General features: G+C 40.2%; 1 protein-coding gene across 1 annotated transcript; it reads left to right on the top strand.

Moving 5' to 3' along the window:
* The first annotated feature begins 23,618 nt into the window (after window positions 1–23,618).
* Window positions 23,619–65,329, top strand: Casd1 (CAS1 domain containing 1). Its single transcript, XM_051151980.1, has 18 exons — window positions 23,619–24,275; window positions 30,832–30,928; window positions 31,484–31,604; window positions 35,681–35,725; window positions 37,128–37,190; window positions 40,542–40,586; window positions 41,009–41,132; window positions 42,265–42,479; window positions 45,540–45,962; window positions 46,991–47,080; window positions 51,345–51,464; window positions 52,440–52,596; window positions 53,804–53,883; window positions 56,290–56,391; window positions 57,756–57,896; window positions 58,746–58,823; window positions 63,153–63,245; window positions 64,055–65,329. Exons 1-18 carry the CDS (start codon window positions 23,726–23,728, stop codon window positions 64,319–64,321), a joined length of 2,811 nt encoding a protein of 936 aa, XP_051007937.1. The 5' UTR covers window positions 23,619–23,725; the 3' UTR covers window positions 64,322–65,329.
* The last annotated feature ends 6,760 nt before the right edge of the window (window positions 65,330–72,089 follow it).

Genomic DNA, 72,089 nt, shown 5'->3' with positions numbered 1-72,089 from the left:
TGCAAGTACATTATAAAGCTTCAAATGAAACCTCTGAAGCTGAAAAAAGTCATTAGATTGGTGTAATAATAAAATAGAAATAAAAGGGAAAATCGTAAACTTGCTTATAAAACAAAAGAAACAGTAGAATATAGCAGAGACACCCATAACATCAGAACTCGAGTCTGTGGAAGAAAGGACACAAATCTGAGGCTCTATAGCAAGACCATGAATGAAAGAAACAGAGAGAGAGAGAGAGAGAGAGAGAGAGAGAGAGAGAGAGAGAGAGAAGGAGGGAAGCACAGAGGGAGGGAGAGGAAGGGAGGGAGGGAAAAAGGAAGAGAGAGAGAGAGAGAGAGAGCATGTAAGAGAGAGAGAGAGAGAGAGAGAGAAGGAGGGAAGCACAGAGGGAGGGAGAGGAAGGGAGGGAGGGAAAAAGGAAGAGAGAGAGAGAGAGAGCTCAAATTGCCAATCTAAAATGCACCTCCTCAAAAATATTTAGAATAAACCAAACAAAGCCTTAGAAACTCTGAGATGACAGCCACAATATCACAGGAACTAGCATTTATAATTGGATTTCCAGGATGTGATGAAAGAATGTGGAAAGAAAAATACTTGATAAAACAGGCCCAGATCTCCAATATTTGATAAAAGAAAAAATATGCAGTCAATAGAGACTTGTTTAAATCCCATGCGTGATAAATATGAAAACGCTAATGGCTGACGCTTCATAGTCTATCTGCAGAAAGCCAAAGTAGAAGAGGAGAATCCTAAAAGCAGACAGAGAAGCAAGCGAGCTACCAAACATGAGGATAAGAAAAAATGACTCAAATGACTGAATTTCACATTTGAAACGGTGGCGAACAGAACACCATGAATTCAAATTGCTGAAAGAAAAAAACGCGTCAACAACACACAGTTCCATATGCAGTCAATATGTCCATATGTTTAAAAGGAGAGAGAGAGAAATGACAGGGTGAGTAAGCAGAGCTCCAAAAATGTGTTTTCTAACTGGTTCGTTGGATTCATGAATGACACTCTTCAGGCTGAAGAGAAATGATTCCAGATGGACACTGGGAGTTCTTAAGGAGTGAAGATGCTTAGAAATGTAGACATTTGGATAAATACAAAATTCTATTTCACCACTTAACCTTTTAATATATATATATATATAAGTGTCTGGGTAAAAAAAAAATATGAGATCCTCAACTGTTCACAATAATTTGTGCCTATAATACCCAGTATTCAGGGCCTAACAAGAGTTCAGGGCCAGTCTGGGCTTCACAGTGAGCACCAGGAATGTTTAGGCCATACAACAAGACTATCTCAAACAGGAGAATCAAACATAAAATATACAAAATCCCTTTGTAGACTTACAGTTTCTCTAGATGTGGCACATCTGATAGTTATTCCTATAAAAGAAATGTAGGGGAATAACAAGCCAATAGAGTAGCAAATTGGTGATATTGTGTGCAGCCTACAAGACTATTAACTCTAGAGATAGAGTCAAAGATGAAACTACCGCTTTGTTAGAAGTGGAATTTTTTAAAAAATTGTTTGCTTCATGTACCTTCTATCTTGAATTCTTCAACACATACACATACAGAGAGACAGAGAGAGAGAGAGAGAGAGAGAGAGAGAGAGAGAGAGAGAGAGAGAGAGAGAGAGAGAGAGAGAGAGAGAGAGAGAGAGAGAGAGAGAGAATGAGAATATTTGTGAAGAAAACTTGAATGCATTTCTTTTTTATTGACATGGCTTCCACCTGAGTTATCATTAGACACAACACAGTGTTTGATATGAAAGTCAAACATGCACCTGTTAGCAGCAGTATCTATCCTTACTGGTATCTTTGGGGGACAGCACTGCCATATGTCATATTTCCTGATCCATTAAAGGATAGCCAACTCATATTTAAAGGTGTGTTTGTTTCAGAGTACCCCGACTTATGGCTTGAGTTTCACTGATTTTCTATGTGATTTTTCTTTTTGCCTGTGACTTAAGCGAGATGATAATAAAACACAGTGCCCAGAGCTACTGAGAAGATTAAAGGAAAGTCACAGACATTGCTGATCACAGCACCATAAATAAGCAAGTGCTTGATTTATGTGGGTTGCACTCACTGAAGGAAGGATTGCATTTGACAATGCTCAACATGAGCTGTTTAAAACTCGGTACTCCAGACCTATCACATATACTAATTATGTGCTCATTACAATCACCGTTTTTCACCCCGATTGGACCGCTGGGTTATATAATTCCACTGTGTTATGAAAGCCATTCCTGCACCCATTGTTTTGTGGCAGCATATAAAAAGCAAGACTGATATTAACTATGAAGTAATAGTAAACATTTAAATTTCATTTGTCGTGAGCTTGACTCATTTTTATTACTTTACAAATTAATGTTATGCCCCACAACAAGCTGATCATATAAAATAGCTGGCGAGGAAAGTGAGGCAAAAAGAAGTTAAAGGATCCATCTGAAACATGAATCTAATAAGGAGCAATCCTAAAAGGGCAGAAAATCAAGACTCTGGCCCAGGGCTCATTCCTCAGCCATCTTGCTATACTCCTTCTCTGAAGTCTAATTTAGGTTCTAATTATCTATAATGCAACACATTTAAAGGTCATCCTAAATAAGAATTTCTAAATCCTGCAGGTACCAGTCAGTTTCTGGCCAAAGGGCCCATTAGCGCTATAGAAAAGCTCCACTGCTCCGTGTGCCCCTCTTTCACAGTGAACAGAAATAGAATAGCCCTCAAAGTCCCAATATGTACAATATCCACCAACATATACCAACCACCACATTGTTTTTCTCTGTCGTGCTGGCAGTGAAAGAAATAGCAGGGGGTGAGAAATTGGTGGAGGAGGCAAGCAGGATGGAAAATAACATGTGAAAAGCAATCGAATCCCAGGTGGGTAGTCTTTTCTCGCTCCCATGTGTTCAGGCTGTTTTTTCCTCTTTCTTTCTTTCTCTCTTGGGGAGGACGGGGTGGTGAGTTGTCTGGGCTTGACTGAAAGTCACATGGCATTGAGTCTCCCGGCCCTCGATCTAAGGAATTATATAAAAGTCACTTGAGAGTACTGGTTATTGATTTGGAGCATTTCTCACTCCTGGTTCACTCAGGTATTGAGTAGAAGTTGAAAGGCTTTACTATAATTTTCTGTATCTTAAATTCAACTACAAATGTACAATGGCTTCTTTTCAGGTTAAGGTAGTAAGTGTATCAGATCATCATTTCTTCTTTCAAGACCAAATGATCAGCATTTTCCAATTTAGATGTATCTATAAGTAGATCACAATCATATTCTGTCCAAACACTTCCTGTGTAGGAACTGGCTCTGCAGTATAGGACAATTTGATATATATTAATGAGAATCTGACCCTGTTGGTCAAGATGACAAACTTTTCATTGTGTCCCTTACTATATTCGGGTATAGTCAAATCTAGACTGTGTCAACATGGTTGAAAGTCATTTTAATTATATGTCTGTATTCCTTCGGGGGACAAAACATCTTCCTGATTTTATACTCTTGTTTTTTTGTTCTCATTTTATGTCCCAGGCCTTCAGGTAACCACAGTTCTCACATTTAAAAGACAAGTTTAGTGAGATTAGATTTGATTCTCCTTGGTAAAAAATGTTCAGTCACTGTAGAACTGAGTGTATACAGAGGATAAAGAAATCAGTGAGGTAAAGGTTAAAGAAGTCAATTATAAAACTATGGAAAAACTAAATTTTAGCTGTGTGAATCGCGAATGAGCTGATAAATGAGAATATAAAAGTAAGTGCTATCTCTAATTTCCCCAGCCTTGGAAATACCGGGAAATCAAGAAACACTATTAAAGACAGACAGCAACAAAACAGTATCTTAAGATCAAACAAATAGAAGTTTTTAAAAAAAGGGGGAGTATAACTAAATAGATGAAACTTTCCAATAACTCGGTAGCCCCAGCTCTCTCTCTCTCTCTTTCTGAGGGCAAAGGGCCATTACTGCCACAGAGGGAGTGGGACTGTTCTCCTCACTGAAGAACTGAGTCAATCTGCCTCTCGAATGGGTGATCACAGCAAGGGTAAATAGACTAAGTGAATCAGCGGAGCAATTGCCTGCAGGGCTGTCTGCAGACAAGGTGAGAAAGAACTCTTCCTGGCTTTTACCAGGGCAGTCCCATTAAGGAAAGGGAAACTTTCAATCAACTCAGAAGGAAGGCTTTCATCCCGGAAGTCTTCCTTGTCACCTGGTTATAATTAAACATTGCATGACAAGGGGAAGGGAGCTGGCACCAGAGGGCTACAGCCTAGTGCTCAGGGTGATGCGACTCTGCTCAAAGCTTCCCCCTTGATGCCTCCAGAACCTCTCCGCTTTGCCTATCTGCTTTCTCATTTGGCTGATGAGATAAAAGCCAGGAAGCTGCTATGATGTGGTCACAAGGTGGCTGTGTGCTGTGATGAGGTGGGAGTCAGTCCACATATCTTCAAAGCCCATGCTCTTCCTGGGTCATTTGGGCCAGCTCTCCCTGGGACACAGGCCCTCCCTTTGGCTCTTCTCAAATATACAACTCATGACAGACCCTTCCTTATCTGAACCAGGCGTTGTTCTAACCGGTAACATCCCTGCTTCCTCTCCCAGACTCCTCTTCAGTCAACTAGAAAGACACTGAGCTGCAGCAGAGTCAGGATGAAGGTGCGGCATTCTTTAGAGTGTTATCTTTTGAGATGGAGGAAGTGAACATCGTTTCTTGGTAATAGAAACGAAACTGGGCCATCTGGCTTCAGCCTGCAAAGTGTAATTGACCCAAGTGTCAATCATGGCCTAAAATGCCTACACTCTGGACTCGGCAGAGGCGATTAGTTGCTCCCCAAAAATTTAGACTCCATCTGAGGATGGGGAATAGGGAAATGGACAATGAGCAAGGCCTAAGTCTTTCCCTCTGCTTTCTTCATTAGCCTTTGTCACATGTCTCCCATTGGTGAACATGCAAGGGAAAGTTAGAAGTCATCATGGCATAAGGAATGTGAAACTGCACATTAGGTATGAGTTTCCTAACAATTCAGAGGTCAGCCACCTATAGGTCACCAAGCTCAATTTGACCTATACAATTGGTCTGCCACACATTTCAAAATTCACCAACTTTCTTCTCCGAGACAGTTTTTCTCTGTGTAGCCCTGGCTGTCCTGGACTCGCTTTGTAGACCAGGCTGGCCTCAAAACTCACAGAGATCCACCTGCTTCTGCCTCCCCAAGTGCTGGGATAACAGGCGTGCTCCATCATGTCCTGGTACTGATTTTGTTTTTAATGGGAAACAGTTTGCTGTCTCTAAGCATGCAAGAGTCTGGGAACCAGCAGGACTGTACGGATCATTTGTGGAAAAATTCACAGAGGGCATGGTGATGATGATGTCTCCTTACTCCAAGATCTTTCTCAGTACAAGAGTGGTTTCAGGTCTCCGTGTGTGGACATTTTGTCTTCTCCAGGTCTCCCAGTAGACAGAGCGCAGTTCCCTTCCTCATATATATGGTATTACTCAAGGTTGTTAATCTCTTTATCTCCTGAGGCTACCCGTGGCTTTTACTGCTGCCCATTTACGTAGTTATGAATCTGTATTTGTGGACCTGTACTTCTTTATTCTGTATTTTATAAATGATATCTAATTAGAACAAAAGCTAAAAGTAAAACTCGCTTATATTCTGCACCTGAAAAATGATGGTTTTCCTTAAGCCTGGCAGATGACAGAAGACAGCCTTTATGTGACTAGTCTTCCCATACCGTGACTAGTATAGCACAGAAACAAAGAGACAGGAGCAAAGGGTGCGCACCAGCATAACTCACTGTCTTAAGATGCATTAAGAGTTCAGTAATTTTTGTTTAACTCTTCTGAATTTATCTTCATCGGCTATTTTTCCGGAGACAATTTGACATATTATGTGTCTATAAAGGGAGACTGGGCTGGGCATAGATGACAGTTCTTTGGGTAGTTAGGCAATTGTATTTCTAATTAAAAGTGAGCAAATTAGCATTCAAATTTAGACATCTGAGTTGTGAGTTTGATTTACATGAATCTGCCACTGTAAAACACATCTATTCTTCTGTGCTGATAAAGCCTTCAGAGTTCCAAGTCAGAGCCAGATCATTTGCCAAAATGGATTCACCCAAGCAAAGACCCCTTGCAGGGTTTTGTGAGGTGTCAAGAGAGCCAGCTGCTGGTCTGGCCCTGATGACATCCCACTCACAGTCAGGGTCTGACTTGACATTTCCATTGCTTCTGAGGAACCGTGTTAACCATGGCACCCCATTAATTGCTGGCATCCTACTCAGTCGTATGCATGAGATGTTACCACACAGAGAACATATTGTTTGCATCTAATTGGGGTAAAAATCCATTTTTGTGGTTTCTTGTCCCACCTTCTGTCAATTGTCATATTTAGTGAGAAGAAACATTAAAGTTGAAGGAGTGAGTAATCCCCATAGTCCCTCTCCTTGCCACCCAGCTTATCAACCTCTCACACAGAAGATGGTGGATCGCTAAAGTTCCCAGGCCTTCTTGCTTTCTGCATCCACTCTCTATGTTGGGGTGTGTCAGCTTTGACAATGCAGGCTTTTCCCTCTGTGCATTTTTTTCTATGTCTTGAACATCTGAAAACAGATTTACAAGGTCATCAAGATGGGATACTGTAAATATACTTGATTCGGGTTGACTTGCACTGAGGATTACTTGTTTTTTTTCCTACTGTCTTTTTTTTTTTTTTTTTTTTTGTGGGGGGGGGGGCGGTGTCGAGAGCTGTATTGTGCAGGATAAACCCAAACAATGGTGATGTGATTTCATGGCAGTGAGGAGGAAGTCATTCTGTATTTATTGAGTTGTTACTGTGCACATTCAGCACACGGGAGTTCTCAAGTTTACAGTCATGAGAATGCTGCATTAAAGTGGATGTTTGTGTTTATGTGGAAGTGTGTTGAGACAGAAACAGAAGAAGGTCATTAGCTTCCATTAGATGGCCACCAGAAGGTATTTAGAGTATCCTTATTAATAACATCGGTGAGCCTCAGTTTTAATTAAGCAATGGGTGGATGACAAGGGATAGCTCACACAAATGTGTCAGCCACAGAAGTCCTTTGTTGCCACATTGGTCTTGAATAGCCCTTGAAACCCAAATATTGAAGAGATTGCTGTTGTTTATAGCCACATAGCTCTGTAGAAATAAAGTCAGTTTCTATGGCTGAAAACTGTAAGAAACATTCCTGTATCAGCCACTCTGTTCGAATCCATCAATCAAATCTCAGTGACCTGACCTGGTGGCCATTTGGGAGGCTGAGGCAGTAGGATAGAAAGTTTCACAGTCTGGGTTTAAATGGTGTAAATACAAGCTTCATGGTGGTGTGCACGCCTTTAATCCTAGCACTCAGGAGGCAAAAGCCAGCAGATCTCTGAGTGTGATCTTAATGTCTGAAATGATTACAAAGACTAAAAGAGTACCATTGTATCCTTATACAAACTCTTAGCTAAGCAGTGCTCTTTAGAATATAAATAGTTCTCCTTACTTCCTCATCAGTAGAAATGCCTTGTTGGATGGATGGGTTGAAGGGACTCTGGCCAGCTCTAACATGGCAAGCATGGCTTTGACAGGGCTCTCTCTTCTCTTCTAGTCCCTCTGCCTTGCTAAAATCTATTACATTGCATTTCTAATGCTAGATCCCAAGGGCTATTCCCTATTAGCTCTATTCTATTATATGGCCATTTGGTCCCAAAATAGTTTAAATACATCTTTTCTTAGAGCTTTCTTTCTTTCTTTCACACCTGCTCTCTCTCTCTCTCTCTTTCTCTCTCTTCTTTCCTTCTCTTTTTTCTTCTTTGATCATTATAGGGATTTTAATCTCATTCTATTGATCTTATCTCAATGCCTGTCTAGTCCCTTTCCTAATATTGCTCAGTAATTCCAGAGTGAGCTCCTTCTCTGGCTTCAGAGGTTTGATGGCCAGCACACGGCCATTGTTAGTGCTGCCATTCATTTCACTCTAGCCGGTTCTTATCAAACAATATGCCCTGTATATGAAAGCAGCTGGAGAGTAACTTAAGGTGCCCGTCTTGACCTCAGCCTAACCCTCTGGGTATTCCTGTTCTACTCAGGGAGCCTCAGCAAGCAAGACAAGAGATGGCTGGCACACGGCAGAGTGGTGACAGAACAGTGGCATCCTGGCCAGTATATTATTATCCCAGATTGTTATGCCTACTTTATGTCTCACCCACAGAATTTTAAGTTACCTGAGTAATGTTTGGTAACGAGCGAAAGGAGACATGAGAAACATAAACAGAGGAGGATGTCAATGTGAGCTACAGAACCAGGTAGCCAAAGGACTTTACGAGAGAGGGGTGGGATGGTGGAATGGGCACGGGAGTAAGAATGGCCTGCTCTGCTGCTTCTCCTCCCTCTAGGATATGCCTCCTTCTTAGTCACTGTGATCAAAAAAAAAAAAAAAAAAAAAAGTTAAGACTAGAGTATGAACCATGTTCTCAGATGATATTCAAAGAGAACACAGTATGCATCCAACAAGGAATGTTAAGAGTAGCTAGCTACAGAGTTCTCTAACGAAACAATAGAACTGCATCTGTCATGTTAGGATGTCATCCCATGGAGCTAATGGAACACAGGAAATAATTCCCAAGAACGTGCCAAAGAAAGTAATTTCTCACAAGAACCTGAGGAATATACTGCTATCATGATGCCGGCAATAGCTGATATACTATTCAGAAGCCTTCATTCATCGTGCACTTTATCGTGATTCCCATATCGAACAGCGTCTTTTTCTGTTTCCTCCACCAGACAACTACAGCACCTAATGTTCCAGGCCTAACTACAAAGGTGTCATGTTGGATTCAGAGCTACTATTTGCATAAGTGTAGCGGGTAGAGGTGTAGGGGTTGTGCCGAGAGCTCTGTAACTCACATTAGAGGAGAGGCAGGGAACATTGGTGCAGGGGAGCTGAGCACACGTCTCTGGCAGTCTGTGCATTCCTTACTGTGGCTATGGAACTGTGCTCAAATGAGAGGCGGTGCGGCAGCTGGCAGAGACTCCCATCCCTGGAGCTTAAAGCCAAGCCTAAGGAGAAAAGGTTTCCTTTTAAACCATAACTATCAAAAGGATAGAACTTTAGACAGCATGTTTTCAATATTTTCTATCCATTTTCCTCATGTTAGCACATCAGTTCTTTCTTTTGGTATGATTAATGTGTGCTGTTTATGACAACACATTAGGCCTATTGTTTTATTTTCCTGTGACAGCTTATATCACTTAAGCTCTCGGTGTCTATCACAACTCCCTGGGGATGCACACACTCATGGTAGCAAGGGGTTAAACTTCAGGTATTGAACACGGAAGTAAAAATCAGAATAGCATAAACACATTTTTATCACTGCTTAGGTGTGTTAGGACCTAAGAGATCATCAAGAAACCAATGTGAGCTCTCATGGTAATTTCTTACTCTCAAGACCACAATTGTTTAGCATTTATAATCTCTGTGATCCACTAAATGAAATCAGATTAATCAATCCAGAATCCTCTATAAGGATGCAAGGACCAAGGAAACGCATGAAGATATTTGAGACCACAGTCTTGAAGTCTTTCTGGTACTGGCCTCTGCTCACAACATCAGAAGAGTCATTGACCACTGCCCAACCGCACCTTGGTCACCACCTCCCATCTTCGCGGGGCTCCTTCCCAGCCTGAATCGAGAAAGCTTCTTGCAGCTTTGCCTACAATTTGGGATGACCAGCTCTTCCCATGGATGCTTCTAGCTGATGCCCTTCTTCTTCTCCGCACTGAGCCTCCCACCTACACCACTCTCATATTGCCTGCTACTCATCAGTCTACTTGCTCCACACATTTAATACCAGACAAAGCAATTCTACGTCCTCGAGATACTCTTACATACAGCGTGGTCTTCAGGGAGGAAGAGTCACACGGCTGTTTCTGTATTCTCCCAGTCGCTGCCTTCATCTTTGAGCAACATGATTTTCCTTCCCTGCCTCTTGACAGTGACTCCAGCAGCAATCGCTGTCAAGTGACTTGCACTTAGTAAAAACCCAGTTCTCCTTCCTTCGTGAACCCCGATAACATTCTCCTTCACGGATATTTCTTCCCTACTTTCTCCTTCATACCTCTTCCTGTTCCTTTTGATATTAGAGATATGGAAGATAGTGCAGCTATTACTGAACTGCTTGCCAGTAGTTGTCCCTGGTCACTGAGACTTCTTTGACTAAAAACACCCCTGGTCTTTGACATTCCTTTGTGGCAGCCATGTTCGTCTATGCTAGTTCTTCACAGGACTGTGTGAATCCCCAGAGGATGAGCTCCTTCTGGCTTACTAACTACAGCAGTACCTACTGATTAGGTAGAACACAGGTGGTCAAGCCAAGTCTATGGTGTCCGCCAATGTTGGGGAACCCTTACATCCTTGCTATACCAAGGGGAAGGAAGGAGTACTGCTTCCTTCTGGCCTGCCATTCCTTTCCCACATCTTCTTTCTCTGTTGCCATGGCAGATGCAGCTCCGCAAGTACAAGCAGAAGCAGAGAATGCACACTAGTAAACAGACTGCTCTACTTCCTAAAGGTCCCCCCTCCCCGATCTCTGGATGACTATCTTACAGTTCCCTTCATTTGGTTCTGGGCACTACCAAATGCTAGGGGACTCTGAGGAGACATTTCTTCACTCACACTGAGGAGAGGGGACTATGATACGAGTTACTCAGTTCATGCAGTGGCTTCTTTCTTTTTCTTTCTCCAATTTTCTTTGAAGTCGGATAAAGACAGGGGAGCTGGCCTCAAGTTGGAGACCACCAGCCAAGCAATCACAAGAAGATGGCTGCCCTTAGCTGTTGGCTGTTGTCCTTAGAATAACGAAGATGAATGGAGGCAGTAGGCTGAGAACTCCATTACTATTCAATGTACAAAAAAAGAATGGAGAAGGAAGGAAAGGGGACCCTTGGGACTGAGAGCGTGATCACACTAACTCTCCCACACAGATACGAAACAAAACTGGAGCTACAGCGGGAGCTGTAGCTGCTCCTGTCACCCCTTGCTCCTTCAACTCTCTATAATTCTCTTTTCTCCCACCTTCTTTTCCCTCTTGCTCCACAGTCATCTTCTCTCTCCCTTCTTCCTTTCTTCATTCCTTAAGGGACAAAAAGGCCCCAATCCGCAGGCCTTGATGGTCTCCCTCTCGGACCTTCCATCCCCCACCTTTCCCTACAACTCTCAGCCCTCTGCCCAGAGTTCAACTTCAAGTCCCAGTATCTGTCCCTGTCCATCCCCCACTGGGTGGAGTCTCTCAGAGGACATCTATGCTGGGATAATATCTACATATAAGTGAGTATATATCAAGCTTGTCTTTCTAGGTCTGGGTTACCTCACTTAGGATGATAATTTCTGGTTCTATCCATTTGCCTATAAATTTGAAGATTTCCTTTTTAATAGCTGAATAGTATTCCACTGTGTAAGTGAATCACAGTTTCTTTATCCACTCTTCGGTTGAGGGACCACATGAAGCAACTCACCAAGACTCTGACAATTTTGGCCATGAATGATCTTTAAAACCCACGTTATGAAAACTACACCCACAAAATTATCCATCTGTGTAGTTTCTAATCTAAAGTAGCACTCAAGTCTATTTCACATGTCCTGTCATAAAGCAGGTCCAGCTCGACATAGGGAGACATATGTTGCTCAGTAAATAATACCACAAATAACTGTCACCACAGCCCTCCAGGAGTCCAATTCCTGCCCTGCACTGTCCTTGCAATACTTTACACAACTATAAACTGTGGTTAACCAATTGCACAATAGCATCAAAGGATGACTAAACCCTGTGTAAAGGAGAGCCAACTGCCTCTTTTTACTTTCCACCTGCCCTTTATAGAGGCCAGTTTTAGTTTTATGTTCACATTTATTTAAACATTCCTGATTTGTAATCTTTAAAAAAAATTCTCCACTCAACATGTAACATTTCACCTTTTTCCTCTTGAGTTAATAATCTCTATTTTTTATATAATTATGAAATTATACATTTTTCTGTATTTTGATGAGGTGATGGAACTTGAGGCTTTACATATACTAAGCGTATGCTCCACAAATGAGCTATAAGCCCAGCAGCCATTTTACTTTCCCAGAGTTCCTCTTGAACATATTCAACAGTGACACATTGTCACATCCTTTTGGCTATTCCGTTCCTGGTTTAAAGTGATATTCAAACAGCCGAAATCACTTTTCCTCAGTACTCTCTGAGAACTTTTGTTTTCTCTAGCGCTTAGCTAAGACTCTTCAAATGTTCATGTTAGCTAGAACCACAGGTGGATTCAGTGGGAAACAGCTGGGAACATCAGAACTCCAGGTCAGTCTTAGCTTCAGTCAATACAGCTCCTCATGTGTGTTTGGCTCTGGTATGAACAATGAATCCCTCATTGATGAAGCAGTATTTGAGGATCTTCTTTTTTGTTATAATATTAGATAGTGTCTCCCAAGAAATAATATGGATCCGTTTTTGTTGGATGAGAGATGATGAGAAATCTAGTTGGTCAGCCTTTTTTCCAATTTATTTGTCCTTCTATTTGTGAGTACAACTCATCACAAGAAAGCCTTCTGCGTTCCCTAAGGAGTAGCACATCCCTCTGCCATCTGCCAAAGGGGTTTTTGCAGGGCTGCCTTGGTTGTTAGCTTAGATGAGTCTGTAGAGCAAGACATCAGGTTCTCAGTAGGTGTGCCTGTGGAAAATCTTTACTTTCTTTATATAAATCTGACAGTTTTCTACCTCTGAAGTATGAAAATAAACAAGCCCTTACGAAGCACTGCACTCTTGTGGGCCCATACAGAAAAGTGTGCCTGTAGGTGGGGTTCACGAGTTTCTTAGGAAGTGCATAAAGCAAGCAAATAAAACTAGATTTAAAGAACTCTTAGGGAGACTTCAAGTTCAGAAGCAGGCATATTAAAAAAAAAAAAAAAAAAAACACAAGTTCACACAGTAATGATGGCTCTCATTTATACTGTGCCTGTTCAATACGTCTGGGATTGAAAACAGCTGTATGACTCTTCTGCTTTTAAGATGTGGTTAAATTTATTTCCTGTTGCTGTATGACACTATCGCACACTTCTTAACATAGCAAATGTTTCTTAACTCACAGATCCTGGTGGCAAAACAACACTAAATGTGTTAGATGCACTACAAAGAGGACTCTATCTTGTAGGATCCACTAAATGGGAAGGAAGGAGATACATAAGGCCTGGGCACTGGCGCTGGATAAGCAGGTAAGGCCGTGTTGAAAAGACAGGACACTGAGCTAGAGGAGGCTAGCCACCATCATTGAGGACTACGAGGCACAGAGAAAGCCAGCTACTCAGTTTTTCCAAGTTCCTTAAGAATTTTATACAATGTGTTTGATCATAGTTAACCTTGCTCCCCAACTCTTCCCAGATTCAGACCCCCTAGTTTCTCACCCAACTTCAGTGTCCTCCCCACTGTCTTTTGTTTTTCAACCTTTTTCTCATCAAGACTAAGTTGTTATACCAAAATATTCTTGTGTGTGTAGCCTTCCACTGAGTGGGATGGCCTTATAGGGATCTAAACTTTCAGAGAAAACTTCCCTTTCCTCTCCCAGAGGTTAAGGATAGCCAATAGCTAACCCACTTGGGGTGGAAGCTCATAGCCTGCTCCCATCTCTGTGCTGTGGTTCAATCTGGATTAAGCTTACACAGGTCTTACCCAAGCTGTCACCATTGACCATTGCTGGCTGTTGACGTGATATTCTCTCTCTCTCTCTCTCTCTCTCTCTCTCTCTCTCTCTCTGACAGTGTTAAAGTTGAACCAGGTTCTATTTAGTTGCACGAGTTTTGATAATTTAAAAATTAAAAGCTACCTTAAGCAGTTTGTTTTTCTTATACAAGACCCTTTGGCCAAGTGTACAGACTGTACATAGAAATTACTATTTAAGAATTTCCTGGTGGAAATTGTGAAGTTACTCACTGACCATAGTTTTATATTCCTAGATGAAACTTACAATAAAAAATTAAATCAAAATGAGATAATATTGAATAACAAAGGAAACTTATATAAAGAATGTAAATTTTAGCCCCAACTATTAAGCTACAGGAACTCAAATGATACGGTACTGATACCTGATTGTCTAAAGTGAAGTTTGCCAACTTAACAAAGATCTATATTTAACTCTAAGAGTTCATACTATTCTTTTGTCATTTATTATTCTTTAGGAGAAAAGACATATAAAATTACTAATGGACTGTAAAAGCAACTTTTATTCTCCTGATGTAGTTGCCATCTTGGAGGCTTACTGCTAAAGAAGCTCACCCTTTGTAGCTCTTTCTGAACTCTGGCTGGCTCAACTCAGCTGTTCTGGCTTAAACTCCTCTCCAAGCTGATTGATTCAAATTGGTTTCTCTCAGTTTCTGGCCGAATTGCTCTGGTTGGCCTCAACTAACTCTAGAAATCTATTCTAATCTTCTCGCTCCTTCTTGTTCTCCGGCTTCAGTGGCCTCTGCACAAACTCATGAATGAACTCAACTCCATTGCACTGCACTCACTCAACTGAACTGCATCGAACTCAACTTCCTCTCCCTGAGCTCTCCTAAGTGGCCTCTCTTTCCTGTGCTATTCTCCTGAGAGTTGAGTCTATCCTATTCTGTCAAATCTTTCTCTTATTCATCACTTTGTCTGTCCCTCAATTAAATGTCATTGTGTGAGATTAAAGGTGTTTACCAAATGCATGTCTGCATTCCACCCAGATCACATAGACTTAGAAGGTCTTTGGAGGTACTTGGAGCAGCTATATTACTGGATTAAAATTTGTCTATAATGGGCAAAGGGGGGAAATCACAGCATGGGACAATATCATGTTTACACACCTGTTCCACATTATTTAAGGATGTTTATAACCGTTTTAGAACAGAGGGAAGTGGGTAGTTCTGAGGAAGTTTAGTGATGCACAGAGGAATACATAGTCCAGAAAATGACCTTTGAACAATTAAATGATTCAGTGAAGAACCTGAACACTGGGAATTTTTTCAGCAAAAAAGAATCTGAGATTTGGTCATCAGCAAAATTCAAAATATATCCAATTATTTCTTATTGGTAATTAGCCATATTAATCATTGTATTTACTTTGCAAACATTTGAAAAATAGATGTCGTGACTCTAAGGGATTATGTCCTTTTTCTTGAGTTTTACTGAGTTTTCAGACTGTATTTAAAAAAACATTTCTTGAACTCAAGGTTTTCTCTCAGAAAAAGAAACTGATTTGGCTTAAAGCAATCATCTGCATGGGTAACCAAAAGCTAGACTAAAGCCACGGTAGCAAAGCACAAGTAGGGATTGGAAAGATGACAAAGCAGGCAAAAGCACAGACTGTTCTTGCAGAGGGCCTGGGTTTGGGTCCCAGTGTCCATGCCTAATGGCTCAAACCAACTTAATTCCAGTTTCATGGGGCGCAACATACTTTTCTGGCCTCCATGGGCATGGGAAATCATGTGCATAAAATAGACAGACAAACACACACACACACACACACACACACACACACACACACACACACACACACACTATGTATGAAGATACCCAGGAATGATGGTACTCAAAGTAACCCTGCACTCAGGATGCTGCAACAGGCTGATTCCAAGTTTGAGGCCTGGATACATAAGAAGACCCTGTCTCAAGCATAGGGGGTTTATACTGAAATAATAGTTCTGGGTTTTCTAACACATATTTTTTAAAAGATCGTGTAATACAAGGCCTTGTAGACATAGAAAGTTATAGATGTGCAGTAAAAGAGACAGTCTTCTGTCTTGTTCTGACTTTGTCAAGCTTTTGGCTATAAGGTAACAAAACCTTAACCTTCCTCATCTCTAAAAGACCCACAACCTCTTTCTTTTGTGCCTTTTTTTTTTGTTAAAGTATTATAGGTCATTCTGATAAACATATAAATATCTGTTTCTTAAGCGTCCTTGGTTATAGGTGATCAGAGGTACTCTGTTTATTTTGCTTTTCCACAATAATATTCTCAATGAAGAAAAATAAATTTCACAGCTTTTAAGATTTTTTTTAGAAAGAAGTGAGGCACAGAATTATTGTTTTAGACACTTTAAAAAAGTGATCTCAACGTGGTGGTGTATATTGACCAAGAGTGATCAAATTACAGGACATGTTTCATACATACTCTTCACCTGCATGTGTCCAAGTCTGCGCATTACAGATGACATTAAGAGGCCATCGAGAGCTCTTAGAGGGACCTCACTATCTACAGTACATCTTTACTCCCAGAGAGACACAATCAAACTCAAACTCATAATGTCAAAGAAAACATTATCGTGCTCAGTTTTGATGGCATATAGTCATAAAGAGACAGATAAGTACGGATGTTACACAGATATAGATACATAGGTGTCAATATAGATACTGGCAAGATAGATCAAGAGGCAAAGCCATTAACTGCCAAGCTGAGCCTCTGTATTCATCGCCTAGACTCATATGGTGTAAGAAGAGAACTGACTCCTACAAGTCATTCTGTGACTTTCACATGTGCACTGTAGCATGAATGCATGCATGCACACACACACACACTAAATAAAAAGGTAGCAAAAAAAACTTCTAAAATTATATATTGGGTGCCAAAAGATTTTACCTCGAATTATATTTGAGAATAAATGACATTTAAGCAGATTTGGAGAGCTTATCGTTATAGGACAACATTTACCAATGTCACATGAGAGTTTTACAGGTCACAGTGGGAAGCAACATCATCCGGTGGTCAGGTGAATGTCTTGACTGGTGTGGATACTTCAAGTGCAAGAGAATTTTCCAGAATTGGAAAGTAATGAAGGCAACAATTTGGTGGGTAGATTAGTGGGCTTGCTTTCCTGGTCTTTGGATAGACAGAAAAATAATGGAGACATTTAAATCACCAATCCAATCTTCTTTAATGAAATTACTTGGCAGACTTTAATTGTCTGGCCTCCGTAGAGGATCAATACTGACTGCTTAAGGAAGCAAGTCTCATTAGGTAGTACCTCTTGCTGAACCACGTAAACAACCATAGGAAACATACTGAGATTCTGTATGTGTGCCTGCCCATGCGCTTGTCTGTGTGGTATAGGTCAGTGCTAGAAGCCTTGTCTATGGAAGGCCCAGGATTCAAACTCCAGCGCGCGCGCGCACACACACACACACACACACACACACAATCACAAGAACTTATTTGTGACCAAATTTGTATGGTTACACAAAAGTACTTAAAATTAAGAAATAAGATTTTTTAAAAGTGAATTATCAAAAGGTGAGAAGTTTTAATGTTGTACTCTCTATTTTTTTTTTAAAGGTTCAAGCAAGGATTATTTAATGATCTAAGTGAGTGCATGTGTGTTTGACTTGGCTATTTTTGTTAATATCCGTCTATCTCTCAGTCACATGTTGTCTGCATAGACAGAGGGAAGAGTTAAGAACAGTTGAATATCAGTTGACTAATGGCAATGAATTCCGAAGGAAGAAAGAGGTTTCACTGGACATCATTAAACTGTCAAGAACTATACATTGCTAACCTAGACACACAAACAACCTTGAGTGACAGGTGCTATCGTCCTTATTTTACAAGTAAGAGAGCTAGAGTCCAAGAGGTAGAGTGATTTGCCAGATTGTTTAGCTCATACACCCGAGAGCCAGGTGTCAGGTACCAAATGTTCTTTGAAAAACCTATGCTCTTTTTACTACTTTCCTCTACCACCATAGTAAAGTTTTCCCCTAAGGACCACAGAGTTATAGCTGCCCCTCTGTAGGCTGAAAGTCATATCTAAATGTTGCAAGTTTGAAAGACAGAGCTTCATGATGAGAAATGTAACCATGAGTTTGGGGTGCAGTGTAAAAAAAAAAGCTCCATGAGTCATCTTGTGCAACCCACTAAGTGTTTCACTGACAATTACTCTTTAGCAATGCACTGGTGGCAATTAGAAGTATAGGAGACAAAGCATCCCCGAGGAAAAAGTAGCTAAAGAAAAAATAAAACATTTCAAGTGCTTTACAGACGTTGCCTAATCCATTTACTGACGTCCCTGTGAGCTATGCAGAGCTACTTGGAAAGCAATCCCAATTTACAGACATTTGCAAGTACTCCACCGCACAGAGGAAGGCCAGATGCACCTAGCAGCATTAACTCACCTGCGGCCTATGTGGTTTGAACAGTTCAGCTACAACAACGCTAAGTGAATTCACAACCATCGCTCTATCTTTACCTGTTCAATGAAAGTGTGACTGCCATGTTGGCTACGAGGCTGTGAAGTCAAGAAAGTCATTTATAGTTTTCTTTTCCGCGTTCCAGTAACCACACTCTGATCTAATCAATGGTTATACTTCCTCTACCTTAAGACAGTGAGAGATAGTCACATTTACCTTCCCCAAGGGAAAAGGAGAGTGTTAGGCAGAAGAAGCAGGGACCTATAGGTGACTCTCAAGTGTAACAATCCAATGACAAATAGTAAATATGTGAATGTAGGCTGAAAACCCAGAACCTACAATTTTTTGTTTAAAGTCTTTAAATGCCAACTATTGTGAAATATACTTGCAATCCCAGCACTGGAGCGGTGGAGACATGCTCATGTCTGGCTTTGTTAGGCTGCCAGCTTAGCACTACTTTCTGAGTTCCAGACCAGTGAGAGACAGTCCCAAGAAAAAAGATGGACAGCTCCTGAGTTGTAACACTAGAGACCATCCTATGGCCTCCATGTACAAAGGCACACAGGACAAGGTATGTGCAATAATCAATTGAATCCCAAATTAGGTACAGTTTACATTTGAATGGATGAGCCATTTGCATTGTTACAAGTAATAACCAATTTACAATAATGTAAACTAACTCAAGGACAATAAAAGGCCCCATAGAACCAGATCATATGGCTAATGATTCATATGGATAATTTTCATTGAAAATACTATAGGTTTGAGGGTCTTTCACAAGTTTTGCCCTAAAATAACACATACATACATATACATATATGTATATATACATATATATACTAATTTGTTGTTTTCTAACACATAAGATTCCAAGTGAAGGAAGTGATGAAGGAGATGAACACAGTAACTGTGTGATCACAAGTGCACTGCAGTGTATCTTCCCTCTAAACAGAACTGATGATGTCTCCATGCCTGCAATATGGCAGGCAAGGGAGACAGCTGTTCTTATTGGCTTGGGCTTTCTGTAGAATGGGTACTTAAGCACAGACAGGAAGAAAGTGTTATGAGAGATCTGAAGAGGGAAGATTTATAGCCCCTTAGGATCTCTAGGCACAAGTGAATGGAAGCTTCATTCAAAAATGAACCTTCAAACAATGAAAAAAATGAAACAAGCAATATAAATAGATAGATGGGAAGAAAAAATAGTTCAAATCAGGGGAGTTGAATTAGCTGTTTTTTCTCATTGCTATGATCAAATTCTTGACATAAGCAAACTAAGGGGAGGAAGTGTTTCTTTTGGCTCAGGGTTCAGGGATGCAGTCCAGTGTGAGAGGGAAGGCAGTGGCAGCAGGCCTGGGAGGCTGTTTCATCTCTGAGGATCAGGAACTAATGACTGAGTCTGAAACGAAGACAACTTGTAATCCCCTGGCCCAATACCTAGCAGTGCTAGGCTGACAGGCTAAACTCCTGTCTAAAGGACTTTACAACCTCCTAAGGAAGCCATGCTGTTTTTGGACCAAGTGTTCAAGCACACAAGGCTGTGCAGGCCATCTCACATTTCAATTTAACAGGAACAGAAAGAGAAACAGCATAGACTGACCATGCAACTGGTTTCCAGTTTAGCATAACTAGATAAAATACAAGGAGAGGAAAGGGTGATTTGCATCTGATCATACTATCTTAAACATGTTAAAAGGTTGGAAATTCATTTTGTTCCCTGAAGTACTTCCCAGGTTTTAAAGTAGGGAAGTGACAAGGTTAGCTATGTCAGCAACTACAGAAAGAGGAGAGGAATGGTGAGCTGGGAACGAGAAGAGGAAGTGGGAAAAGAGAAAAGAGATTTTAAAAGTGAAAATATCAGACAGGGGCCATTAGAAACCTTCTTGCAACGGCTGGATTCTGAACTGGGGGAGAGCTCTGGGGAGGAAGAGGACACACTTTGGAGAAGGCAGAGGGAACAGAACATGGCCACTCTTAAGTAACTCCATCTTCCTAGGTGGTGTACAATTAAAGAGCTGAGCATATATCTTTCCACTGTACACAGGCTTATCTATAATTATGTGGTGTGCAACCAATGTGCTCTCATGACTACATAATTTGAGGCATCCATGCATGCCCAAAGAATGGAAAATAAGTTCATCCATGGCTTGGATGCTCAGTATCTAAATGTCTTAATCTTGATGAGCTCATATCAGTAAGGGAATCTCCTATCAAAACACTTCACACATTCCTTAACAATGAATAGATGCAAAGTCTTCTTGGAAGTAGTTTTGATAATTTCATTTTTGCTGATTTTTAAAGATATTTTAGTGATTATTATATGTACTCTATTATACACACGTGTGTATTGCATATATGTATGTGTAATATGTATTGCATATACACATATTTATTTTAAAAAGATGTAGCTGTACTGTATCTGTGTACACTTGTGTGTGTTCACAGAGGCCAGGAGAGGGTGATGGATTCCTTGGAGCTGGAGCAAAGGGTTGTGACCCACATGGCTACTGTAAAGCAGCTTGTAGTTTTACAGAAGACTAGCTCTTAACTGCTGAGGCATCTCTCCAGCCCTGTGGCTGACACTTAATAGAAGTTTATGAAAAACAGTATGCAAGGCGTCACTCTCCTGATCTCTCCAGTGTTTAAATATGCAACAACTGGCTGTGCCTAGAACCCTAGCTTTCAAGAGGCTGAGGCAAGTACTATCTAGTGAGACTGCGTCCACTCCCCACCCACCAAAGCAATAAGAAGTCGAAAAGAGAACAAGAATGACCGTGGTGTGTTCCTGTCAGGAAGTCTGATGGTTAAGAGAAAAGACTGTGGGGTGTAGTAAGGAGTATCTGAAGGTGTGGAACATCTGGCAAACTGTGAAGGGGGGCGTGGACACAGAAGTGACATCTTCGGGAAAGGGGAATGAGGACATTTTCTTTTAACTTGAATGGAAAGGACAAAAAAGAGAGAGAGAGAGAGAGAGAGAGAGAGAGAGAGTAATTTGGTAATTTGTGTTAAAATGATACACAGTTGAAAGAGACATCAACTGTTACTTCCACTTTTCCTCTCTTCTCCGCAGTCCTTAATGTCATTAGAAAGGAAGTGACCAGCTATGGGGCAATAAACACTCTAGATCCTTTAGGGTTAGGCAAATAAGCAGGACACTGTTAATTCCATGACTGTAGTATTCAGTAAGAGAAGGCACATATAACTAAAGCAAAGCTAAAGCTAGAGAGGGCGACACATGACATTTATGCCGAAGATGCTAAGAACAACATAAACATTTGCTTGGATAATGCAGTGAAATGATTAGGTGTATAAGTTAAAAGTACATAGTAGAAGGCCAGAGATGATTTTAAACCAGAAATGCCAACAAATGCTAACCAAGAGCCATGCCACTGGGGACAACCAGAGGATAGCTCTACAGGGAGGTTATAAACAGTCCTGGCACAGTCTGGTGTGTGTGTGTGTGTGTGTGTGTGTGTGTGTGTGTGTGTGTGTGTGTGTAAATGGTAACTTGTCCCTTAAGAGCGACGGGGACCCAACTGATGGTGAGGTGATGCTAAGGCCACAGGAGCCACCAGAAGCAAATGGTACCTGGCTAGTACTCTTAAGAAGGGACTGACAAACAGGTCTAGAGAAGGAGTGAGACTTGGACAGGTGCCAAGTAAGAAGTGTGGGAAGTTACGCAACAGTCTATAAGAACAAAAAGCGTCCTTCGGATTTAACAAGAGAGCCTTGCTCACAGCATTGGTGAAGAACTGTGGAGGTCGTCAGCACAGAATGGAAACCAAGCCAGTGAACACCAGCAGGGTAACCATTCCTTCTAAAAGAAGTGGAGAAGCAAACACTGGAACACAGAGGCCGTTGGTGGTTTTAGTTAAAGAGGGATACTTATCAGTGGTTCGGCAAACAGCTAGGAGAGAGGGGATAATTTACAGATGACAGGGGAAAGGGACATCTGATGTGGCACTACTTACCGGTGGGTTAAAAGTACCAGGAAAGGTAGAATGATAGGCTTTAAAAATAGAGGAAAGCTAAAAGGCGAAGGATTTATGCGATCTGAAGAGAAACCAGAGTATGAGAAAGGATAGCAGGCTACCAAGAAGAGACTTGATATCCTATGAGCATATAAAGGGGGAGGTAATCCCCCTCAGGCACAGTCATAGGGGAGGGGAGTACGGAGAAAATGGGAGGGAGGGAAGAATGGGAGGATACAAGGGATGGGATCACCACTGAGATGTAACAAGAATAAATTAATTAAAAAATAATAATAAAAAATAAAATAGAGGAAAGGAAAAAAGGGATTCCCAGCTGTTTCCATTATTTCCGAAAGCCTTCTGGAGTTCACAATTAAGGAGAACACCGGGTTTGTTTATTTTTGGCAGGCATTATACCAACCCTGGTTACGGAAGGTGGATCAGAAATTCTAACTTGCTGTTGGTGACATCATAGAATTCACTAGGATGTGACTGGCAGGCCGCATATTGTTAGCCCAGTTATCTGGTTGTTACTGTATCTGATTCAATTCTGCCAGCTTGTGATCACCCTCAGATCAGAAGAAAGAGGCAAAATTAAGCAACCATTTGCAGGGAACAGTGCCTAAGTGTTTGTACACTTATTTAAGTTTATTGCTTATTAGCATTATATCTATGACAGTGATGCATGTGATTTCATTTAAGCGACAAGAATCTTTCATATGTCGCTCGTGGCTGGAAGTATAATTTTTAAAAAATCCTTCCATGGAGAGGATGGGAAAGATTCAACAGGATCTGTGAGTCTCTTCTCTCTAGCATTCTAGAATGTTGAGAGGGACCTAAAGGCACATGCTTGGGAATGGCTGAAAGCTGTAGAGAATTATTTGACAAAACACCTCCAAACTCAACAATGACTCATTCTAACCAGACAATCTGATCTCCAAGGCATCTTGAGAGCAAATATATGATATACGTTAAGTCGGGATTAACAATGCCTTTCAAAGGACACGGAATGCCGGCCCTATTGATAATCACAAAACATTAACCACGTTTTAGGAGCCGGAGTTGTTATAGGCACCCAATGTGCCATTCCTGGTCAGCCTTTGTGTAATCAGAAAGGAGAATGGGGCTCTTATACTGACAACTTCAGTAACTTACGCCTCTGTGGGATTCTTACTACCTTGTATTGGATGTATCTAAAAACTGGGCAACTGGACAAACAAGACGTTACAAGTTTCATGAGAACCTAGCCAAGGCAGTTGAGGAAGAGTGAGTACAGATAGGCTTTATTCTTGGGTCGAGGATTCAGACTTGTAGCCAGCATCTTAGGTGCAGAACTGGCCAGATAGGTAGTGGGTGGCCTCCCTTTAAGCACCTAGGACCCACGACCAACCGTAGGCTGGCACGGGATTTAAAAAAAAAAAAAAAAGGGTGTGATAAGGAAGCAGGGAGTGTACTTTCTTCCGGATAAGTAGTTCTATTGTCCCAACCTGGACTAGGTAGCTGCCAGTCCACCTGGAGACAACCCCAGAGCTGGCATCTGGGCCTTGGCCCACTGCCCCATGTCTCTGCAGCTGCAGCCGCCCGCCGCCGCCGCCTGTGACCCGGTGACCCCAGGGGCCCATCTGGGCATGGTGACCCCGGAGCCCCGGGCATCCGGACCCCCCTCACAGGCGCAGCCGCTATTAAGGCAGGAGGCTACCGGGGAGCAGGAAGGGGAGGAGACAGGCGGCCAGGGCGCCTGGGGCACCGGGACGGCGGAGCAGCGGCGGCGGGGTTGGGGGGAGGCCGAAGAGGGCCCCGGGAAGGCCGGCGGCTGCGAGGCCACGGGCTCGGGCTCCCCGGAGGGCGGTGCGGGTGACGGACAAGGGAGCTGGCGGCTGCTCCTCGGCTGGCTACTGCGCCGGCCGCCCCAGTGCTGCCCCTGCGCGGCGCCCCTTCCCCGCTCCGCCGCGCACAGTTGTCATGGAGGAACCAAGATGGCGGCTCTGGCCTACAACCTGGGCAAGCGGGAGATCAACCACTACTTCAGCGTGAGGAGCGCCAAGGTGCTGGCGCTGGTGGCCGTTCTGCTGCTAGCCGCGTGCCACCTCGCGTCCCGCCGCTACCGAGGTGAGCCGGCCCTCCCCCCTGCCCGGGCCGGCCGGGGAAGGGGGGGGGGAGGCGGCGCCGCGGGCCCCGAGCGCGGGAGGCCGCCCCCCGCCGCAGCACGCCCACGCGCCCTCGGCCTCCCGCGGCCCCCGCGGCGTCCCACGTGCCCGGGACCGACCCCGGCGGGCCGGACCCTGCGGCCCTCGGCCCCCAGCTGCCCGCCCTCGGGTCCTCCTGCTGCAGCTGGGCTCTGGAGCCGCGCCCGGCCCGCCCTGGCGCGCAGGTGGTCGGGCGAGCGGGCCCCCGAGGGGCAGTCCCGCGGCACCACCTCCAGGACGCCAGGGTCGCACACCTTGCGCCCATGGGGAGGGGCGGGGGGCGGCGGTTCTGCCTTCTGCCCTTCAGCTTCAAGGCCCAAAGGCTGGACAGCTGCTTGGGCCGCCCAGTTTGTTTTGGCCAAAGGGGCCACTCTGGCTAAGGATGCTCCCCTCGGCCCACCCCCCAGTCCCTTGGAGGAGATGCCACCAGCCTTTCATCCACTTTTCAAGACTTTGGGTTGCACACTTTTTACAAATAAAGGCACTGAGGCCAGATTTGGGGTTTTGTTCGTTTGTTGAAGAAGTTAGGAGTTGACAGGAGTAGACATGGGCAGGCGAAGCAAGTAGCATTTTGAAAGCCGGGCTTCAATTTGGCTTTAGACACTAGTGGCAAGCTGGAAAAGAGAACTGTGACCTCGGCTCAGAGGGAATTATCCTTGTGTGGTCAAGAGATATTTGCATGTCTTTTTGGTTGATTTTTTTTTTTTTCTCCCTCCTTCTTTACGAAAAATGCCACCAGGACAGACACTGACAGGAAGATCTTTTATTTTTGACCCTTGTTACCATTAAAGTTATATCTGGACAGCTGTTGGTGACTGTGAGATAAGTAGTCAGGTGGGATGCTCACGTGCACATTAGCCCTGGGCCCACTTATACAATCACTTTGGCCACGTCTCCAGTCACCAGGGTACTAGAATTTATGCTGTCCTCCCATTTCAGGCGACCTCACAAAGTAGAGGCCATCTTGGCCAAACTCAATGCTTTGTTTCTGCCTACTCTTTGAGTTTTCCAGATCTCATATATTAACGTACCATAACTGTATGCTATCTTACAAATGTATTAAATCCAATTGAAGAGATACATTCCTTATATCCTTGTGGCTATTTTCTATGGGGTTATAGCAGATGGCCTGGCAGAGCCTTTGCTTATCTACAGCTGCTATCAAGAACGCCGACATTTTCATATATAAAATACAATTAACAGGGTTGATGCGCTGACTTTTGACTTGGAGGACATGGTTTGTTTGTTTTTTGTTTTTGTTTTTAATGCTCGTTTGGTATCAGATGACTGTGTTCTAACTCAATGATATGTTTGTGATACCAAGTTTGTAACTGTACTGCTGTTGTTCTAAATGTGAGCATCTGCCCTGCCTACCTTTTTTTTTTTTCATTGTGCTCGTTGTCATTTGATGAGCTTGCAATACTAACTTTTAAATTTAGATCGTATTTTGCATCTTGTCAAGATCTGTCATCAGCAGGGAAAATAGAATGTCAGATGGCCCCATCTGAGTCAGGGTAGCAGTCTTGGATGGTAGAGCCTCCTCCAGAAGCGAGTCATCAGTCTCCAAAGGTCCTTCAGTGCCTTGAGTGTGAAGCAGTCCACCTGCCATGTGGACTTGCCCAGATTGAATATCAAGAACTTGATCCACAGTCTGTTCATGGAAAACAACATATCCTACCAGGAACATTTTAGCCATCCGTTTGCCTTGGCAGGGGTCAAACCATGTCAGGTGCAGTGTCTTTCACAGTTCAGTGTGCACTTGAGTCTTTAGAACAAGAGAAGGACTTTCTATCTTAGATGAACAGTGGGAAAGGAGTAAACTATACTATGCATGGATGTGTGGGTATGAACATGCTTCATGGAAGGTAGAGTGAATTTGAACACATATGTGCACACACAGACACACCCCTCTTGCTTAAAAAATTATTCTACGTGAGAGCATTACACATTTTAGAACGTAAAGCTTCCTGATACTATGCATTAAATTGAGCACTACTATATGCAAGTGGGCCTACGGGCTTTGCATACTTTGTTCCATCTTTACAGAGGTACAGTATGCCATCTCCCCCTCTCTTTAACATTTCTGTAATCAAGAAGAGTGTTTAAGACTTTGATTGCATGTCAAAGTTTAATTGGTAACATTTTTTTTTCCTGCTATGAAAAAATAATGATGTGTCTTAGGTTCAGTGAATTAGGGAATTATTTACATTTTAAAGAGCGTGCCAGAGAGGTTAAGTAAATTGCCTAAGAGGTACAACTAGTCAGTGGCTGAGCTATGATAGCTCCAGTTAGTGTGCCTGGCGCCATGATGCTACAGACTGCCTTTCTTAGAGCGTGGTGGAAGGCTTATGGGCGATGAAGTAAAACACTAGTGCTAGATAGTTCAGAGGCACTAATTTACCACCAGTAAAGCATTTTTCCTTTGTTTTTCTCTGATGAAGAGTTACTATTCTAGAAGTCGCATATATAGAACTTCAAAAGGGTTGCTTTTATTACCTAGTTTTCCTCTCATTCTTCCTAAGTGTTAAGCTTATAACTTAAATACACCTTTGCTTTTTCTCTTTTCTTTGTCTAGAACATCCTCTCTTCCCTTGAATAAAAATGCTTTTTTTAATGGCCTTTTTTTTTTTTTTTTTTTTTAATGCTTGACTCAAATGTTACTTTCACAGAAGTAGGGCTGAGGAATTCATTTTCTGCCAAAGCAACTTGAACATGCTTACCATGTTGTACTTGGGAGAACTGATGTTGTCCTACACACACACACACACACACACACACACACACACACACACACACACTATGAGCTTCCAAGTATCTCCTAAGCATTTTTGAATATTCATGGCCTACCACACAGTAGGGCCTCCATCCCTTCTGGGTGAGTAGATGAGCAAAAATTATTTTGCATTTGGTTTGGTTGTGACTCAAAGTGAATTCTGTGTTCTAATCTCAACTTTAGAAAGAAGAGTTGAATTATTAATATTTCATATAGTATGTTAGAATGAACACTAAAATACTTTCTTAAAAAAATCTCCATTAATGGTATTTTTCTAGAGTACAGACGCGGTTTCCAACCAGAGGCTAGGGTCTGAACCCTTAAGCAAAGTTTTAAAGTGGCAAAGCCAACTTACTTCCAATGTTCTAAGCTTTTTGAAATTGGTCTTCTTTCCACCACTAAGGACATTTTATGCCAGTGTTAAATATCCTCCTGCCTCTGCTCCCAAATGAAAAGGTTACTGCACTCAGCTTTCTAAAGAAACATTTAAGCGGTGTTCTTAGCATGGAGTAAGCTTGCTGAATCTGAGACATGTTCTTCTGTGGAACATGCTGTATGAACCCTGTATGATCTGTGTTTTCATGGTGGATGGTATACAGCGCAGTTTTAGTAGGATGACTCAGTCTAAAGGCAGTGAGTGTCCAGAGGTATTTTCATCAAAGGAAAAAGCAACGTGCAATTTATGAAGGACATTGGAAGCTTTCTTTAGTTCTTACTGTGTTTTCAGTTTCTTGGTTTGCTCGTTTATTTGGTTTGTTCTTACTTTTCTTTCTGTTGTTGAAAAAAGTCATGCATAGAAATCGAACATCTGCATCCACTGACCAGAAAGATTATTCTAGTGATAACAGAATAAGAAAGAAGTAAACGTCCATCTAGATAGCTTGAGTATTGGAGTCAGCTTTTTTGGAATTGCCTTTTGAAAGTTGTATTCCCGGTTTGATTTCTCTGGGTACTTTGTAGCCCAAGTTGGAAGTATTAAAGTTACTATCAGATTTACATTACAGAATTGGAAATAGCAACCATTACTTCTTCACTTTTTTTTTAATGTAGTATAAAGGATTTACATATAGTATACATAATAAAAAATATGGCAGGTTATCATATTTTGGCAACTAGACATACATTTAGTGGTTTTATCTAAAAGTATTATGTGCTTTAGACTATGGAGCTTTAGAGAATTTTGGAAATCATGTTAATTTATTTTTAATTAGATTCTACGAGTTCTTTTTTCTGTTATTTTTATTTCACTAAATGTGAAAAGGCAAAGTCATCACTCAGCAGTTTGCACTGACATATGAAAGAAGCTTGCTCCTTGAGAAACCATTTGTCTCTGAAATGCTCTGTTGGTGGGGCCTGGTTACTGATCTCTTCAAGTCGCCTTTGCTTCAGGATTTTCCAAAAATGGGTTCAAGACATTAGACCAGGTATTTTTCAGTAGATGGCCCGAGTAGCCAGGTGTGGGCACTAGTACAAAGAATGAAAAAAAACTTTGCATGCCAAGCATTTCTGGTGAATATACTTTAAGCTACGGGCATGATGCTTCCATCTCCACACATGGAGATATGGAGAGCTGATGAAAAAGACTTCTTGTTTAGGCTTTTACTAGAAAATAAAAGGACGGAAACACATCACAGGTTCAGTGCCTCACCGTTGCAGCTCATATTTCTTTAAAAATTAGTTGCTACTAACTCACAAGTTGGTTTTATACCTATGTCTAAAAAGGTAGAAGTGCAATAAATATCACATTTTCGTTTTCATTTTAAGCACACTCTAATTTATAATAGTATTTTTGCTATGGGACCATCATAAAAGAATACTTGCAGGAGTGCTATTTTCAGGGCAATATCTTAATTGTGTTTTTCTGCAATTCTTCCTTTACTCATTATTTTTATGCTTTAATTTTGTTTTTTAGAACTAGAATTAGATTTTTGAAGCTGTAAAGAATTGAGAACCATTTGTATTTAGAAATAGCTTATTTAAATTTTTGAATATTACAAAAAATCTTGCATAGGGTACATTTATAACTACAAAATTTAAATTATTGGTATCCTGAATTTCTTATACAGTTTTCCACCAGCAAGACAGTGCAGTATTGTGAATTTTTCCTTCCATTTTGTTTGGGACACTGAAGCAATATCATTCTGTGTTGACCCATATACCTGCCTTGCACATTTATTCTTTTTGTATGTTTTATGCCAGAGAAGGTAAATGAATAACTAGATTGAGAAAACAAGGCATGATGGTGAGGCTATTATCCAGAGGCAGATTGTCCCTCTGCCAGGCAGGCAGCCCTGGACTGGATCCAGCAACCCACGCAAACAGAAACAGCACCAACTTTGACTTCCTTGGGTTTTACCCCAATGCCTCAGTACTGTTGCTTGTCAGTCCTGCAGTATTCCTTGAACTAGAGCCCTTTGTACAAACTAGTGTTACTGTAAATCAAATTTAGTTTGCTGTTAACTGTTAATAAGGAACTAGGGATTAACTTAAACTTCTGTTTTGCTACAATCCACAGTGAAATGCCAAATATCTCCCCTTTCATCCTTTTGGTCCCATATGTTTGACCAAAGTTAAAAAAACAAAAAAACAAACAAACAAACAAAGGCCAAAGGATGAAGATTTGCCCTCTAAATTTGTGAGAGCCAGGGGAATTTCCTAGCCAGGCAGCTCTAAAACTAGGCTTAACCAGGTTTCAAGGTATGCTCATGCATACATGATTAAGAGCACATATGCAGTTGTAAAGAGGTCATTCCCAAAGTCCATCTTTTAGCCCTTAAGCTTTTATTTTTCTCACTCAGAAACAGGATTGACAAAGTGGAAGTAGAAGGAATCAACAGGATGGTGGCCCCGGCATTTAGGGGACAGAAGTCCCTTAGAGTCATCAGAGAGACTTCCTCTGGCAGCAGATGGGAGTGGTGCAGAGACCCCCAGCCAGACATTATATGGAAAGTCTAAATTGGAGGTCTTCAACTGGTACCTCCACTTGGAGGTCAGGGAACCCCACAGAAGATGGGGAGGAAAGATTGTAAGAGTCAGAGGAGATAGAGGACTCCAGGACGCATGGCCTAACGAACCAACTAAACAGAGCTCACAGAGACTGAGGTAGCCAGCATGGGGCCTGCGTGTGTCTGCACCAGGCCCTCTGCCATCTATCTGTCATGGCTGCTAGCTTGGTATTTTGTGAGGCCTCTAAAAGTGAGAATGGGTGTATATATGACCTCTCTACCTGCTCTTGAGACTCTTTTCCTCCTATTGAGCTGCCTTGTCCAGCCTTGATATGAGGGCTTTCACCTTGTCTTAGTGTGTCTTGTTTTGTCCTGTTTGGTGAGCATGTCTTGGAGACCTACTCCCTTCTGAAGAAGAAACGGAAGGGAGGGAATGGATCTGGGAAGGTGGGGGCTAGGAGGAGTGGAGTGAGGGGAAACAGTGGCTGAGATCCATTATGTGAGAAAATAATCTATTTTCAATTTAAAAATAAATCCCTTACAGGGTACAGTGGAAAGGAAAAGTGGCTCTTTTCCTCCAGCATGCTAATGTGTGATGAGGACCTTTGTGTGCATGAGAGGTGTGTGCGTTTGGAAGGAGTAAGGAAGCCTAGAAAACTTTATTCCCTGATTTCAAGGACTTTGAATAGGACCAGGATAAGGTAAATATAAAAAATAAATAAGTATGTTTACAACACCACAGGTATTTTACCCTGTTACAGGCAATGATTCCTGTGAAGACCTTCTGTCAAGTGGCAGATTTCTTGGCGAAAAAGTCTGGCAGCCTCACAGTTGTATGATGCATAAATACAAAATAAGGTAAAATGCTGTCCATTTTGTTTTCTCTCCTAGCATAAATCTTAATACGCAGTGAGAGGCAGAGGTGAAGCAGACAGGGTTCTGTTGTTGCCTGATGGCCGGTGGGATAGAGACTTCCTGGCAGAGAGCTGGCCTGGGCTGGCCTGGAGCTGCTTCCAAGGGCCAGTTGCCCCACAGCGGTAGAGGAAGGCCTTTGGCCAAACAATGTTATCTCATGGAAGAGGTAACCAGGCTCAAATGAGTAAGAGGATGACTGTTCTGTAGCCTGGATCCCTGGCCCCCTCAAGCACTCAGGATAATGAGAGAAAGGGCAGTATAGTTAGGGCGCATCCGGAACGTTTAATGCCTGGGGTCAACACCTCATTATTGAGGCAGCTGGTAATAAGGGCATGGGCTAGTAAGTGAAACAGACTTGGCCACTTAATTGTAAAGCTGTGTGATTGCTACCTAACAGTTTGCACCTCATTGTCTGGTTTCTTTTACATTTGACGTCATGTCCTTTCCATTTTAATGATGTTGACTTTATTTTAATTAATGTTTGATTTTTAATTTCAGTGAAGCAAAGAATTGCCTTGTAGATAAACACATTGCGTTTATTGGAGATTCCAGGATCCGTCAATTATTTTATTCTTTTGTAAAAATCGTTAACCCCCAGTTTAAAGAAGAAGGGAATAAGGTAAAGAGTGCTCTGCGCCCCCCACCCCCCACTGTCCCCTTGCCCTGGTGCTCTAAGTGGTATGAGGTGGTCAGCCTTTTCTCTTGATTTGGGGGAAACTGGGCTGAAGCAGGGAATGTTGCTGTAGGAAAAGATGTGGAGGTGTTATGGGGACTGAATTAGCTTAAATGTTCTGTGTTCAAAACTCAGTTCTTCTGGAAAACTTTACTGACCAGCTTAGAAAGAACGTAAGGCAAAAGTACCCTAACCCATACAGTGGGCATCTGTATGTCATGTGACCTTACTTTGTGGTAAGGAGTTAAGGAATGGAGTACCCAACAAATTTCTTTTTAGTTTTTGTTTTTAATATAAATATAATCTTTCAGTGTTTCCAGTCTTACATCCTGCTTTCCCCCACTGCTATCCCACTCCACCATATTACTGTGTAATCCACTGAAGTATCTTTTTAATGGCACCATATTATCATATAACATATAGTGGCTATATGTAATTTCATATACTTCCCCCATTTTTTTAGTTTTTATAGTTTTCTTGAACTAAAACTTTGGTGGTTTTGCTTACTTTGTTGAGTAAAAACTCCACTTCTTAAAATTCTTAGTGTAGAATGCAAATGAGTGGAAGAATATAAACAGCTGAGTGTCATTTCTCTCTGGCTCCGGTGTGTCAGTGTGTACTGTAGTTAGCAGGGTACTGGCACGTTACCTTCTGCAGCATTCCTGACCTGGCATTGAGCCCCGAACTGAGACAGCACTGTATCAAATCTCAGCTTCCTTGATGAGGACTTGCTCATTTTAAAAACAGATCTGCTGTGAAGACTAACAAGGATGGATATCTTTGTATGTGTTAACTACTTAATTTGGGGTGTGTGACCTACCTCATCACAGCCTTCTATTTATAGCCTTCTAACCCTTGTCTTCAAACCCCGCATGTCATTAGATAGGGGGTGGCCAAGGGTGGAGAGTTTCTCAGATGCAGAGTTGTAAGAGTCACTCTTGAGTTTACAGTGGGCATCTGTGTGTCATGTGACCTTACTTTGTGGTAAGGAGCTGAGGAATGGAGTGCTTTGCAGCTAAGTAGCTGTTCACATAGTGGGCCCTATAGCCACAGTCACTACTCCTTATAAGACAGTGATGTTAGTCATGTATTGTGTTTAATGTTTGTTCCATTAATATTTACACACAGAACTTTTTGATTTTCAAAGACACAGTTTTATATATAGACTTAGAATTCCTTCTGGAAATTAGTATGAGCTTGGCAATTCTTAAAAAAAAAAAAACCAGTGGTTTAGTCAACAACATATATTACTCTAATATAATTATAAATAAATATATATATACATATATGTATACACACATAGACACACACACAATATGAAATGTTCTATGTCCTAGTGGAATCCTTAAGCTTGTTGCATTTTCTAAGGATACCCAGTCATCTTGCAGATTATCAAACAATATACATTTTAACAAACACATTTAAAAAAGAAACAAGAAAAAACAGTGGGTCCCACTTTTGAAGTTAAAAACACTAGGTGCTTGTTCATTCTTGTTCATTCCAACTACTGACTGAGCATTTCCATGAGTATAGTTTATATTTTCTCTGTTCCCACACCATAAATGCAGATATTGCCTATCCTATTTTGGTTGTTGTTGAATAGAGTTAAGAGATGCAAATTTCAAGCAAAGAAGAAAACAAAATTAAGCAAAGAACACCCTGTAAGTCTAGTGTCAAGCATGTATTTTATACACATATACAACATATACATATATATTTATGTGTATTTGTAAAAATATGTTTTACAAAGATTGTGCATACATCAAAAATTTACATGTATAGAAGGTAGAAACAAATCAAGATGGTATAATTTTTAAAATAAAAATACATACAAGTAATGTAAAACTTTAAGCTAAGCACAGACTTCCAGATTTCTTTCAAAAAGAACACTTTTCTACTTAGGTAAGTATACCTAAAATGAAGAACAGGAAGGTTTGACTTAAAAAAAGAGTAGTGAGCAAATTCCTGCTAAAGAAAAGTAAGCTATATTAATACAGGACAAAATAGAGAGTAAGGCAAAAGCGTTATCAACACAGAAAGTTACTTTCTAGTGACAAAGAGGTCAAATCATTGGGAAGATGTAAATATTGCCATGTTCATCAAATTAGCCTTAAAATAAAGATTAGCAAAGATTAATATTACAAAAAGTTGACAAATTATAGTGAAGAACTTTCCCACTGATCTCAGTGATGGAGGGTCAAGCAAAGAAAGCTAGCAGACATGGCTGACTTGTGGACATTCTTGACACTACAGCCTCGTAGCTTAGTAACTTAGAGAGTCACTGTGAGAGTCTACTGGATCACACTTGGAATGTGCTTGGTTTTTTGACCACATATTAATAAGCATATCTCAATTATGTCAGAAAATTGATGTTATTTTTTTCTCTTTTATGTAACTTATGGTTGAGCTTAACTTGATAGAAGTTCTAGAAGCCTACAGAAAATTTCTTTATTTTTCCAAGTTTTTTATTATGTTTCTTTTTTAACATATACATTTATATTATTGCACATGGATAAAATAAACTACATACAACAGGAAGAACCACGTGACAATCACGAATTATATAAATGTTACATTCATAGTGATTTGGCTATTTGTATTTGGCAAACTTGAAGTAAACATCTTTCCTATCTTTTTGGGTCTAAAATTCTGAATGAAAATCAGTATCTATCATATCTCATTTCTATTTTTTCAAAACATCTATCTTGATCTAAAAACATCTTGGCCCCTAACCATTTAAGTTTAATTGTAAGACTAAACTATCTGGTCTTCAACACCATCAGGGACTTAAGAAGGAATAAAATTTAGTTACCCTAGTGAACCAGAAGTACGAGTTAGCAGCTTCCAAAATGAAAAAATGACTGAGACAGTTTACTGCCTGAACAGTCACTCAAAACTCTCTGTAACACTGGAGCATCATCTTCAGCCTTCTGGCCCCAATATCTCTGACAGACATATTTGTGAGGCAGGAATACTGTAAATTTCTTAATAATAAACTGTTAGACCCATCTTCATTAAAAGTCAGGAGAAAATCAGTGGTGTTCATAATTGCGGTTTCTCATTATTTCATTAGAAAGAGGAGGTAAAGAAATATAAAAATGTAGGCTTTGGCCGGAAGGGAACTCAGCAGGCAGCCCACGTGATTTAATTGTGTGCTTGGAAAAGGAGGGTAGCTGATGATAAGGTAGACATATAAACATTGCTTGCACAACTGAAATAAAGGTATTAAAATGCAGTTACAGTCCATGCAGCAGAACTATGAAACGAAAGCTGTAAAAGTTATACCATACTGAGCTATTTTTTAGAAAGGCAATCAGTAAATGTAGCATATTTGTATGCGCAAGAAATGAGTAAAACTTTACTGAAAGTGTAGAATGGTATAGCTCAGTAGTAGGTGTGTTTTTCATAAAATGGCTCAGCATTGTAAAGAAGCCATTTATGCCCAGATTGAGCTATAGGATCAATATAAGTCCAGTAAAATCCTAACAGAATTTGTTGTGGAACTGCTGGGTTGATTTTACATTTTCTTGGGAAGGGCAAGACACTACCAGTTACGCCAGCCAGCAACTCTTCAGAATAAGAATCTGTTCTTTAAAGACTTAACTGTTAGAATAACAACAGTACTCTAATGGAGTAGAGCTAAACAAAGCAACCAAATTATTACAGTAGAGATCCCTGAAAGACGCAGGCATATAACGAGACTATAAGTAGTGCGCACACTGCTGAAGGGCCCTGGATAAAGGAATGCCTGTTCAATTAAAGTTGCTGAGGCACTTGGTAATGCGCATGGGCAAAAGTAAGATTAGATCCCTACCTTATAGTATCTAGGTGATTTTAGAATGGGCACCATTTTCAGACTTTTTTTTTTTTTAATTGAAAGGAGAATATCTTTCTTACTTTCATGTAGGGAGAAGTTCTGTACATAAGAAATAAATGTTCACTGCGAAAATAGCAAGATGATGAATTTATACTTAGAAACCTTTATTTACTAATATTTCTCTGTCATCCCCTTCCTACGACAGCATGAGAACATTCCTTTTGAAGATAAGATTGCATCAGTTAAAGTGGTAAGTTCATTGTGCTAGTAAGGCCAGTGCTGAAGCTGTGTTCAAGTGTAGTTATGTGGAGATCAGCTAACAGTATGCATTTGTTCCACAGTAAATAGATTTCAGTGTATTCTTTAGAGTATATGTGGACAGCAAAGTAGTTGAATTTCTTTATGTAATAAAATAGAAATTTTTCAGCTCTCAAATTTTTATCCAGGAAACAATAATCTTGTAGAGTAAGTTGAAACCAGTGAGTTTAGGGTTATTGCCCACTAAAGAATATATGTAGGGGGTGTGGGGCAGAACGGGGAAGAGCAGAGGGAGGAGAAACTAATCAGGATGGATTATGTAAGAAAAATTCTTTTCAATAAAACGGGCTGGGGCATCCTAGGCCTTTGTGTCTCCAAGAGAGTTGAGAGTCAAACCACCCAACTTCAGAGAGACGGTCATAGACTCAGCTTTGTCAGGGATCAGTAAAGTTGTAGGACACAGTGTATACCGAAAAGTGGAACCCCTTTTGGAAAATATATTTTACCACACTGAGCTTTAAAAATAAAGTGTATCTGTTTCCAAATATAAGTATCAGGAAATTCTGGAAGCCAGGCTAGTGGCTCATGCTTATGCCCCATGCTTACAGAAGATGAACTCAAAGATAGCCTGGGCTGAAGAGGAAGACCATGCCTCTAAAAGACAGAAATGCTTAAAAGAAGGCAGCACTTTAACTTCATTATGCTTTTCCTCATATTTTAGTATTAATAATAAATTATTAATGTCAAATACCTTAAAAATTCCTGGGCATTCAGGAAAAAAATGTTCTTAGTCTAAAGAAGGTAGGGCACATTCTAGTGCCACACAAATATAAGTGGGGTAGGGTAACTGCAAAGAAAAGCAGACAGGAGGTGTATACATATTTGGGAATTTAAAGCAGTTTTCCTTTTGAACAAATATCACTTTCCTCAAGGATAAGGAGGATGAACCAAGCTCAGGAAGAATCCAGAAACATTTTAGGCAAAAGAATAGATTGTGTAAAAATTCTGCACAAGGAGCACACAGGAGCTTTCCAGGGGTTTTTTGGTAACCCACAAGGTTCCTGGAGAGCAAGGATGAAGTTAGCAGAAGGAAGAGCAGAGGGGCAGGTGAAGGCCACAATCTCTGTCTTCACAGCAAGCTTAAGGGATGCTATTCTCAGGACAGCTCTGGGCTTTGAGTGGGATTGTTCTGCTCAGATGTGGGGAGTAGAGAAGGGGGGAGTGGACACATGAACTGTCCTGAGAGTCTGCTCACATCCAGACAACAAGAGGATATCTGAGATAGCCTAGTATTTTACTTTTAAGCACTCTGTAGGAAACTGTTATTTATTTTGGATAATGGAAATAAATGTTTTTATTTTTTACTTTGTCTTTATTTCTAACATTTCTCGCAGGATTTTTTTTGGCACCCAGAAGTTAATGGTTCTATGAAACAGTGTATCAAGGCATGGACTGAGGTCTGTATCTGGAAACAGGCTTTTGTGTGTGTAACCAAATTTAACAAGCCAATGAGAAGCCATTGTTTTTCCTAAGGTGTATGGGATTGATTCTTGTACTTGGCAGAGATAAGCAAATGTTATTAAATATCTCAGCCCAGTATCGCCATGTAGCTAATGCTCAGAGTCTCTCTTCATGTATAAGGTCCTCTGTTACTGTTGTCACTCCAGTAATTCAAACTCAGGTGGCACAAGTCCAAAAGAAGGTTCAAGAAGGTGAGGCCAGAGCCTGGGTGTGTAAATCATTGCCTAGCATGTTTAGGCCCTGAGTTCAATTAGGGAGAGAGAGAGAGAGAGAGAGAGAGAGAGAGAGAGAGAGAGAGAGAGAGAGAGAGAGAGAGAGAGAGAGAGAGAAAGAGAGAGATTTCAGTTGAGATTGATTGATTGATTGATTGGTTGGTTGATTGGTTGATTGATTTGGTGTATGTAGTGAGCTCCTATCTTAAAGATGAATAAATACAAATAATCTTCCAGCAAAACACCTAGTTTCTTGATACTTTTCTGAGGTTTCCTTATTCATAACCAGGAAATGTTCCTGGCTTAGCTTTATTTCCTGGTTTAGTCTATTTCCATAGACTTTGTTTCCTGGTGTCATTTGCATTCATGACTTGGGATAGGACTGGTGTTCTCTAGCATGTACTCTGTGGAGATAAATTAGAACAACAAGTGCGTCTTTGATGCTTGAGAATCCCTAGGCTCTGTTCGTCTGTCTGCCTTACAGTCTCTACACTAAGCCTTTCACCAGGCTTTGGATGAAGTCTGTATTTTTCCCCAGAGGCCTTTACTTTGGCACAGATTTAAAAAACTGTTTCGTACTGCTGACATTGTTTTGCATAATGACATTTTTGCACCCATTGTTTTCATAATAAAGGTTTAAAACCGATAAGCATCTTTAGGGTCACGTTGGAACCTAGGAACCGTGTATAATTCATTTGTTTGAGATTTGTGTTTAAATGGATGGACCTCGGCTGAGAATGGAGGCAGCCTACTCAGAGAACCAGCAGCAGACCTAGTGTGTCTGCAGCTCAGAACAGAGTACTTCTTGGTTTTTAGTTCTTTTCCGTTGGGGAGATTCGATAGTTCACAGGGGAGTAGATGCTAGAATGGCGGTCTAAACCACATCACCTTTATCTGCCCAGCCTTTAAAAATACACTACTTGTAGGCACTTTTGAGTGGATTTCGTAAAAATGGCATGGGATTGGGTGTATTTTGTGTTTTGAGGGTAGTAGACACTACTGAAACTAGTAAATACAGGAATGCTGAGGCATAGCGGAGAAGAAATAGAGCGAGCTGAACTGTGAAGAAACTACCTGTTTGCATTAGCTTCGTTTAGGTGAGTGAAAATGAGCCCGAAGCTACTTAGGTTAATTTGGGAAGTTTTGGCATGGATTAAGGTGTTGCTAGAAAGCATTTGCCCAGAAACATTGAATAAGTAGAGACTTTGGAGATTAGCGAGGAAAGCTTTTGGGGAATTGAATTCCCTAGATGTGGCAGCAGACTGGGAAGAAAAGCAAGAGGGCAGGGAGGGAGCTGCTGCAGTGTTTGAAGGAGTCTTGCGGATGGACAGGCTTGGTGTGACTTTAATTCGATGAGATGAATGGAGCTGCAGGACCCGGCAGCTCAGACTCCATTAGTAGGCACTAGTACAGTTTAAATGGATGGGTGACGTCCAAACTGAAAGCCTGGTAAAGTGAGGTGTAGATAAGAGAAAGAGAAGCTGGTGTGCAGAGGGCTGATTGTAAGTATAAGGCTGAAAAGTGAGGCAGGGCTGGAAGAAAGACTGTGGAGAATAAAGACAGCTTGGTACTTTTAGGTTGAAGGAGGAAAGGTGGCACAGGACCAGGCTGATATCAGGAGCTATGGAGAAGATAACTCATGGATCAAAGCTGCAGAAGGGAAAGAGGAAAGGCTAGGACTGGGAACTGGGAAGGCAGGCTAAGTGAATGTGGAGGCTTGCATGTGGGAGGGCAGAGCGCTTGTGCTGTCTCAGTCCCCGTTTCTGTACGGAGGGTCAGACTGGATGCTGAGAAGGGCAAGTGGATGTGAGGGAGGAATGTAAGACTTGGGATCAGCTCTGAAGAACGAGAACAGAAGCTATCTAGGCATGAGGAGAAAGAAAATGATTTTTAAGAAGTCTCATGCTATAAAATGAAGTTTTGACTGTCTGAAGAAAAATGGATTATGCTCACCATGTGTTACCTGTATTATGGGAAATAACAGTTGACAAGTAAGTTTGATATGAGTTGTTTTTTTTTTTTTTTTTTTAATTAAATGTAGTCCTTGTTTTCATTTCTTTTCACAGTGTTGTAGCATCAGGTCTTCTTGGTGGTAGAATGTACACTGAACTCAGAACTTAGAATATTGGCATCTTAACTGTTCTCCCAGGCTGAGAAGTGCTCTACTGTGTTTCTGAATGGGTCCTTACTGAAAAAATTCAGTATCACCTTTGCCTATCTCACAAGGCAGAACAATCAATTTTAAAAAGAGAAATTTTAAGCATGGGCGTGATGGTGCATGCCTGTAATCCCAGTACTCAGAGAGGCAGAGGCAGGCTGATTTCTGTTAGTTCAAGGCTAACCTGGTCAGCAAAGTAAGTCCAGGATAGCCAAGACCACACAGAGAAACCCTGTCAGAGAGAGACAGAGACAGAAACAGACAGAGACAGATTTTAACAGAAGACACTGAAAACTCAGTGCTATGCAAATGTTATAAATTCTGTTGTACTGATATATGATGTAACTGTGTTACAAACAGTGCGTTTTGCAGCTGGTGAATGTTTCCAAAGGCCTTACATTTCTTCCCCACATATGGTCTTTAATAATTATCAGTATATTTTGTTAAATATGTGTTAGATTTAGCCTTCTTGACAGATAATGTTCCCTTAGGGCACTGACCCTGTAGTTTGTTTAACTCTTACACTGTGTATCCTGTAGGCTCCCGTGAATACCTCTTAATTGACTGACGTAATCCATGAGCTTTACTCTAAGTAGTTTACTCAGAATTCACAAAAAAGTAGGTCATGTTCGATTTCAGTAGTTGTGTGTATATGGTGTGTATGTGCACGTGCGCGTGTGTGTGTGTGTTCATAAAAACACTAAAAAATGAACTGCATAAGTATCTTGCCATACAGTGTAACCATGTAACTATGTAAACTTTTAACTACCTTATTTAAAAAGAATCCAGTAAGGAATTCTATAAACTTAAAGTACATTTGTAAGGAACAAGACATATAGGAAAAAGCATGTGTGCTGTTAGTTGTATTCAGTCTGTAAACTGGATGTAGCGTGGCTCTAAGGCTTTTCTTCCTCCAGGACTTGGTTGCAAAACCCCATGTGATCGTAGCAGGAGCAGCCACGGTAAGTTCTTGTCTGCATTCTGACAGACTCATCTTTGTTTCACTCGTAAGCACATGATAAGAAAAAGTTATATTAAACAGATTCTTGATTGTATTTGTATTTTAATTTCCATTTCAATTATAATTAACCAAACTGATGAATTTTAATAAAAGGGCCTGAATGAACTGAGGAAATTTCATGTTAAATCTCAGTATTATTTTATATCTAGAATTATATTCTTGAGTGTTATACATTCAAAGCCTTTTTTATAATGCCCTTTTATAATTGTGATCATGTATTTCATTAAATAATTTGACTAAATTTACTCTAGTATTAACTAAGATGAGAATTGTGTTACAATTACCCTGTTAGAATAGGTGTATTATACACTTTACTTTCTGTGCTATGTGCTGAATTAATGCTGATCTTTCACTGCTTCTTAGTGGTCCATCAAGATTCACAATGGTAGCGAGGAAGCACTATCTCAGTATAAAATGAACATCTCTTCCATAGCACCATTCTTAGAGAAATTGGCCAAGACTAGTGATGTTTATTGGGTCTTACAAGGTAAGGAGTGAGTAATGAAAAAATGTCATTTTATATATATTTAAAGATACAGTTTTTATTATACCCTGTTTCAAGAGACAAAATTATGACTTTATGAGAATAAATTTTGAAATAATGTTTGTAAGATTAGAATAAACTAGAAGAACTTGCTTTCTTTTTTTCTTAATTTAAGGAACAAACTAATAAGTATAGCAAGCATAAAATAAATAAAAAATAACCTCCAAGCAGCAGAGTGGCTGCTAATGAAGTAGAGAGAGAAACCCTAAGGACAAATGAGGCTCACCTCCTAAGGCTTTACTTTCTGCAGAGTATATTCACTTGCTTAGGAAATGCAGTGACAATATTAACCACGCTTTGTATAATATTGAAATCATTAGAAATAAATATACTTGAAAATAATATGCTGTGTTTCAATTGACACCATCTAGTTTATACTGAGTATGAAAGCCACATTAAGTCAGCTCATTATAGCAATTTATTGAATGCCCATTATTTAAAGCTCCACATAATATGAAATGCCTTAGACATTTTAGCAATTCAATATGTTTGTCAAAAACTCTTAGGATTATTTCAAATTGGAAGGAATAAGAAAGCGTAGGCAGACTCTGTTGCACCATTTCTGTTTGATTCACAGACTCAAGATTAACCTTTTCCTTGTGAAAATGAGAAAGAATTAAGACATAACAGTTGATGCAAATGGACAGAGTAATACTGCCAGATTGTCTGACTGAGCTTCTCAGACCTGCACAGAGACCTCAGGAAAGCAGATTGGTCATTGCTCCTTACTGGAAATTCTTCCATAGTCCAGTTGTAATTTCCTATAATCAGCATCCTGATTTTCAAATTCTTGGGGCATGCAGTGTCATGAAAATGTTTCCCTTAAACAGTGTACATGGGAAAATGATAAAAGTTCTTTACATTTGAGGGGGAAAATTGACTCAAAAGTTGAATGTTAGATAGGAAATCATTGCCAGCTTCAGCCAGCTTTACATGGAAGTAATTTGTTACGTGCCTGATATCATGGTTAGTTTAAGAGCAAAGTATGACGTGTGGATTGACTAAAGTGTGTGTTTGTGCTCTTACCACTACGGAGCTTTGAACTTTGTTATTTTAAATGTATTTCAATGTGCAGACCCAGTTTACGAAGATCTCTTAAGTGAAAATAGGAAAATGATCACTAACGAGAAAATAGATGCCTACAATGAAGCTGCAGTCAGTATTCTGAACAGTAGCACCAGAAACTCTAAGTCTAATGTCAAGATGTTCAGTGTTTCCAAACTAATTGCTCAAGAAACCATCATGGAGTCTTTGGATGGCTTACACCTTCCCGAATCAAGCAGAGAAACTGTAAGCGGTTTTTATATGTCAGTGGGAGGAGACTAAGTTCAACTGTTAATTGCTACGAGTCAGAGAGCAGGACTGCGGTCTATTTGTCCCATCGCAGTCCTACTTGCTCATCCTGTGTAGACTAACTAAGACGTTTCTTAAACTCTAAAACGCAGAGAAGCAGCAGTGTGCTAGGGAAAATGAAACTTCATGTAGAGTGCCAGGCACCATTAAGAAGCCCCTAAGTTCTTAGCACGCCCAGAGGACCACTTTATGCTCTCCATCCCATAAGCAAGACTCAACTGCAGGGAAGAGCATGAAAATCATTTGTTCTTACACTGCACTATTCAAGGCACAGTGACTGGTGGAAGATAAACCTTATGTTAAGTGTGAAAGAGAACTTCATAAGTAAACACTGTACACTCTGGAACAAAATATTTAGAGGGCTTTTTAAAAATATGTCTTTAATTGAAATAGAATTATATCAGTTTTCTTCTGGCCTTTGTTCCCTCTAGCTCCTCCCATGGCCCCCACTTTAAAGTTAATAGCCTCTTTTATTTTATCAATATTCATACACACACACACACACATACACACACACGCACACATAAATGTGTGCATCTATGTGCACAAATATATAGATACAATCTGCTAAGCTTGGTTTGAGTGTGTGTGTGTGGCCATGGTGTCAGGGCTGGGAGAGCCTAATCCTCCTCCTCCCAGCAGCAGTCATTAACTGCCCGTAGGTCTTTGTCTAGGAATGGGGCCCACACCGTTTCCCGCCTTCCATGTATTACTGTGTCTGTTGACACTGCCATTGTTGCAGCCTTGTTTATGCATCATTTCTAGAAGAGACTGTTTCACAGCTCACTTCCTGGTAGTCCATCTCTCACAGTCTCTCTACTCCTTCTTCCAGAACATTCTCTGGGCCATAGATGTAGGGCTGTGATATAGATTTGTTGTCCACTGGGGCTAGACTTCCACAATGTGCTTCCGCCCTGTGTCTACCTGTGGATCTCTGTGATGGCTGTCATTTGCTGTAAAGAGAAGCTTCTTTGATAAAGCGCATAGCTACACTTATCTGTGGGGGTAAGGACAAGGGTTAGAATGTGGTGCGGAGTTATGCTGCTCTAGCAAATGGGAGGTAGTAGGTTTTTTGAGGTCCTTGACTTGCTGGCCTTGGGAAGTTGTTCAGGTTTCAGTACCAGTCATGATTTCCCTTGTGTTAAAAGGTGTTAGGTTCTGGGACGGGGCTGTCTCTGACTTCATTGTCCACCTTTGGATCCCTTTGCCCTAACTGGCCTGCCTTGTCTAGCCTCAGTAGAAGAAGATGAACCTAGTCTTACTCAAACTTGGTATGCCAAGGCTGTTTGGTATCCGTGGGAGGACTCCACTTTTTCAGGGGAGAAGGGGAGGAGGGGTGAATAGTGAGGAGGGGAGGAACTGGGAGGAGAGAAGCGAAGGGAACTTGTGATCAGGATCTAAAGTAAATAAATAAAATTTTTTAAAATGTAAAAAGAGGGCTTAGGTTCAGTTAGACAGTTGTTGGTTACCACCAACATATGAGTGGCACTTACTACATCTTTACAGATGTTTGATCATGGTTCATAGGTGCTGTGTATGTAGGCAAGATTGTTTGATTCCTTCCCTCCCTTGGCAGCTTGCACAGTATTTGCTGGTACTCTGGAAGACAGACTGCAAGAAGGAGGCTCTCAGGTCAGATCCAGCTAGACTCTTCTGAGTCCTGTGTCCTAAGTGCACAGTGTCTTCAATAATGGGGTCCCACCCTTAGAGGGTTATTTAACTTTCTAAAAAAGCAGTGGATCTCGCGTGTGTGTGTGTGTGTGTGTGTGTGTGTGTGTGTGTGTGTGTGTGTGTTGGCGTTAGATGTTTATTTTATTGTAGCAAAATTCAGCAAGGAAGGAATTCTTTAAATGTAAATGTGTTCGTAAAGAAGAACTTAAATTTTAAGGAAAAAAAAAAATAACTCATGTTACTTGCTTTCGTCCATGGACCAAATGGATGTAGTGTGGCTACAAAGTCTTTTCTTCCTTTAGGATTAGCTTGCAAAGCTACTTCTCATCACTTTTCCTCATGGTCAGAGGGCTCGTGTAGAACATTCTGGTTCTCTTCCTCTCCTGCAAGACAATATCTCTGTTTATATAACCCCGTTTCTCTATATACATAGCGGGCTTTGAAGATCCTGGGAGAGAGTCAAGGACCTTGTGAGAAAATCTGTAGGCTGGAGTTTTGTGAGAATGCAACCCAGAGAACTTCCTGAATCTAAGGGCTGAAACGATAAGATCTTCTAAACATTTGAGTGCTTTGAAAGCTTCCTCTCAAATGATGCCATCAGCATCTCACAGACACCCAAACTGTAGTTTTCATATCTAGAGTTTGACCAAACCTTCAAGTAGACAGAATCTTGACAGCTTGCCGGAAATATGTTTATTATGTTCAAACTATGTTGAGCATTTCACATTTTATGTAGCAACATATATCTTTAAATGGTACTCATAAATTATAAGCTCAGAATTAAATGAAAAGCATATTGTCAATACTGTTAAATTATTAATTTTTTTCAGTGGTATTTATATTGCAATCCTTTGTCATGTAGGGCTGGGACTCCATCTTAACTATTATGGTTCTGGAAGTCTCCAAATTAAAAGTCTTTGGTGTTTCACATATGCCAGTGTGGTTTTTTGGTGTTTGTTTGTTTGTTTATTTTAGCTGATCTATTAGGAACCATGAGTTTTTTGCTATTTTTGTTGTTGTTGTTTTCTAAAAGGATGGAACCATATCAGTGCATTCTCAGTAGGAAGGAGCTTTTGTTTCTAGTGTGTTGTGGATCGCATTTTAAAATAAACTTATTGTGGCCATAGCCTGAGAATTTTGAGACACCCAAACTAGCATTTACGGAGTACAGGGATACCCTCATTTGCATGTGTGTTTGTGAAGTGGGTGCAAACTGTGCAAGAGTGCTGGCTTCCGTATCAGCAGTCTCAACAGTGTTCACAGGAGAAAGCAGAATCGAGTGCGTCCCTGGCAAGATGCTCACTAAATGACCGGCTCTGTTCACAGAGTGCGATGATCCTCATGAACGTGTGCTGTAATAAGATTCTGAAGCCTGTGGACGGTTCCTGCTGCCAGCCCCGGCCTCCTCTGACTCTCATCCAGAAGCTAGCGGCTTGTTTTTTCACTTTGTCCATTTTTGGGTATTTAATTTTCTATGTAATCCATCGTAACGCTCACCGGAAGAATAAACCATGTCCTGATTTGGAAAGTGGCGAGGAGAAAAAGAATATTATCAATACTCCTGTGTCTTCATTGGAAATCCTTTTACAGTCTTTCTGCAAGCTTGGCCTGATTATGGCCTATTTCTATATGTGCGACCGTGCAAACCTGTTTATGAAGGAAAACAAATTCTACACGCATTCATCATTCTTTATTCCAATTATCTACATATTGGTTTTGGGAGTGTTTTACAATGAAAATACGAAGGAGGTAAGATCATTTTCATTAGCTCAGGTTAGTATCCTGTCTCGCTAGAAGATGCCCGTTCAAGAACTGCTGTCACTTACAAACATGTTCACACATGAGGTGTCTGTAGTTATCCTCTGCTTAATAGACTCTTAACCACATCTTTTTTTATAGCAGCTAACATATTCAAAATGTTAAAAAAGATACAAGAAAGGCTTGTGGAAAGATGTCATGACTTACGTTATTTTGCCTGCTTGAGGCTACAGAAGGTAGAATAATTACTTCAATACTAGATGCTATTTATTGTCGATTATAATTTAAAAATATAATTATATTAAGAAATACTCCTATCTGAGAGAAATAGCTTATGTATTTACCAGATGTGTACACACAGATTAGAACCTACGTGATGATGTGGCTTCCACTCATGAGACCCGGCTTCCTAACTTAGAAGTGTGCCTGTCGTTCAGAAGAATTCTTGACAGAACTTCTCCACAACACTATTTTATTTGAGTTATCAAATTCTTCTACAAAATAATAATAATAACAATAATAATAATAATAATAATAATAATAATAATAATAATAATCTGCTTCATGAGTATGGTTGATCAGTTCTTCATAACCTATAAGAGAAGAGTATGCTAAGGAAAATAAATTCTAATAAAAGAACATTTCCTATCAATGAAGTGTAGGAGAACTGTAAGACCATTTTTAAACTCTGAAAATCTAAAATTTTACAAAGAAAACTGTAGGATGCCATTTTTAGATCTACAAATACAGCTGTCGTGCTCTTGGTGCCATTTTAAACAAAACCAGAAGGATCGCCTGAGCTCCTCAAGATCTCCTTATAGCTGTCTTTCAAATTTGTGTTACATTTAACACAGTTGTATCATTGTATCTTTTAGCGAGAAACGGTTTGTCCCAACCATGATTCTTTGACAGAAGCATTAGCTTTAAATATGTAAGAAAAATGTTACATTCCTAATATGTTTTGTCCAAATCATTACTTCCCAATGGATTTTGAAGCACATTTTGGTTCCTTTATGCAGACTAAAGTATTAAACCGAGAACAAACAGATGAATGGAAAGGCTGGATGCAGCTGGTTATCTTGATTTATCACATCTCTGGCGCAAGTACAGTAAGTACTTTGAGTCTCAGTTGAGAGCGTATAGGAAGCAGTGCTGCTTAAGAATCCCTTCTCATTTCCTACCCAACTGTTTGCTCATCCTTCTCATGCTCCCCGCAAGGCTTTGAGGAGTCTATCGTGGTAAAAGCAGAATCAGTTTTCTTTGAAAGACAGGAGGTAATAATGGACTGCATTTATTTGCCCTTAGTACTATTGAAATAGCCGATGTCTTGCATTGCCTTGTGGAACAGCTAATGGTAAGCTATTTATAAATAGCAAAGGATTTACAGCAGGCTAGTTACTACAAAAAGAGATCAAATTTAGGTCCTATTACTCACTGTGTTTTTAAAAGTTTGATCAACGAGTTTGACATTTTAAAAAATTAAAATTTACTTTTAGTGAAGTCTTGTTGTGTGTGTGCATTTGGATGCACGCACGTGAGTGCAGTGCTGGTACCTGTGGAAGCCACAGGCATCGCATCCTCCAGGAGCTAGAGCTACGGACAGTTGGGAGCTGCTTGCTCTGTGGGCTGGAAACCAAACCCAGGTCCTCTGCAAGAGCAGCAAGTGCTCTCGATCACTGAGCCATCTGTCCAGGCCTTACTAGTTTTATATTTGAAAAACGTTAAAACTTAGAACTCTTTGGCCTCACTCTTTTCTCCCTCCCAGGAACTTTGTAGTCTGGGCTGCCTCGGATATGGGAGGGTTAAGAAACACTATAGTCCTTCTGTGTTTTAACATTCCAACTGTAATGCAGTGAAAATAAGCCTTTGTGGGTGAGCCTGACAACTGCTTGTCATAAAGGCCTTCATTGTGAAGAGTCAGACTCGCATGAAAATGTTTTAAAACTTAAAGTTAGAAACTCATTCATAATTTGTGAAGTACCAAGCTCTTTTATTGCTTCTTTGCTTACCCAAAACTCATCTAGAAATACTTAGTATTTGACTTGATGATAAATTCAGGTGAGAGGAGAGTGCTCTGAGAGAAATATTTTGAACATTCCATAGTAGCAATTAGGATTGTAAATAATATTACCACTAACTTTTTTCTAAAAACAAATTAAAACCATAGTTTTCCTCATTTTGCGTTTTTGAAAGCTGTTGAACTTCTGACTTTTTGGATGTTTTGTTTGAAGACAGGGAGCAAAGGAGTGAGATGTACTCCTTTCTGGGAATCTATGGCTGTGCTCCTTGCTGCAGCGGTGAGGTTCCTGTGGCCCCTGCAGCTAGTAAAGCTGAGACAGTGAAAGAAATCCAGCCGGGGAGATGGCTTAGGACTCCTGGCGTAAATCTGCAAATTCTTTAGGAAATAAAAAGAGGTGACTATTGGAGCCTAGAGACACCTCTAGCATATGAGTAAGGATTTAGTTCAAAGGAGGAGGAGTGCTTTGTTTTAAGAACATGCCATTTAGAGACATAATTAATTGCTGGCATATTAAATGGTGATATTTCTATCTAAGAAATTAGGTAGGAAAAAATTAATGGCAGATTAAGTTCCTCAACTCAGTGATTCCAGAAAGGAATTACATCGTAAAGAGATGAAGACAATTTGGCATTCTAGTATAATCATTAAACAACCCAACATTCAATATGTCTTCTTAGTCTGCCTCCCAATACATCCTCATTTGCAATAAAGAACAACAGCTCTGTTCTGGAAGGACAGACTTTTCATTAGCACATCGTTTGTAATGATTAATCATGTGTCCCTGTTCTGTTATACGTGTTTGGTTGTTAAAAATTACCTGTGTCCTCTCTGGGAAAGCATTGTTCATGTAGCTTACAAGATATTTGGGGTTTCTACACATGAGTCGTCGAAGAGGTAACTTTATTTACATCTTTAATTGTCCAATTGCAATACCTTAAGTAAAATATGTTCCATAGTTTTCATGCTACAAGGCATGGTATGATAAAATCCCGGAGAAGTATTAAATAGTCTCAGCAGGTGGTAATTGTTGGCATAAACATTCTTTTACAATAAGGTTTATATCAAATATGCAGGAAATGCTGAGAGATGCAAGCTTACATCTGCAGGAGACAGCGATTTTGTGTTTCATTATGCTTTTTCCTTCCTTTTTTAGACTTTCATGAAAGATTGTTAAGGGCTAGAAAGTCGGCCTAGCTCTTTAATGAAGTTGATCTCTCAAAATAACTTCAACTCTAAACTTTTGTTATAATCTTGATACATGAAAGATGAAAGGGAATTAGGTATCAAAAGATACTAAAGTGTTGTGACCATCAATGCAGTGTGTGATTGGTTCGCAGGGTCAGGGATCAAATTCACTGATGTCGTCTAGGCCAGGAACCTACCACTAAGCTACTCCTTCTGCTCCTGCGTCTTTGACAGTGTCTCGCTGGATAGCCTGTGTGGGTCTTGAGCTCTTTATAGCATAAGCTGGCCCTAAATTCTTTATCCTCCTGCCTCTACCCCTGGAATTACAGACATAAACCACAATGTCCATCAGACAAAAATGTTCCGAGAAACTTAAAAATGAATAGTGTAGTAGAGGCTACTTAATATTCATATTAAATTTATTGCCCATTATAATGCTAATGTGGCTATGTAAGGTACTGTCTTCCTTCTTAAAAGATCCATGGTAAAATATTTAGGAGTCCTCTTGCCCCACAAGTTTTCATCAAAGTCTATTTGCGTTCCTTGTATCAGTCTTGCAGCTTCTCTTTTGGTTTGAAATATCATACAATCAAAAGTTTGAGGAAATATGTAAGATTCATAGCAGACCCACACTGATAGGAACTTGGAAATTTTCTGTAATTGAATTGTGTTGCTTAATAAGTAAACAAACAAGCCCAACTTTGTAGTCCCAGCCTCATCCTTGAAGGAACTTGAAAATTTGCTTTATAGAGAGGGGTTAAAGTAATTAAGGATGGTTAACATAGGTTTGACATCTTTTTTTCCAATACTTGCCAAGATGTCAGACAGAGAGATGTGTCTCAAGTATGTGGTTCTGCAGCCACACTCCACTGTGTTGGCCAAGACACTGTAGCTACTCAGAGCTCAAGTGTGCTGTTCAGAGGAAAGCAGATTAAGTATAATTAATTATAATAAATTTACACTAAGTTCAAAAATTTCAAATTAGAAAGACTATTGCCTTTACGTTAACATTTTTAAATGACAGTTTTAAAAAAATAAGTAAGTAGAATATATTTATTAAAATTGGATTTGTCTTTTTTTTTTAGCCCGGGGAGTGTTAGGCAAGCATTCCACTACTAGCTAGCCTTAGGCCTTGGTATTGTCAGTAGTCTCAACAGTCTTATTTTGGAAGCTGCATGGGCCTTGACCTCGATGGGTAGCCCAAGCTGGCCTAGAATTTGTACCCCTCCTGCCTCAGCCTCACAAATGCTGATTGCAGACACCATTGCCCCATGGTTTGCAAATAGGATTCTAGTAAACAGAAGAAGATTTGGGAGAGCCTGATGGTACTTTGACAGGCAAACAGAAGCTAGATGACATGGAAGCATATGAAGGGTCCCGTTCAGAGTCAGAGCAGCTCTATTTGCTCAGAGTAGGGGCTATGCAGAATGCATATGATTATGTTGTAGGTTTATAGGTTCACTCTGGGGTTTGCTTGTTTGTTTTCCCCCCTCAAGTAAAATATTCTTTATAAAGAAAAAGGTGCATTCCAAAATGCATACACTTGAGGCCTTAAAGTCCACTTAAGGTATCCACTTAGGTTATTTTTTTTTCCTACAATCACTTGGGAAATTCACATTATCTTACAGTGACCCTAAGCAGTGTTAAGGCTGGATAGTTTCAGAGGTGACCAGATGGCTGTAAATGGGAGCCAGTGAAGCTTAGTGGTTACAAGGCTTTTTAAAGGCGTATACTAGTTACATTGTAGGGACAGTAGCTGCACTCTTAAAGGCGGATGACTCAGTACGATTAGGTCCCTTAGTATGTGAAATGAGGTGACATTTCCTGGGACTGCCGTGTAGATTAAAATGTGCAGTGTTTCCGTTGTGAAGTTGTAGTTCCCTGGAAACAATGCAGTGAGCACCTCTGGCGCTTAGGTGATGTGACACGGAGTTCCAAACAAGATGCTTTCAAAGGGCGTGCCGAGATAGCTCGTAATTGTGTTTCCAGATGTCTAATGCAATTTCTTTTGCTAGGTAAATTAAAAAATTATAAGTAGTCCGTTGGCTATTTAGTTTTGTTTTGTTTTCCATCTGTTAGGAAAATAGGAAACGTATTCTGTTAGGAAAATAGGAAACTTCAAGAGTAGTTGCGCCATCACCACTGTCCCTGTTCGTTTCTGTCAACAGTTTCTGCCTGTGTATATGCACATTCGAGTTCTGGTGGCCGCATATCTGTTTCAGACGGGATATGGGCACTTCTCTTACTTTTGGGTCAAAGGAGATTTTGGAATCCATAGAGTATGTCAGGTAAGAATGCAGTCAGCTATTCTCTTTTTCTTTCAACTCAGCATGCTTTTTCTCTCCATCTGTTAAGAAAAAAAAAATTAATAGGATTTTGAGATCATGAACCATTAGGACTTATGAAATATCATTTTGAAGTTGTATCTTTGTGTTCACTGTGTAGTCGTTTGAGATAACTTACTAGCGATGGAAGGAAAATGTAACCTAGATGCATATATAATAGCACCCAGTGCTCAAAGGATCACTGTATTGGTCTTCTTCAGTTTTGAATAGAGGTTCACAATTACCTGAAATGATCATGAATTTTTTTTATCCTGCCTTAAAAGAGTATTAATAGCTACTGGCTTTCTGCCTCTTGCTAAGCAGTTTCTAAACATCCCACTTTCCTTTCCCTGTATTGCAACCCTGAGATGTTCTCATGGTCACAGATGGGAACAGAGGCTGGGAGAGGCTAAACACTCGGCCCAGGGTCACAGGGTCAGTGGACAGGGCTGCTAGAGGTCTGCTTACAGTCTATATTTTGTCAATAAAATTAGAGTGGTATCTGAAATGACTGTAATGGAAGTCATACTACTTTGGATCTCTATTACCTATCCATTTTTTTTCCCAAGAGGATAAATCATCATCGAGCAGGAGATGGAAGGAGCATCCTTTTCTTGAGACAGTTGAATCTCTGCCAACAAAACTGACCCTCAGAGGGTGGTGTATGATTTCTTCCCTCTATGCAAAAAGAGGACAATTTCCTGTGACTAGGTATAGGATGGCTCTGGCTGCTTTTTTACTGGAAATTCATTAGTGTAATAACACACAAATACATTAAACTCTATAGTGATTGTGGGACAAATGAAACTTCACAGATTGGTAAAATACACTTGGATGGTTGTTATTTGATTAATAAATGTATTATTGTATTCAGAAAAATCTGTCTTTGCTTTTTCTGTATATTGGGAACGAAAACCATTTTCTTTTCCATTTTCATAGGTCTTATTTCGTCTCAACTTCCTGGTTGTGGTGTTATGTATCGTAATGGATCGACCTTATCAATTCTATTACTTTGTCCCCTTGGTCACCGTGTGGTTCATGGTCATATATGTCACTTTAGCACTGTGGCCACAAATAATCCAAAAAAAGGCAAACGGTAAATAGACTGTCTTACTAAAGGATGTAGGCCATGTAAATGTGTGTGTGTGGTTTTAGCAGTTTTGTTGTAAAACTTGTTTCTAAGATAATACAGCCAAGTAGCTCACTGCACAATACAATACAGCATTGCAGAATATGAGTGTACATTTATATTGTGTGTCTTCTGGTGCAGCAGAGTGGCAGAAGTGCCAGAGAGGAGCTGTGGCCTCTTCCCACGTTGTCCTTCAATCCTGCCAGCTCCGTTGCGTGTAGTTTTTTAGCTATGTGGAGAGTCTGAGTGAACATTCACCAGCAAAAGCTTCCACGTGTCAAAGAGTTTATAGTTTGTCTTCTGCACAACTGTTTGGGCATTTTTATCAGCCTATTTTACATATAAGGAACCTACTTCCCTACCTACAAAGTTGTCATTTCCGAATTTCTCAGTCTCTTTACTGATCATGTTCATGCAGGCTACAGTTGTTTATCTTAATATAGCTTCTTCATGATCATATCATTCAGATAAAATCTTCTGGGTTTAAGTTTTTAAAAAAAATTAATATTAAAGCTGTATTTGACTTTCAGCTTTAAACTTGCTATCAGAATTTTTTTTTCATTGACTTCCATTAAAATGTTAAATAAGTTTCCAGGAACATTTCTATACAACCCCTTTAAAATTCATTAGTATCTGTGCACAGTCTATAGGTTTAGAGTACAGTTTTTCTTCAGAAACTTCAGACATTAATCAAAATGCATAAACTTTAACCATCGACTTTGAAGTATGCATATGTTAAAATGTGCCGCAAGGGTAAATCCTAGTCCTTGGGCAGTTTACACTTCCTGGAACTTTATGTTTAATCAGTATTACCTAAGCTAGTATTTAACCTGAGTTTGAACATTGCATTGAACATATGGTTGTACACTTTGTGGAAACATTCAATAGTGATGGGTAACATTGCATGCAAGGGGTACCTTAAAGTGAGTATGCCTAGTAGATGAACAGCAGGTATGTGGGCCCTCAGGTATACACTGTAGCCTCGTTCCTCACAGTAATCTTCTACTGATTCCTTTGCCCTAAACACATTCATATATATTCCATACTTACCATTTACATATCAAGGGCTATTCTGAGAAACATTCAAGATGCAAAAGCATTGAACAGGGTGTCCTCAGTGTGTTTGCTAATATAAATTTATATTGCTGTGTATGTTGCATATTTTCTCATCTAGGAAATTGTTTCTGGCATCTTGGCTTACTGTTGAAACTCACCTTTTTGCTGCTGTGCATATGTTTCCTGGCATATTCTCAGGTTCGTGTGGTCTTCTTGATTTGTATTTTACAATATTTTAAAGTTCAACTCTACTAAGGCTTGTGAGAAGAGTATTTTAGCTTCATGTTTTAATGACTATAATAAAAGTGTCACTCTGTAGTTGACTGCTCGCTGTAGTTCTTTTGAGACCCTACCTACTTTGTTACCACTGTTTTTGTTGTAAGAGCAATTTTAAGCTCTTCCTCTGGCAATTGTTCAAGATCCATTTTACTTGACTTTGATCAATCAAACGTTTATTGAATGTCTCTTATGAGACATGCTCTAAGTAAGGATCAAAATTCTCTTGACAGAATTTGCAGCCTAGTTTGTGCATTATTCATTGCATCAAGCTGTTAACTTGATTTTTCTGTAAATGCACAAAGTAAATTTTAGACAGTTAGTAAAATGAACTTGGGTGCAGAGGGTTTGCACATGTCTAATATGCTTAATTTAAAAGATGTTGGTAATTTTTGTGCTGCTGTCCTTATATCCTTTATTTTAGTGGTTGAGATTTTCTGTAGATGTAGCAAAATGGAAGTCTGTTATCTGCTGATTCAATCCATCAGGCAGACATTCTATTTGGGCAGCATGCTCCTCACAACAAAATATTTTAATTTGAATATCTATAGTTTTGGCAGAAGCTGCAGGTGACTTGCAATGCTACATTTTGCTATGTCAAATGTGAATGCCCGTTAGGTATATTTTGCTATGTGTAGGGTGGGGCCTGAGCTAATTCTGCAGAGCATTTTGGGGAGGGGTGTTTAGGCTTTTATACTTCCTGTATTTTCTGGTGTATAAGACACCTTTTTAACACCAAAAAAATCAGTTGCAAAGTTGAGCACCTGCAAATAGACCCATGCCCAAGTCCGCCACACAGGGTGCATATTGGTAGAGGGGTAGTCTTATATCGTGAGTATATTCCAAACTCTATCAATAATGCTAATATTATATCATTTGTTTTATACACCCAGTTGTCTTATATGCTGGAAAATATAACACTTCCATACTTAAAATAATTTAAAACAGTTTTGTTTCTGTGTGACACCCAGTTTTCATTCCCATGTGAAATAAATAAAATAATAAAACAATGGGCAAATGTATAAAGAAATAGGTCAAAACAAATACCCAACATTCTAGAAGCTCACTCATTATTAAATAGTGAGAATAAAAACCTTCCCCAGGTCTGGGTCACCTTTGACCCCAGGATAAGGATAAAAAAGTACACAGTGCAGAGTAGCCCACTGACTTTTCAGGAAGTCAGTACTCAGTAAAACTTCTTTATTGGTGACATAATAAATAAATTTCAATTAGGAATAAATTTTTTAGTTACAAATGCATTTATACACAGATAATCTTCATATAGATGGTTACCAGGGTCATAGTAGATATAAATCTCGTAGAGCTATACCCGTTATGTTTTGTATTTGATCATAACTATATGTACATGTATACATGTGTAATCCAGGAGACTTTATTTGGCAGTCTTGGTAAGAGCGAGCCTAAATTTTCTGCAGAATAAATTTTGATACAGTTCTATTTTATGTACAGTTGAAGTTGTGGTTAAGTGGAAACAGTTGCATTTTGCTAAGGTGATTAAATTCTTCTGACACACGGATTCGGCAGTATCTGAAGTATTATCCTCATATTTTCCTTTGGCTTTTAGTAATTATTTTTTATGCTGTTGCAGTAGGTCCAGTGATAGGACATTCCTTAGTAAAGCTTTGTGGCATTCTTTAGTCGATATTGAGGATTTGTTCTCTTTGAAAGGCTTCATTAGTGTGCAGGAATGTACCCAAGACTTTTGCCCCTTCGTTCCCACATTTTCTTGGCTGTCAGATTGATAAGAGGGGGCTATTCACTAACTGAACAGAAGAAAACTTGAAACTGTGGCTGTCATGGCGTTTGGGAATGGCCGATTGGAGAGACTAATCCAGGGGGTTTTCAACTTTAATAATTATAGATAATTAAAGACACTGAGAGGAAAACAAATTATATTTCATCTTAATCATTTTTTTGGATATTGATATCATATTGGCTAAAGCATTTTGTATTTTTGTGTCTGACTAGTGAATATGAGCCTTTTTGTGTAGATTAAACTCTACAATTGAATGTTTTTCTAATTACTAGTTTTTTACTTTTTCAAAATTTTATAGTTTTAGTAGCTTTCCTGTGAAAGACAAATAAATTTGGAAAGTATTAAATATTTTTTGGCCATAGCTAAAATAAATTTATTCTTAAGTGAATTTCCAATGAAGCCATATTTTAAAATGAATTGGACAGAAGTTAAGAATGTGAACAGCCTTTGTTTAATCCCTAGCTTAACCCATATAGATTATAATAAAATTGCAAAACAAGCACTGACAAGCAAAATGATATAGTGTTAACTGTCTGCATTCCTTCTTTTAGGGTGCATTTGAGAAGATCTTTTCTCTGTGGCCACTTTCCAAGTGTTTCGAGCTAAAAGGGAACGTGTATGAGTGGTGGTTCAGATGGAGGTTAGACCGTTACGTATGTATTTACTTTGTGATATCTTGATGCCTCAAATTATACTGTTAGAAAATTATTTGCCCTCTTGTCTGTTTCTGCTTAGTTTTAGAGTATCTAAGAAACCTGTCGAGAGTAAATTAAGCAGACGCACGCACCCTTTCTCATTACAGCAGGAAATGAGAATGCAAAGCACTAGGTCAGCGCTAGCCCCCTGACTCTTTGCTCTTTTCTTTCTGTCTTTTACTGTCTCTCAGCATGCTTTCAGATAAGCATTCTGTGTCATTCCTGTTTTCTAACATCTGTGTATTTTCCAGTGTAGCTTATGGCATCTCCAAGCCACATACAAACAAAGTGTCTCTGCTATAAGTCTCTTTAATCTGCTAGGATGTGCTTATCTGTTTGGGAGCCTAAAACAGAACACGATAGCCTGGTTGACTCCTGAACAACAAAGCATATTTCTTACAGCTCCAGTGACTGAGAAATCCAAGTTTGTGGTGATGGCAGATTTAGTGTTTGGTGAGGGCCTGCTTCCTGCATCATGAGCAGTCATGTTCTCACCAGGGGTGCTCTCTGCAGTCTGTTTTATAGGGCACTAACGCTACTCATAAAGATTGCACCCTCATGACCTGATCGCTTCCCACATACCCAACTAAAACCTCTAAATTCCAGATAGAAATTTGTTTTCCACATACCAGAGAGTGGTTTTTTTTGGGGGGTAGGGGGTGCAGGGTGATAACTGAGGGACACAAAAGTTCAGTCCATTGCAGTGATAAATCACATTATAGTTATTTGTGTCTCTTTTTATTTGCTTGTTGATTATTTGGTGGTTTTTTAATTTGTTTCTTTGTTGTTGTTATTTTTGTTTCAGAGAAAAAAATGCCTGTGCGCCTTCTGCCCCACCACCTTTTTTTAATATACATTGTTTCTTTCTTAATTTCAGATTTTGTAGTATTGTTGCCTGCTTTGATTGAAGGGGTTGTATAAGATGTGCTTTAGTGTTTTTGGAGAATGTTTAGGAGAGGTTGGAATGTTTAAATTTTTATGGTTGGGGATGTAGCTCAGCAGAGGAGTTTGTGCTTCTCCTGTGTAAGGCTCTGGGTTCAGCTGAAATAATAACTTGTCTTTCTTCCCTCCCTTGCTGCCAGGACACCTTGAGGTGGTGGGGTGGAGGGTGGGGGGTCTACCCCTGCAGCATACTTGCTCTCCTGACTTGCACTTTCTAGTAGTCACTCGGTTGTTGGCTTTATTTTACTGTCAAGGTTTACTTTTTATAGCCACTCCAAAGTCCTAAAAGCTGCTAGCCCACTTAATTTTATAAAGACAGTTTTCAATAACCAAGTATTGAGAGGTAACTTCAAAACAAATTTTCTCTGTGTTGTTTCCAGGTAGTCTTCCATGGGATGCTGTTTGCCTTCATTTATCTGGCTTTACAGAGACGTCAAATACTTTCTGAAGGAAAGGGTGAACCTCTTTTTTCAAACAAAATTTCCAACTTTCTATTATTTATTTCAGTAGTGTCTTTCTTGGTAAGTTTCAAAATAATAAGTCTCTGATTTTCTAAACTTTTAGCTGATAGAGAAAATTAACCTTATAACAAGGCAATGTAATCAACTAATTTAAATCAATACTTTAAAACTTTTTACTGTATTTTTTCTAGTTCGATATAAGTTCTAAATAGAATGCATATTTAAGTTAAGAACAAACACTAGCTGAGAGTATAGTGAAATAGGAACAATCAATTTGGGAAAAATTATACCATGTTCCCTATCTATCTATCTGCCTAGCTAGCTAGCTAGCTATTTTGGAGACAGTGTTTCTTTGTGTGCCCCTGGCTGTCTTGGAACTCCCTCCATAGACTAGGCTGGCCTCAAACTTGTAGAGATCCACACGAAAGGCATGTACTACCACTGCCCAGCTCCATGTACTCTTGTTTTTGCCTTTTTTGGTTTGTTTTTGTTGTTTCGAGACAGTGTTTCTCTGTGTAGCCTTGGTAGTCCTGGACTCACTTTGTAGACCAGGCTGGCCTCAAACTCATAGAGATCTGCCTGCCTCTGCCTGTGCTGGGATTACAGGAGTGCACCACCATGCCTGGCTGCTCCCTGTAGTCTTTGATGATGGAGAGCCCAGCTCTGCCTGGTGATGACCAGATTACCAGACGTGTCCACGTCTCTGTGTACCCCTCTCTCTTTTGCTTTCTTATGCTTCGATAGTTGATCCTACTGAAGTAAGCGAACAAATCTAACAAAAGCCTGCATTGGTTCTTTCTATAGCATAGTGATTACAAGTTGAAAAGAAGATAACAACTAAGCCATTCTGTTTTGTGTGTGTTTAAGGGCTAGCCTTTTTGTGATTTGACCTGTGCATTTTTATTTTAGACCTATTCCATCTGGGCTAGCAGTTGTAAAAACAAAGCAGAGTGTAATGAGCTGCACCCATCTGTTTCCGTGGTACAGGTAATTATCTTTCTTGATTTCTTACAAGGCTTTTTCTTTAAAAAAAAAAAATTCTAGATGCTTTTCATACTGTGTAGCCCACGCTGGCCTCAAACTCATGATCCTCCTGCCTCAGTCTCCCAGGTAATAAAATCAAGACATTCACCACCAAAGAATTATGTCGATTGAGAGAACTATTCACTGAGAAGATTGTGTAAGAATGTAGTACTCAGAAATAGAGTCCAAACCCCAGAAAATGTAGAGAAGTTACCAAATCTCTAAGCCTTGTCTCTCTCTCTCTACAGTAAGAGCTATTAAAATCACCCTCAAAGGGTTCTTCTATCTCATGTTTGAAAGTTGTGTAGCTAAGCACTTGTAACTTAGAAAACGTTAATCCCAGGACTACATTGTTGGCTCTGTGGGTGACATGTTGGCTGTGCAGAGCACAAGGGCTGGCGAGGTCCATCCCCAGCAGCCAAGCACTTGAGCAGCACACTCCCTGTCAGCCTCTGCCCTGCACACATATATACGTTCACATTTGCGAACACACACGTCACACGCAAACATTTTAACTCTCTAATAATGTGCACATTTTAAATATTTGCTTGAGTTTATTTAATTTTATCTATTAATTATCTACTGTGCTAAGTTCCATGTTGATCATAAACGGCTCAGGATTGAAAAAGATATGACTCCTGTCCTCAGGAAATGTAGAGTTTAATGGCGATTCATTTAAGTGTTTTGTATTCATGTAATAATCTTTTGATTCTGCATGTTAGATATTGGCGATTGCCAGATCCAGCACAATTTCTACCCTTGAGGAACTGACAATATTCTGTAACAAATTATTATAATAACCATATAACTATGAATAGAAGCATATCATACTTTATGAGAATATATTAATGGGTGGTATATGACCTAGCTAGAATGGGGTCAAGGATCACAGATCATTTCCCTGAGAATGGAGGGAGTGAAGGAACAGTTGGGCAGGCCCCACAGGGAAAGGGAACATGGCACATTGAAGGACCTTCAAGCAGGACACTGGGGCTGCAACTCAGAGAGCCAAGATAGAAAGAAGTGTGGGATCGTGCCTGGAAAGGGGGCAGAGTCTGGTGAGGACTCAAAACAGAAGGTCAGTTGCAGCCCGTCATAGGGCATGACCATCAGTGGGGGACTGTAGATCCAGATTGCTTTGAAAGCCTGGGTGTTTTTCCTAACCTTTGTTGATGAAAGAGCAGAGTTTTGAAGGAAGTTATGTCTTAAAATCTTAAGGGTGAATTGTCCAGCCCAGAGGGGCATGGAGAGTTTCTGGAGCATCCTCCCCTAGGTGCTGAGTGTTCTTCAGTGTGGGGACTGTTTGATTTATTCCCAGCTTCTGGGTATTCTGTAGCACCAAACAGGTGGGAGATTCTCTAGACATTATCGGCTATGACGTTTTCAGTGCTGTCTTTGAATGGCATTTCTATTACTTCTGTAGACAAGGGCACCACTTACCAGGAGCTTTTGTACAACTTATAAAATGTCATTGCTGTGACTCACAGGATGAGAGGGAACATTAGCACTCACGGTATACCAGACAGAACAGTTGGAGAGCAAAGGAGAAAGTGGCTGCAAACAGAATAGTACCAAGTCTTTCCTACTTAACCACCCCCACATGCTCACATATCTGAAGATACCTTTGCTGTGAGGACCACGGCTTCTTGTAGGGTACAAGAATGGGCAAGGAGTATAAACTAAAGCAAGTTTTCATTTTATTGGCTGTTTTCTTCTCTTTAAGGATATTTGTACCACCTTGTAAATGTCAACAGCATCTAAAAACTTCCTATGGTATAACCACACTCTTCCAACTTGGTTGCATGCTTATTCTTAGATGTCAGCAGAGGATGTGTGTGTCTCCTGAGAGCTGAAAAGTGAGAGGGGGCGGGGGTGATTAGAGCACATGCACATCTGCGGAAATTCCTTTAAGATTTTAACCATGTACACAGTTCCTGCTCTTTCATTTGAAAATATTTCCAAGCCTAACTCCTCATTTCTCTCTCTTCCCCCGCCCCCGCCTCTCTCTATCTCTCTCTGTATCTATCTATCTATCTATCTATCTATCTATCTATCTATCTATCTTTTGTTTGGTTGGTTTTGTGTGTGCGTGTGTGTGTGTGTGTGTGTGTGTGTGTGTGTGTGTGTGTGTGTGTGTTTTCGAGACAGGGTTTCTCTGTGTACTCTTGGCTGTCCTGGACTCGCTTTGTAGACCAGGCTGGCCTCGAACAAACTCACAGCAATCCATCTGCCTTTGCCTCCTGAGTACTGGGGTTAAGGCGTGTGCCACCATGCCCACCCACCCCCTTAGTGTGTGTGTGTGTGTGTGTGTGTGTGTGTGTGTGTGTGTGATGTGAGATGATAAGCACATTACCCCTGAGTGTACCCCAACCTGTGTCAGCTTTTGAATCTCAACTTAGTGATTTTGCCTCTCAGACTTGGTAGGAATTTCCAGCAGTGACTGGCTACAGAACAAGGAATTGACCATAAAGAGTGTATAGAAAATGATTAGAATAGTACCCAGGAAGGTACAACACTACCCCAATTTTAAACATCATTGTATTCATTTGAAGTTAATAATGACTTTCCAGATGTCAACTGTGCTCTCTGTGGTTATTATTTCTTTGACTTTTCTCTTTCCCTTATTTATTAAATACATGATAAAACATAAGACTTCAATATGATCAATATGATAAAGAGATGAAGGGCACATTGAGAAATGGCAGATCCCAGATAGAGAGAGAGGACGTGGCTTTTTTGGTACTCTTCCTGGACATCGTGTTCCTCACTCAGCCTGAGGGATTGTATGCATATGTGTTCATCTTCCTAGTATTTAACCTCACACCTGTGTTACATTGCTCATTATAATAGCACATTAATTAGACATAGGTCTCCCCGCTTGATCTTTACCTCTAAGTCTGTAATGCTTGTGCTGTTCACTCTGTACTCAGTTTCTTTAAAGATCCCCAATATATGCCTCAATAAATACCTGGACATGTTTTCATATTACATCCCCATTTGTGTTGATGAGAAATCAGACCAGGTTAAGTGCCTGAACTGGCACAGGCAGGCCAGACTGATATCTCTCTGCCATCGCCACCAGTTGAATCCTGTCTGAGAGTTTCTCTGGTCAGAGTATCCACATTCCTTCTTTCACTTCCTTCCTACTATGCTCCCCCAGAGAATTCCTGCATCTTTTGAGTGAGGCATTTCTGAAGTTTAAATGGCTGTCCCAACCGTTTTCTAAGAGAAGATAGTGATGAAAATGCAGCCTCTTTTTTAAAAAAGTATAATGTCTCATTACTTTAAAGGAAGATGAATTCTCAGCATAGTACTTTGCTTAACAAGCTGGTTATTAGGTATGAAACTGTGAATTGGAAGTTTTAAAAGCAGGGCAATACCTTGTGCAGAAAGATCCTGGAGAGGGATGACAGTTAGGAGCCCCCAACTAGAGATTACGTTGGAGTAACAATCCAGAGGGAAAACGGTTGCATGTAAATGCTGTACAAAGTGCATGTCATCTCTCAGGCTCCGCAGCAGCAACCTGACGATATTTGTGGCCCCGCTGTTTCCCATACAAACATCCGTGTCAGCGGAGGACAGGTTGTGCTCATTGGATTTCTGTCACTGTGACAAAATACTCAAGGAAAGCAACTTCAGGGAGGAAAGTCTTGCTGTGATTCATGACTTAATAGGTTTCCGTGGAGTTTGTGGGTGCTGGTGCATTGGGCTGCGGTGAGGCAGAACGCCTCGACATGAATGTGGCCTGTCAAAGCTGCTTGCCCTGTGATGGCCAAGGAAGGCCCAAGGACAAGGCATGCTCCTCAAAGGCAGAGCCTCACTGATCAACTTCCTCCACCTAGGTTCCACCAAGAATAGCCCAGCCAGCCAGGAACTCATCAGTGCAGCAATCCATTTCATGGAGCCTTCATATCCAGACCACAACAGGAATTTGTAATATCTAAAGAGAAAGAGTGGCCATTGGCCTGGCAGATACTCTATAAATGGAGCAAAAATATATCAACTTTACACAGAGAGGTGGGGTGGGGTGGGGTTGGTGTTTGGGGTAGTTTGTTCTCCGTTATACATAAAGTAAAACATTCCTCTTCCATTACCTCAAGTCTGCACTACTCATCAGTATACAAACCCAGCTTGGACGCACTCTAACCAAAATACCCTGCCAATATTTATCAATTAAAAAACATGTATATCAAATTCAAGAATATAAACAACACAGCTACCCTTTACGCTTCATTCAAGTTATTGTAAATAAATGTGTTAATGGTATTTACCTTTCTTGGGTTTCCCTCATAGATTGTGGCTTTCATCCTGATAAGGAACATCCCTGGATATGCCCGTTCTGTTTACAGTTCATTTTTTGCTTGGTTTGGAAAAATTTCACTAGAGGTTGGTATTCTAGTATTTTGCTTTCTCACAGGCAGCTGAGCGTATGTGTGTATGTACACATATGTATGTGTATGTGAATGTGCAAGTTAGGTCCAATGTGGAATTTGAGCAATCATAAAGCATTTGGGAATGTTTTTAGAGCCTTCTTAACAATAGCTAGGTGCAGGTAACTGTCAAAGCATTCTTTCACATTGTTTCAAGCTTTTGATTACAACTAAGATGCTTGGAAAAAAAGAAAAACATTAAGCCAGATATAAATTAATTCACACTAGGGAGATTTTGACTTTTTGTTCATCTCCATAATTAAATATTGCTGGAATCCACATCTCTAATGTTTACTCTAGTAATGTAACTTTAATATGACTGGACACTGTGGGAAGATAGTGAAATTCATTACTGTTTGAGCTAGAAAAGATAAAAAATTATCTACAAAATCAATTTAAGCCATGGGTTTGAAGAATGTCCTGCCAGCTCTGACCTTTGTTATTTGAAATAAAATGCTTTCACACAGTCCATATTGCAGTTATAACAGGCACTTTTTTAAGAGTATAAGGTCTGTGACCTTCTTAAGTAGGTCAGGTAAGTTCTCCCAAGTTCCCTGGTCAGGATTCCATCATTTTATGGTTGTCTCAGTTGGAAGAGGGACTGCATAGGGGGCAAAGTGTACAGCAGGCTCCAGGGTGTGAGAATCACATGGGTCCGAAAAGACCCCAAGGTAAAACATTATCACAGATTTCAGCTCGGAGAAATTAATGATTTGGTCATTGATGCTGAGTGCACAGCTAACTTCCTAAGTGTTTTCCCCCTAGCTGTTTATTTGTCAGTATCACATATGGCTGGCAGCAGACACAAGGGGCATCTTGGTCCTGGTTCCTGGCAACCCTACTCTCAACATCATCGTCAGCACTTTCATCTTTGTTTGCGTGGCTCATGAAATTTCTCAGATCACTACAGACCTCGCACAGGTCATTATTCCTAAGGACAACCCGTCTCTCTTCAGAAGGCTGGCATGTACACTTGCATTCTTCGGCGGACTGCTCATCTTATCCTCCATTCAAGATAAATCAAGACTCTAGGCTCCTAAAAAATCCTAAAAACAAAACTGTTTGGGCTTACTTTGCATCTGTCTAGACAGGAAAATCATCTGTCTGAAGATATTAAGGACTGTGTAAATACAAACACTTGGCAAGAGGACAGTTTTGTGATGTCCGTTGAACTTGTGTGATTGTATATATGAGCACTGTATATACCCAATGTGAAATGCTTAAAAGCAAGGACCCAGGATGTATATACAGGAGTGCATGTAGAAAAGACTTTTCTACTGAATCTGTGTCCATTTATAGGTGATGATAGTTAACATATGAAGGCAGGGAAATGACCGAGTTTCCAGTAAACACATGTAAGTAATATAATTAGCCTAGTGACACCACTGAGTGTTTTGATGTCCTGTAACTTTGTGGTAACCGTCCCGTCTGCATCTGTACTCACAGAACCTCCTACGTCACTGAAAACTTAGTACCGAAGTGACCTGCAGTGTGTCTTTCTGTCTTATGTGCAATGATGTGGAATGAGAAACAGTGTGTCTTTAGCCCATATGTATTCATAGCCGCTGTGTGTTTCCCATGTGACTGTTTCCTCGCTGTGGTTTGCAGGTGTGTAAGCCTAAATCTTTGTACACTTTGCCCTTCACAGAGCTGTTCTAAAGCTCTGGGTTGAGGTTTTGTTATTGTGGGTGTTGTCGTTGCTTCTTTTTAAAAAGGCCAAATTTTCCTTCCAATCTGAACATTGTTTTTCTTTTCCCTAAGCTATGGCAGGATAAAAATAAACTGCCCTGTGGATCCCACTAATGTTTGCTGGCCGCTAATTAAGTATTGCATATTATTTCCAATGTTTGGAAAGCTCTTTATAGCCATTTTGGTATTGCCTATTATTCCCTCATTTTTTTAAAACTATTTATCAATCTGAACCTGTGCATTGCAGTGAAGTTCCAAATCTTTTGATTGAAATGTATGATCATAGTAGAATTTTAAGTAAACTGCTGACTTTGGACAATAAATGATTTGTTCAGGTTTGTTTTTTTTTTTTTTTTTAATGAGCTAACTGTTAGAGGTATACATTTATTTATCTGTTGTACAGATCTGATTATGAATTTTAATGTATGAAATATTGCACTTATTTGCTCTTATTTTGTGTGTGGTAAGATATATTTTCTGTTCATAGTGTGTGACAATAAGGAGTAATTTAAACATAAATAAACATTCAGTGGATGCTTATTTTTATATTGTTAAAGTATCAAGCCATGTGTAGTTATTTTTTTTTTTTATCAATTTACAAAAATGTATTCTCTTTATCAAACCCTTAATGTGTAGGGGTAAGTCACTGGGTTCTAGTTGAGAAGGAACAGTTTAGTTCTTACAGCTTATGATGATTCTCTATCTTCCAACAGGGAAATTTAAGCATTGGGGTTTATTTGTAGCTTTATTTAAAAGTTTTATAATTCTCAAACCTATATACAACTGATACATTCCCATTAACTGGGAAATATTTATTCTACAGAAATGTGCTTTTCTCTTTTCCTCACTTCGTCTGCCCTTCCTTAATCTTTTGACATTTCCCAGATAGACAATTGTAATGATTCATTGCTGTGCCTCCTGGATGGCAGCCTTGTAAGCAGAGAATTGTATAGTTATAAATCAAAAACTTCCAGGCACCGTGCTCACATTATTCTTGCTCATGTAGCTTGCCAATGAGCAGAGTGCATTTTAATTTAGCTTGTGAGTTTTATCACCTGAAGAAGACTCTTTTTGATGGAACAATTGAAAGAGAAAGATGAGCGGTTCTCTCTCCATGGTTTGGAGGCAACTATATCTTTCAGTAATGATGCCCAAGAGTATGCATAAGTTTTTCCATTCTATTTGAACTCCAGTTTAAAACTTAAGCGAGAAGCCCTATTTCTTCATGGCATGTTTTAAGTTGAAAAACTTCTTAAGATAGAACTATATATAATAGAATTAAAACAATGGCTTTTCTAAATGTATACTTGAAACGCACTGTATTTGATTTGGTTTGGGCTGTCCTCAGGATAAGAAGGGATTGCAGAAGTCACCATGAGGATGGCATCTGTGTAGAAGCTGACTGTGGCTGGGCATGTGACTCACCGTAACAAGTGGCTTCGCTGTCTAAGGAGTGCAAAACACAGTTCTCAGATTTTTTCTCTGGTAGGAATCACATTCAGGAAACTAGCTTCTGTCTCCAAGCTACTTCGATGATTCAATTTTCCCACGTCCCTTTGTGCTTCTTATGTCAAACCTTCCCCTTATGTCTCTTGAGGAAGAATCATAGAGCTGTCAGCCTGTATCCTCCCCCACTACCTATCTGGCTGTGTTAGAGCACGTTGCTATGTCAGCCCGTGTCCTCCCCCACTACCCACCTGGCTGCGTTAGAGCATGTTGCTGGGTTTTGTGATGGTTGTAAATGATGTTGCTATGCCAGTGCTTCATCATAAGAACACTGCAGCTTCTTTAATGGATGCATTCTTTCCCTCCACAAGTTCTTTCTTATCTCAAGGCTAGAAAGCTTTTAAATTTGATAAACTTAACTTTAATAATAAGCATATTAATATTTCTTTTTAATATTTTACAGATATTTTTATAGGTAGATGGATGATGATGATAGATAGATAGATAGATAGATAGATAGATAGATAGATAGATAGATAGATTTCACAGAACCAAGGATAGCACTTCATGAAGTAGACACTAAAAGAAGTAATACTAGCAAGGGTTTGCACTTCCTCAGAGAGAACCCCATCTCTGTAGATTAGTATTTCTATCAATTGAGCAAGTGTTGAAAGAACCAAATAGGCATTTTCATATTGAATAACAATAAATTACTAATATGCTAGTATACACGGAAGTAGGATTTATATCATCCAACATAACATCTTCCTTTGTTACATAAACAAAAATCATGATAGGTTGCTAACTATCTAAATATTTTACTTTGATGATTATTCTAAATGTTGTAAATACAAAGTTTGGTCATATTTGGGGTAGTTTTTTATGGATTGATTAAAACTTTAGACACTCATTTTTTAAAAGCACTGGTAAACATTTTTATTCAATAAAATTTATTCTAGTGCCATGTATTACAAAAATTAAAACTACTATTAAATTCCCTAGAAGATTCACGAAGCCTTATAGATAAGAAACAATTTTTCAAAAGGATTCAGTCTATTTATTGTAACTAACGTCCTTAGCAGGTTAATTGGAAGTTACCTACTTAAATCTTGGAGAATAAAAATGAGATAAATCAATATTTAAAAAGAAAAGGCTTGGGGCTGGCAAGGTGGCTCAGTGGTTATACTTCTTTCTGCCATGGGACCCTAGAAGGACAGAGTTTTCACAAACTGTCCCCTGACCTCCTATGTGTGTGCTAAAGTTCACGGAAATCCATCTCTATTGGAGTTTCAGTTACTAATATCCACTGGTACGTGTATTTTGGAGAATTACCTAATAATGAAAATTGGTTAGAAGTTGTAGCTCAAAAATACTATTAAAAGTACACATTTTTTTCTAGAATGATTACAGATGCTTTAACCATTTTGACTCCCATGGACAAAATTGCACCTTTCCTTTTAATTGATGGGCAAAGCTCTCCACATTATCACTGGTCTCTAAAATGTGAATTCCAGCCCATGAAAGGCTGTGCCTCTTCTTCCTCCTCGTATTGCTGTGTTCTCACCCTTTTCACCTGCCTACCTCTAATTCCTTTAGAAAGTGAAATTTAAACATCTCTGTGAAACTAAGTACTTTCTCTTCTCTAATCATCTGGCCCCATTATCTTACCAGACCCTATTACTTCCGTAAAGCTTGCAACTCCAGATTGAAGATGTCCTCCCTTCTGAACATGGGGTGTTCTTGTGAGCATGGGGGGCAGTAAGCAGAGTAGAGGATCTCATTTCACTGCTCTTACTGCTCTTGTCAGGGAAATCAAGGACCTTCATCCTGCTAAGTCCCATTGTCACTGCTCGCCTTTCCTGGGCCCCAGGCAGCCATCTTCTTATTGCCTCTGTGTAATTTCTGCTTGCTTGTTTGTTTGTTTTGCTTACTTCCTTCCTATCTGAAAAGCCAGCCTTGTTTTATGGGTCCTCTTCACATCTTCCCCATCTAAACTGCATTCCCCCAAACCCAGTCCCTTGACCCTTGACCTCTGAACCCACTCCTTACTGCGCCTTACCTAATTGCCTGAGTTGGCATATCTCTATGCTGATGACTATGAAGTTCATATTCTATCTGAACTAGAACTCACATATACATCTGCTATGTGTGTTCGGCTATTTTAAATGACAGCTAACCATTAAAACAGCAGGCGAAGCTTGCCTATTATCAGCCACACGTGAAACAGACCAATCAAACCTTTCAGTCCTTCCCCACCTTGGCAAATAGCAACCACATTCCTCCAAGACCAACAAAAATGGAAGCTCTTGATAACCTTATTCTTACACCCCACCACGTCCTGCAGTCAGCAAATCTTGTCAGGCTCTCAGAATACATGGGTAATTCAACTGCTTGTCCTCCCCTCCAGAGTGTGTGTGTGTGTGTGTGTGTGTGTGTGTGTGTGTGTGTGTGTGTGTGTGTGTAGAGCCCTGTGGTCTCATTCCTCAAAAGCCATCTGCCCTCTGTTTTGAGAGAAGGTTTCTCACTGGCCTGGAGTTCACTGGTTCAGACAGACTCGACTGTCTCCACTTCCCCTGTTTTGGGGTTCCAGGCATGCACCAACACCTGGGCTTTTTGATGTAGGGTCTGGGAATTGAACTGTTGGTCCTGCCTCCCTCAGAACAGATGCTTATGAAGACAGGAAGCTTTCTATACATTCACTGTTATTGGTGCTGCTGCAGCAACATCGCACGCCATTTGCTGAGGCCACCCGCTCAGGCAGTGCTGCAGAATCGCACCAAGTACTGACCCTGTTTTTGAAGTAAGCAAGCCGACTTGCAAAGCAAGAGGCAGTTCAGAAAATGCTTCTTTTTCAATATATATTTTATTAATTTATTCATATTACATCTCAATTGTTATCCCATCCCTTGTATCCTTCCATTCCTCCCTCCCTCCAGCTTTCCCCCTACTCCCCTCCCCTATGACTGTGACTGAGGGGGACCTCCTCCCCCTGTATATGCTCATAGGGTATCAAGTCTCTTCTTGGTAGCCTGCTGTCCTTCCTCTGAGTGCCACCAGGCCTCCCCATCCAGGGGACGTGGTCAAATATGGGCCACCAGAGTTCATGTGAAAGTCAGTCCCCACTCTCCACTCAACTGTGAAGAATGTCCTATCCATAGGCCAGATCTGGGTAGGGGTTTGAAGTTTACTGCCTGTATTGTCCTTGGCTGGTGCCATAATTTGAGCAGGACCCTGGGGCCCAGATCCGCCTGTCATAATTTTCTTCTTGTAAGTTTCTAGAACCCTCTGTATCCTTCTATTTCATTGAAAATGCTTCTCTTAGGGACAGAACTCTAGTTGGGTTTTATGATGTTACTTACAGGACTCTAACATTTTAAATAGGTAAATAGTTTCTTTAAGATGGGTTCCTGGTAGAACTGAGCTTGGTTCCCTGCAGGGTACAGCTTTTCTTCCCACTATGGATGCTGCTGTCTCTGTTTTGTCACCATCTTTTATTGTTGCTTCTTACAGTAGTAAGTCATTCCTTTGAACTTAAATACCCATCAAAAGTAGGATAATAAAAATACAAGAAAACAGTCCTTTCTTTTTTTTTTTTTTTCGAGACAGGGTTTCTCTGTACAGCCTTGGCTGTTCTGTACTCACTTTGTAGACCATTTTAAAAGATTGAAGTTTTATGAAAGGCAAAGTTATTTTTTATTGTAAATCAGAAAAGATGACCGTCAAATGAATACTACTACTTAAAAGACCACTATGCAATAAATGATACCAAAACCAGTGCCAAAACATAGAAATGCATATGCAAATGCCAATATAGGTAACTAGGTCAATGAACTGGGTTTAAAAAATCCTGAAAACCTGGTTTTGTTGATTCTTTGATGTCGAGAGCGGGAACTGACTCTGACATGAACTCTGGTGCCCCATATTTGGCCATCTCCCCTTGGTGGGGAGGCCTGATGGCACTCGGGGAAATAATAGGCAGGCTACCAAGATGAGACTTGATAGCCTATGACCATATAGAGGGAGAGGAGGTCCCCCTTGGTCTTAGACCTAGGGGAGGGGAATAGGGTGAAAGTGGGAGGGAGGGAGGAACGGGAGGATACAAGTGATGGGATAACAATTGAGTTGTAATCTGAATAAATTAATTAAATAATTTTAAAAATCCTGAAAACAAGTAGTAATTTTAAATAAATATTTTAATATATGTAGTAGCACTGTGAAATTCACGTGTACATACAAGTAAAAGACAACAGTAAAACATTTTACACATTAGTTATAACAAATATTATATGCAGAAAAAGAGCCTTGGAAGATACAAAGTTAACAGAAAACACTGCTGTATCCATTAACATACTAAGATGGGATAATATCTCATAGGGAAGCTTTTTTATAGATACAATTTATGCCAATTTCTTTGGTACTTCATCCAAGATCAGGCATCGATAGCTTGAGCCAGTTCATTTTATCTGTTCATGTTTTCACTGGGTCCATGTCACCATGTCATCTAGTGGTCCAAAATCCTACGAATGTCAAATTCCTTATAAGGCCACTGCTCATTAACGAGCTGGGTTAATAGAATCCCAGAAGTTTCATATAGGTGAATATTAACGAAGTCACTAACTAGTCAGTGTGATTGTACAGCGTGGTGTGGACTTGAGAAGGGAAATTGAAATGCATAATGTTATGCAGAGACAGTTTAAATCCACTGTGGGTTAGTGCTTTACTGTCAATGCAACTTGACACTTTTTCTTTCTTTTGTGAAAGGAGTAATTCAGGGTAGTTGTGACAGGTATTTTTGGTGCAGTAAAGTAGACCTAGGCACCTACAACTTCTTTTTGCTTTCTTCTTTCTCCTCTCCATCGTAGGTCTCATTCATTTGCAGAGAATCAGCCATGGAGAAATTGTTACTTGAAATCCTAGGTCTAGCAGTTGCAAATAGCCCACCTGTGCATAGGAAACAGGCCAGCAGGCCTGCCTCAGATACTACGATTTTAAACTGAAACTATAAAGAAGTTGTATATAGACCTGATTGGCCAGTAAATATCTTCAAATAGAATAGTGAAGAAGGATAAGACTTACATAGTTGGATATTTAAGCACATTATTAAATTTCAATTATGTCAGTATGGAAAAAATAATATATAAATCATTGTTGATGCTGACTTTATTTAAAAGGACATTAAAATAAAGTCTTTTAAATTGGGTATTAAAATTAAATTAGGAGGGTTTAAATTAGGTATTTTTTCTCATTGCTATGACAAAACACCTGACAACAGCTGCCTTTTAAAGAAAGTGTTTATTTTGACTCCTGGTTGAAGAGGAAGTATACTTGCAGCACCATGAAAAGGTATCATGGTAGGACCAGGAGGCAGCTGGGCACATTGCCTCGGCAGGAAGGAAACAGAGAGATGAAGGGTGGTGCTCAGCTCGCTTTCTCTATTCGACTGAAGACCACAGCCCATGGGATGCCGTCACTTCCATTAGCATGAGTTTGCCCAACTATATTAAACTTTTCTGGGAACATCTCATGGGTGTATGCAAAGGTGTGTTTCCATGGCGATCCTACAGCTGGTCCAGCTGGTGATGAACATTTTAGTTACTATTGCTGAGGAAAGATAGACAGAGACGAGGTATAGTCCTGGAACAATTATTTGAGGATAAAAATGCTA

The sequence above is a fragment of the Acomys russatus genome, chromosome 10 (genome assembly GCF_903995435.1).
Source record: "Acomys russatus chromosome 10, mAcoRus1.1, whole genome shotgun sequence".
NCBI classification, from domain to species: Eukaryota; Metazoa; Chordata; class Mammalia; order Rodentia; family Muridae; genus Acomys; species Acomys russatus.
The sequence above is the reverse complement of the archived record's forward strand: the minus strand, read 5'-3'. Positions and strand labels throughout refer to the sequence as shown.

Excerpts from the sequence above, each read along its gene's own strand:
- Casd1 (XM_051151980.1), top strand. The coding sequence starts at position 23,726 with ATGTCTCTGCAGCTGCAGCCGCCCGCCGCCGCCGCCTGTGACCCGGTG. Across the intron at positions 41,133-42,264 it reads TGTTTATTGGGTCTTACAAG|ACCCAGTTTACGAAGATCTC; the intron begins GTAAGGAGTGAG and ends TTCAATGTGCAG. Across the intron at positions 51,465-52,439 it reads GAATCCATAGAGTATGTCAG|GTCTTATTTCGTCTCAACTT; the intron begins GTAAGAATGCAG and ends CCATTTTCATAG.